The sequence below is a fragment of the Bidens hawaiensis genome, unplaced genomic scaffold, assembly GCF_021521415.1.
Source record: "Bidens hawaiensis isolate Kalapana, Puna unplaced genomic scaffold, B.hawaiensis_p1.1 tig00069002_1, whole genome shotgun sequence".
Classification (NCBI taxonomy): domain Eukaryota; kingdom Viridiplantae; phylum Streptophyta; class Magnoliopsida; order Asterales; family Asteraceae; genus Bidens; species Bidens hawaiensis.
In genome coordinates, this window is record NW_027506627.1 from 1 (window position 1) to 51,808 (window position 51,808).

At 38.6% G+C, this 51,808-nt stretch overlaps 1 protein-coding gene and 1 pseudogene across 2 annotated transcripts; both read right to left on the reverse strand.

Annotated features, from left to right (window-relative positions):
- Positions 1-14,398: 14,398 nt before the first annotated feature.
- On the reverse strand, positions 14,399-24,029 carry LOC143618314 (uncharacterized; annotated as a pseudogene). The gene is made up of 14 exons (XR_013150984.1): positions 23,542-24,029; positions 21,609-21,698; positions 21,470-21,532; positions 21,249-21,335; positions 21,010-21,159; positions 20,759-20,904; positions 20,456-20,673; positions 20,254-20,364; positions 18,996-20,054; positions 16,962-17,219; positions 16,688-16,873; positions 15,451-16,604; positions 15,020-15,370; positions 14,399-14,913 (listed from the first exon to the last, which is right to left on the reverse strand). The product of XR_013150984.1 is annotated as an uncharacterized LOC143618314 (transcript).
- An 8,230-nt stretch (positions 24,030-32,259) lies between these two features.
- On the reverse strand, positions 32,260-34,008 carry LOC143618315 (putative anion transporter 5). The gene has a single exon (XM_077090579.1). The coding sequence runs from the start codon at positions 33,860-33,862 to the stop codon at positions 32,519-32,521; it is 1,344 nt and encodes a 447-aa protein (XP_076946694.1). The 5' UTR covers positions 33,863-34,008; the 3' UTR covers positions 32,260-32,518.
- Positions 34,009-51,808: the final 17,800 nt, after the last annotated feature.

A 51,808-nucleotide genomic window follows, 5' to 3' on the forward strand; every position in this document is an offset into this window, starting at 1 on the left:
GGGGAATCGATAGCATTTGATGAGGAGGGTTGACAATTTATCGATCAGCTGTCTTTGCAATAGGTTTTCTTCCTCATCAAGGATCATCTTCGTAGCAACTCTCTCTTCTTCTTCAGCAATATCCAAATACGTATGTAAAAAGACTTAAAAAGTTTAACATAGTCGAAAACTCAGCAGGTCCGTTGCTTGGTTTTGGCGGTTGGTAACTAGTGATATCGGTGTTACACACCACCTCAACCTTGCTGGTCGATGTGTTAAAAACACGTCTGTTGGGAGTCCCAACAACATAACCGACTAAGATTCCTTCATCGGCTACTTCACCAAATTTAGAATTTGTCTTTAAAATCAAACAAGGGGACCCGAATGGTTCAAGACCACTCCAAGTTGGGGCTTTCTCCCATGCATAAGCTCATAACACGTTTTACCAAGTCTTTTAACAGTTAAGACTCTATTCAGAACATAACAGGCTGTAGCAACAGCTTCAGCCCAAAACACCACAGGAGCTTTGAATCAGCCAGCATTGTTCTGGCTCCTTCAATTAATGTTCTGTTCTTCCTTTCAGCCACTCCATTCTGTTGCGGTGTATACGGAGCGCTGTATTGGTGTTCAATCCCTCTCTGAAGGCAGAAGATCTCCATCTCAAAATTCTTGAACTCCGTTCCATTGTCACTCCTATGAACTTAACCCTTTTATCCATAACGTTCTCAACTTTGGTAATCAAATTCTTCACCATCTGAGCCGTTTCGTCTTTTGATTTCAGGAAATATACCCCACGAATATCGTGAATAGTCATCAGTGTCACCAAGCAATAAGAAGTACCTCCTAGACTTTTTGCAATTCACGGGACCGAAGAGATCCAGTGAAGCATTTCTAGAGTACTGGCAATTGAATTGACTTTCTTGGTGAGATGGGATTTCTTGTGCTGCTTTCCCTTCCTGCACGCTATACATTTATCTTCAAAATTGAAATTCTTCAAGGGAACGCCCAGCACAAGTCCATTCCTGACAATGTGGTTCATCTTCCGAAGATGAATGTGTCACATTCTCCTATGCCACAATTCGGACTCCGATTCGCTCGCTTTTGTCATAAGGCATGATTCTTCCGTGGCCATTTCAGTCGACCTCATATCCATAACATATGTATTCCTCTCACGTGGAGCCTTCATCACAATCCACTACTCTGGTATCTGAAAACCAGGTTGCAACACAATCGCCTCATTCTTTGTAAAATGAGCGGTGTACTCCTTATCACAGATCTGCGACACACTCAGCAGATTGTGCTTCAATTCTTCCACAAAGTTAACTTTCCTCCAATGTCATCTTTCCGTTCGACACCGTTCCCATTCCTGTAATATTGCCACCACTTTCACCGGCAAAGCTCACTCTCCCTCCTTGAACAGGTTTCAAATCGTGTAACAAGTATTTGTTACCCGTCATGTGCCGGGAACAGCCGCTATCTACAACCCAAAGATTGTTGGCAGCCCTGTTCAACTGTTCCTGCACAATAAAGCAAAAGATTAGAATTTAGGGACCCAAGACCAATTGGTCTTGGATCTATACATCCCAAACTTTGGCTTTCCAAAGTTAGTATCTCGATAATTCCTGTAAGTCCTATTAGGATACATCCTTGAAGATTGATTGTGAGGCCTTCCAAACCTTTGTGAATTGAAAGAATTATATCTTGTGGCTTGGTTATTAGCAGTGTAAAACTGAGATTTGTTTATATGAAAACCTGAATTAGTCACATTTTTGAATTTTAAATGGTTTTCATTTTTAGCAGAGTGATAATTACTATTAGGCTTATTCTCAGTTTTAGTAGGCCTTACACCTCTGAATCGCTGCTTCAGAGGGCAATCTGCAACTAGGTGCCCTAATTGATTACACCTAAAACAACACCTATGCTCAACTTTTTTATCAACCGGTGTTTTAGATGTCGAGGCTTTATTACCCCGCCCATTCGTCTCACATATGGTGGGACGTCGGGTTTAGTGGAGTACTCTTTTTATTCGTCTTATCTTTCTCTCCACCATTGGGTAATATCACCTCCTCTTTTGTCTTACCAGACTCGGATGACTTATCCGAATCCGATGAGACTGGACTTGGATCAGAAATTTTAACACTTGAAACAGGCGAACTTGTTTCGCCTCCACTAACATTTGGTTCTTTACAAGTTACTTTAACAGGTACTGTCTGAGCAACCTCAAAGTCAACAGATTTCTGAACACTAGGGTTAAAAGTGTAATTGTGATTATAAGGTGGTGGAACCTCATGATAACCGATTCCTCCTCTCTTTAGCAGAGGAACCCTTGATCACTAACAAGGTGATCAAGAATAGCAGAGGAATTTCTGAACTGCTCTAGTTTTCTATTCAGTTCCACCACTTTTACCTGGTGATCAGCAATCTGTTTTTCTCTATCAGCAATTAGTTTGGTTTTTTCTCCAAAACTTCATAGCTTAAATCAATCACTTCAATTTTTTCAGCAAGTTTTGTTTTTAGACTTTTAACATCTTTTTTCACAAGCTTTTATTTTGACTTTATAGCTATTTTCTCTTGCTTTTGTAAAATGATGATCTTCTTTTAGGGTTTTAAATTCAGCATCCCAACCTAACATACTGATCGGTTATAGTTGCTAATTGCTCAGACAAGTTTTCACATTTAGAGCATGTAGGTTTAGAACATACCTCGGAGAGCTGGTCATTAACGTCTGCCATAAGAGCTTTTCTTCTCCGGTAACCTTCTCATTTTCTTCAGTTTCAACCTTCGCCAAATTTGCCTGCTCAAAAGTTTCTTTAGAAAGCAGGTTCCAGTTGTATTCACCATCTTCTCTGGACATCATTGCGCTATAATCTTTAGAACCCCCACTTTGATGTGTAGACCTGCCCTGACTTCGTTCCACACGCTCATTCCTGCATTCCTTAGCAAAGTGACCGTTTTGCTGACAATTGTAGCATCTCACCTTTGTCTTGTCAAACCCTGGCTTTCCACCGACAAACTTTCTCCCGGTCTTTCTCATAAACCGCTTCACTCTTCTTTACAATCATGGCCATCTGCCATTGCAGATCCATTTCCTCCAGATCATCAGCATCAATCTGGTCATAGTCTTCATCCAACATAGCTGGATCAACAACCTTCCCTTGAATGTAGTTCTCATAGGAAGCAATAAAAAAAGCATAGAGACCAAAACTGCTCTTTCAGCAGACTTGACACTCATAGGCATCTTGGAGTAGTTGTTGCTGGGAGTACTTGGAGAGCAACTACTCTTGCTTACCTGGGGTTGAGAACCACTCGATCCACCTGCTACATAGCAAACATCACCATTTGTGTTGACTGACACATGACCCTCATGTGATGAGTTTGCACCCGACTCTCCCTTCGAGTAGTAGGCAGCAGATTCAGTCTTCGATCCTGACCTATTGTTGACTTTAGCTCCATACATACCTGGATCTTGAACCTGATCAATAGGTGTCTCTTTTCTGACCATGTTAAGCTCAAAGGTTCTGAGCTTGTTGACTGCCGTTTCTAGATCATATGTAGGAAAGTCTTTGTCTTCCCTCATCAGCACAGTGTACATCTCCATTTTGGTGGGAGAGCATCTAGAAGCTTCTCAACTATTTCTTCTTCTCGGTAGGAAATTGAATAGTTGCTCAATTCAGTCATCAGATGGTAATATCGAGTGATAATATCATCTAAAGATTCATTCTTCAAATACTTGAAGACTGAGAACTGGGTTTTGAGCAATTTTATCTTTGAAGCACGGATTCCTACATTCCCTTCAAATCTGTTCTCAAGAGCTTCTCAAAGCTCTCTTGCTGACGTGTACTTTCTAAACGTATGAAGGATCTCTTGTGGAAGAGCCATAGTAATAGCAGCATGAGCCTTGCTCTCGGCCTCATACATCTTTTTCTCTTCTTCTTCCATTTTGCTATACTTTTTGATTTGATCACTACCTTCATACTCCATAACTGGTGGAATATAACCATCCTGGATGCATACCCACATCTTCGCATCCTTGTATTTGACGTATTGTATGAACCGATCCTTCCATGCGACGAAATCGGTTCTCTTCAGCAACCTTGGAGCCTTAGTAGCTGACCCTGCTTCAACTTCCATCTTCACTAACTCAGAGATGTTAATCGACGACATCTTTCCCGAAGAGTAAGAAACCCGAAAAAATCAAAAAATTTTCTGAAAAGTACTGTAGGCGAAGTTACGGATAACTTCGCTTAAGCCTTAACTTCGCCGCTGATTAACTTCGCAGAAGATTAACTTCGCTTAAGGTAAGCGAACTTAGGAGGTAGGCGGAGTTGTAGAGAACTTCGCTGAGTTAGGCGAACTTGAGAAGGTAGGCGAAGTTGTGGATAACTTCGCTTAACTTTATATCTTCGCCGAAACCCTACGTATCCTGACGGCAACTTCGCCTGATGAACACGGACGTTTTTGCAGATCTGAAATCTGGATTTTATGAGGTTTTTGACAGTGCAAAGGCTTGAACACGATGGTAGGAGGTAAGATTGACTCAAAAACACAGAAAACATGTCCCGCGAATAGTCGAAACGGGACGATTTCTATACCCGCGTGAATATCCCGAACCACACAATCGAGCAAATGCTCTGATACCAATTGTAGGTTCCCTGAGAGATCGCACGAGATATCTCGATCTACTCAGGTGCGGAATCCCTGCGTAGATCGTTACGAGTATAGAACACGAATCACACGAAACGAACACACGTTATATATTATAACTCAAACACGTGATGTAGTGTCACTGTTACAGACTCTCGTCCTCACGTTACAATGAACTCGAACAACTGACACGAACTTAAACGACGACTACCAACCAAGCCGTAAGCTAGGTATATAAATACACGACAACTTCGCCTGGCATGTTCAGGCGAAGTTGTCCATAACTTCGTTTGACTAACAAGTTCGCCTGTTAAGCGAACTTGTCAGTAACTTCGCTTAAACATACAAAACATAATTAAACATTACAGACTCGATTACAGACACTAGACTATGAACTACTGACATTATGCACCAACAGACTCCCCCTTGGCAGTAGCTTCATATCTTGATCTTTAAGCACTTGTCTTGTAATCTTCAATCTTGTATCTTCACGCATGTACTCCTTCTCTAACACAAACTGACACAACTCTTTGATACTTCCTCGCTTCGTCTTTCCAAGCAGGAATATAAAAGATTTTCTTCTCATTAAGCACCTTCAGATCAGCTTGCGATAAGTTTACCAAATGCATCGGATCGTAAACTCTTAGGAGCTCTTGTTCATCCTCGTCTTCCATCACCGCCTCTGCTGTCTCACAATCCACATACCACCACTTTAGGTCTTTAAGCACATCCTTGGGCATTAGCTTCATCGGTACTTCTTTAAGGCACCGGATCGGTTTATACTTCATGACCATCCAAGGTTTTCCATCAGCTCTCAAACCTCTATCCTTGTCTTCAACAAGTTTTCCCTTCTGCGGTTTCAACAGCTCAAACTTCTTCTCTTTTATACTCTCTCTCCACACAATTTTCTCAATGACTCTAGCCATATTATCGTCATTTCGATTGATTAACCCCAATCTGGCTAAGTCTTTCACTTCACATTCCGGCAGTGTATTCAACGACCTTAACATTCTTTTAAAATACTGAACGCCGTCATACCGTTTAATCACAAAGAGCTTCAACTGCTCATCATAGATCCAGCAAATAATCCCTTTCTTCGCTTCAGCATAGCCTTTAATATTGTAACTCTTCTTAAACATTGTAGGGACCGCTGGTTTCTTCGTTTTGACGAACCACTGAGCATAGCCTTCCTTCCACCTAGGCTGCTCTTCCCATTCAGTCTCATAATTTTCCATCTCATTATCCATATCGGCTTTCTCAATATCTGGGATCTCGTGTTCAACATTTTCTTCTACTATTTCACCTTCTTCAACATCTTCTTCAATCACAATCTGTGCGCCAATCTTCTCAATCTCCTCAATAGGCAGCACATCATCATCAAACATCACATCATCATCTAGCATATCATCATCTAATTCTTTCAAAGCATCAATCACATCATCTTCATCATCAACCATCACCACCACCAACTGCACCTGCAGACTCCCCCTGAGCTGTGGAAGTCCCAAGAGCTTGAGTAGTTCTTGGCAACTCACCACCTGCACCTTTCGATGCATTGGGATCATCGTCTCTATCATTTCTCTTCTTTGTTCTTAACTCGTCGCCTCTACAGCTTGTCTCCCCCTGAGATGCCAAGAACTCCTTCATAGTATCTATAATTCGCCCATGTTCAACCAGGATGGACGACTGTAGTTGATTCTCTGCTACAAGGCGCTGAATAGCCTGGGTCTGGATAAAGTTTATCCTCGATTGCTCTGCCACGACCCGTTCAAGTGTAGCTATTCTCTCCGAGTCTGAGAGGGTTGCATCGAAATCAAACCTTACGTTAGATGTGTCTTGAGTATACTCAGCAGGGATCTCGAATGTAACCGGGACATCAGAAGCAGTTGTGGACGTAACCGCAGGTGGTATCGTGACCGACAACCCTGCAGTTGCAACGACTGTCGACTCTACAAATTGTGCCACCACCTCTGAAGGAGTAAGCGTTGGAGGTGGTAAAGACACAATCTCCGGAGTCGTCAGCTGGATAGTATTGATTGATGGGATGCCGACAGCTGATGTAGCCACCACGGGAACTTCCGCGGCGCTTAAACTTGTAACCTGTACAGATGTAGGAACAATCGACATACCTGACAGTGCGGATGGAGCGAAACATACAACTCTTGAAGTCTCTCCAGCTCGCCTGATGAACACGGACGTTTTTAAATTTGTTAATTATTAGACGAACTTAAAGATGAAGCGAAGTTGTCCCCAACTTCGCCCCAACTTTAACTTCGCCTATACAGATTTTATCACAACTTCGCACATGGTAACAAGCGAACTTGTGGTACGCCTTTACGTTTATCTAACTTGGTTCGTTTGTTGCAGATATGGCTGCAGTAGCAGGTGCTGGAGGTGACGATGGAAATAATCAGAGGCAATTTTTCCCGGGTCATAACATGTTTATCACCTTAGACCCGGAAGCGAGCGGTGTTGAGGATTACCGCGAGATAATCACATTCCTCATTCGCTCGAGGATATTCCACGCTATCACTACGACTCTGCCGATATCCTTACCCAATATCGAGGATTTCTGGCAGACTGTGGAATACGATTGCCGCGTTGAGCCCCCGGTTATGCGAGCAACCGTCAACAATTAAGAGGTTCAGTTCTCATCTGAACAAATACGGGTGGCTTTACGATTCGGTGAGGAGACTAGGGATGACCCCACAGAGTTTGTGGCTTCGTTCCGTGATGGAGCGTTTCTCCGAATGGGCTATTCTGGTCCATTAGGTGATACTCAGAGGAGGAAGGGTTTCCTACTCGATCAGTGGCGCTTCCTCATGCACGTAATGATTGTATTCATGTCAGGGAGGAATGCGGGTACTGACGGTATGGGTGCGACCATGCAGTCCGCAATGACTGCTCTGACCTATAACAAACGTTATAGCTTCAGTCAGATGGTCTTTTATGAGATCGACAGACAGAGGAGAGCGATGGCCCGTGAGAGGTTCATCATGTATACAAGATTCATTCAGATGATCTTGAATCATGTTGCTCCCACGTTGCCTCAACGACGTCCAATACGATACGTGGAGAATGTGAGCAAACGTATCTTCGCTCAATGCCGCACATCCAGTGCGAGGAGCAAGCCTGAACTGCGTCCAAGGCATACTCCACTCTTTGGGTACTTAATAAACCCGGGGTATGTGCCAGCTCGTGAGGATGAGTTCAGAGACCCTCAACCACGACAGGTAGGAGCACCTCGAGATGTACCTGCTGTGCCTGTTGTGTCGGCTGAGGAGGATGTAGACCTTGATGCTGCATTTGGCGGCCAAGGATTCTTCGACATGGACCGATTTGATCCGCAAGAAGAGGTGCAGGTCTCTGCTGCACAGGTTCGGGAAGTGAATGTTACTAGAGCAGCTACGAGGGGGAGACAAGCTGTAGAGGCGACGAGTTAAGGACAAAGAAGAGAAATGATAGAGACGATGATCCCAATGCATCGAAAGGTGCAGGTGGTGAGTTGTCAAGAACTACTCAAGCTCTTGGGACTTTCACAGCTCAGGGGGAGTCTGCAGGTGCAGTTGGTGGTGGTGATGGTTGATGATGAAGATGATGTGATTGATGCTTTGAAAGAATTAGATGATGATATGCTAGATGATGATGTGATGTTTGATGATGATGTGCTGCCTATTGAGGAGATTGAGAAGATTGGCGCACAGATTGTGATTGAAGAAGATGTTGAAGAAGGTGAAATAGTAGAAGAAAATGTTGAACACGAGATCCCAGATATTGAGAAAGCCGATATGGGTAATGAGATGGAAAATTATGAGACTGAATGGGAAGAGCAGCCTAGGTGGAAGGAAGGCTATGCTCAGTGGTTCGTCAAAACGAAGAAACCAGCGGTCCCTACAATGTTTAAGAAGAGTTACAATATTAAAGGCTATGCTGAAGCGAAGAAAGGGATTATTTGCTGGATCTATGATGAGCAGTTGAAGCTCTTTGTGATTAAACGGTATGACGGCGTTCAGTATTTTAAAAGAATGTTAAGGTCGTTGAATACACTGCCGGAATGTGAAGTGAAAGACTTAGCCAGATTGGGGTTAATCAATCGAAATGACGATAATATGGCTAGAGTCATTGAGAAAATTGTGTGGAGAGAGAGTATAAAAGAGAAGAAGTTTGAGCTGTTGAAACCGCAGAAGGGAAAACTTGTTGAAGACAAGGATAGAGGTTTGAGAGCTGATGGAAAACCTTGGATGGTCATGAAGTATAAACCGATCCGGTGCCTTAAAGAAGTACCGATGAAGCTAATGCCCAAGGATGTGCTTAAAGACCTAAAGTGGTGGTATGTGGATTGTGAGACAGCAGAGGCGGTGATGGAAGACGAGGATGAACAAGAGCTCCTAAGAGTTTACGATCCGATGCATTTGGTAAACTTATCGCAAGCTGATCTGAAGGTGCTTAATGAGAAGAAAATCTTTTATATTCCTGCTTGGAAAGACGAAGCGAGGAAGTATCAAAGAGTTGTGTCAGTTTGTGTTAGAGAAGGAGTACATGCGTGAAGATACAAGATTGAAGATTACAAGACAAGTGTTTAAAGATCAAGATATGAAGCTACTGCCAAGGGGGAGTCTGTTGGTGCATAATGTTAGTAGTTCATAGTCTAGTGTCTGTAATCGAGTCTGTAATGTTTAATTATGTTTTGTATGTTTAAGCGAAGTTACTGACAAGTTCGCTTAACAGGCGAACTTGTTAGTCAAGCGAAGTTATGGACAACTTCGCCTGAACATGCCAGGCGAAGTTGTCGTGTATTTATATACCTAGCTTACGGCTTGGTTGGTAGTCGTCGTTTAAGTTCGTGTCAGTTGTTCGAGTTCATTGTAACGTGAGGACGAGAGTCTGTAACAGTGATACTACATCACGTGTTTGAGTTATAATATATAACGTGTGTTCGTGTGATTCGTGTTCTATACTCGTAATGATCTACGCAGGGATTCGGCACCTGAGTAGACCGAGATATCTCGTGCGATCCGTCAGGGTACAATTTCTAGTCCGGATGCAACAAATGAACTTTTACAATCATTCTCAATTATCTTCCAATCAAGTTGTGCCACGCGTCTAACTTCTTGGCCAGCCTTCAGCTTCTTTTGAACCAAGTATGGACTTGTAAGCTCTCCATTGCATGTTGGTTAAGGAAAATAGGTGTAGGTTCAATGTCATTAGTTGGACTGAATGGTTGCACTGCACGGATGTCATCGAGACCAAGAACAGCATCAGCATGTTCATGAGTCAAAACAATCTGCATTTGAACAATCACTAGTTATCTATCTGGATGTTAATTAGCAAATGAAAAGAACGTTGGTTAAAAACTAGAATAAAGCAAACACACAATATGAACTAGATACACTCTCAGGGAGATCGAACTTACAGAATCAACATGAGGAATCTTATGATAAGTGAACCAGCGGAGTACTTGCTCCCTAAATGTCTTTCCAACATCAATCATATGTACTTATGTTCTCCAGCACTCGGACAATAATCAATCAGAAGAGATGTATTAAACCTACAAAACATATAATCATAATTCTCTGATGAAATAAGTACGCTAAATATCAGAATAATATCAATAGAAACATATTTAGAAATTTGGAGTAAAATAGGGCCATGATATGCTCAAGTATGCTTTTCACAATCACATTTTCATATGAGAGCTTCAGCAATCATCTTCAGGGTAAACTTTGACTTTTTCAAGTCAAATCTTGCACTCTTAATCAGTCTACGGAGATTTTAAGGGCATTGCCAAAAACTTTTGTAATTGCAGTAATCGGCTAGGAACATATAAAAATCTCTGAAGTTTGTCAATATATTACCATCAACATGTTTCAGTTTGTAATGTGCCCTCTTTAGAGTAATTAGATCTTGTTCTTATTTAAAACTTAAAGCTAATACTTGTAAAACTGAGAGAAAAAAAAATGAGTTCCCCGGTCATCATACTTGTGGTATTGTTGCAAGCTCATCACTGCACTTGGATAAATACAAGCAAAGAGAATACTAGAGTATGCCAGCACAACCAGGTTTTACACAACCTCCAACTGGTTATATTGAAACAAAATTTACAAATCAATAAGTCTAATGGTTAGAAACCTAAAGAAACAAACTAATTCATTTTCTGATTGAATGTTACAGTAATGATTCTAATTTTTATAATCAAAGGGATCTTCTATTGTTCTAATGTACTGCTCCCTCTGTCTCAAAATAGAGAGGCTCGTGTTTAAATACTAAAATTCAAACACTGTACTTCTGATATTCAAAACTGATAAATACGTTATTTGTCCACTAAGTCTGTAACTACTTTGACTGTGAAGTATGCTTCATAATTCAAATGTTCAATCGGGATATCAACCATTGCTTACATCATGAACAGTTCTTATCAAGATAGCAAACGAACAACACTCTCATAGAGTTATATGTATCAATTTTTCCTATCTAACCTAACATTGTTAGCATATTTTTTATTAAAAACCATAGCATTTGTGTCTAGAAGTCAGAAGTCAACTCAAATTTAGGGCACAAATGACAGATAAGACCTATTTACTACATTTATCTACTGCATTCATTCAGAATACACAACAATTTTAAACACACAAACTAATTCATCATAACTTAATCAATTCGCAAACCAACTATACACAATCTAAAGGTTAGAGATCTTATTAAAGGTAGCAGAAGTAACAACATTCTCATAGAGCTGTTATATGTATCATTTTTATTTCCATCTAACCTAACATTTGTGTCTAAAATCAGAAGTTAACTTTAAATTAGGGCACCAATAACCGACCGACGAGTACTAATTACTTACTACATTTATCAAGTTAATCAATACACAATGTAAAGGTAACAACAGATCTACCAAAATGAAACTGTAAACCCTAAGATTTAGCTAATTTTGAACCTAATACCTGTAATTAGGTTACGTTCAGGCGGAATGGAAAGAGACTGGATACAGACTGAACATGGAGGATCAATGCTGAAGAAGCATCGGAATTTGAATATCCGTTCTTCTCCATATAAGCTTAAGCTGCTAATGCTGAAATGAGATGAAACTGGAGATCCGGAATGAGAGTATTGGGTGAACAACCGATCTTATTATTATTATTATTATTATTATTATTATTGAACACGTTAATTTTGTTGATTATTTATGATGATACGAAACAGGTTGGTATTTGACTAAATAAATAAATAAATAAATAAATAAACGTGAGGAACGTTTGTTTATATATTTTCTTAAGTATGATTTTCTTTGATTTGGTTGCTTTTTAAATTGGTATTGCTTTTTAAGGAAAGATTACCTGAATAGCCCTTTTGAAAAGAGGGAAACACAACAATAGCATGTGATATTTCGTTTTCCAAAAATAGTCATCAAAATCCAAGACATTGGGATTTTCCCCGTGAGGTTTCGTGGATCAATCATAAACTGTCATTTGTCAAGCCTTCCCACCTACCATGCGATTTTTCATCTCAAATCTGTCTTAAACGTTACTTTTCACATCAAATCTAACCTGACAAAAATCAGCTGTAACATGATGTTTCAACATGTTTTCGTCTTCAACGTGAGTTTTCAAATTTATGATTTTTAAGTTTTTTTGAAATTCATCTCCAAAGATGAATTTCGTCCTTTTAAAATAAATCATATTCATCATCTTCTTCGTTTTCTTCATCAAACTCCCACCATTTCCTCCGCCACCTAATGCTACTGGACACCACCACCATATCGATACTCTCAAACCAAACCCTCATCACCAACCAAACCCATGTCCCGGCAACCCGACACTACCGCACCCGACGTCGGCTCCTCACCTCACCACCGCACCCAAACATCAATGCCACATATATGCAATTCTTGGTCGAAAACAAGAACCACTATTTCAAACTCGCGATGTCGCCGACGCCATCTCCGGTGGTTACACAGTTATCCTCTCTTTCTTTTGGAACTTAATTTATGAACAAAAATTTAAATTCTCCTCAAAAACATATTTGAAGATGGTTTTGTATAACAAATCCAACTTTGACTACTGATTTGTTCATAAAATCAACGTATTCTGAAAAGGATTAGGTGAATGGGGTGCACATAAAGTATTTCTCCTCAAACTTCGTCTTGACAGTTGAATTTTAATCATAATTCGTCTCTGAAGTTGAAATTCATTTGAAATTCATCTTTGGAGATGAATTTCAAAAAAAACACAAAAATCAACTTTTTTTGAAAACTCACGTTGGAGACGAAAACAGGTTGAAACATTACGTTAAAGTTGGTTTTTATCATGTTAGATTTGATGTGAAAAGTAACGTTTAAGACGGATTTGAGATGAAAACTTACGTGGTAGGTGGGAATGCTTGACACAGCAGATTTTGATTGGTCCACGAAAACTCACGGGGAAAATCCCAATGTCATATGAAAGTTGTATTTCGAGGGCTATTTTTGGAAAACGAAATCTCACGGGCTATTTTTGTGTTTCTCTCTCTTCAAAAGGGTTATTTAGGTAATTTTTCCTTTTTTTAATGTAAAGAAAATATATAATTGCCTAGGTATTTTATACGAGTCGATCTTATGATAAAAAGATCATTGTTAGTTGGCCCAACCTAGTCGTATGAAGTCCTTATCTCTAATTTCAGGGAAAGTCAACCCATCAGAAGGCTCATCGGTGGTAAAACCTGAATGTCATCAGGATCGAACGGGAGATCACAAAGATCACCATCATCCTTCATTTAGCCACATGAATAATATATAAACATGGTTTCTTTATTACTCTATTAGTCACAGAATTTCCTTCATGCATAATAACGCTTCTTTATTCGTAATTATGTTTCTTCATGCGTAATTGCTTTTCCACATCTATAATAAGTGTTTTTCATGCGTAGTTTTTTTATCCATGTCTAATTAGTTTACCTCAATCATTTATATGTACTTTTGTGTATAATTTAGGTTCATAATTACAATTATAGCATCTCATGGATTAATGTACAATAAAGAGACATCGCACGATAAGGGATTATTGTACAATATACTTACTCATACTTTGTATAAATAAATGTTTCATGTTTCTAACTTTTTATTACGCCTCTATTTTACCAAATTAGTATATAACATGTGTCATCGAAAACTCGTTTGAAGGTTTTTGGAATATGATATCTTATCATAAAGAGTAAGATCAAAACCAATACTTAGAACAGTCGTTAATTCGTTTTCACGTAATGTACACTCAATTGAAATGAAGGGTTTGAAACCTCCCCGTAACATTTTCTTTTAATTCCTTGTCTTTTTAAACAAACATCTTTTTAAGTTCTTTTAGCTACTTTTTATATTTCTTTTGAGAGTTTTGAGGTCTTTTTTTGAAAAACAGTCCAATTTTTCTTCTATGGCGTATAAATGCAACAAAATTTTGGCCTCTCGTTCTTTTAGATTTTCGATTACCACAAATATTGCCTAGCAGTTTATGTACTGTCTAAACGGACTATGAATGTTATGAAATAACTTTCATTGTTGAGGAGATTTGTCTTCATTATCATAAAGTTTTTCTAAATACCTTTATATTTTTCATTGTCAATTAATTTTCAAATCTGTAAACACGATAACATACTGATTTAAGTAGTATCTTGACTCAAAAGTCACAAATTGACTCGTCCAGTAATCAAGTCAGGTTCAGGTTTGAGTCAAGGTGAACCTGTTGTAATAAAAAAAATGTCTCAGAGAAAACTGACATGGTACAAAATACACAAAACTATTCAACTGTCATCTCAGAAAGAGGAATACAGGTATTTCGCATAGTCGCTCTACAATAACCGAATCTACAAAAACTTCAATCTAGCTCTAGTAACTTCACCTTTTGAGATTCAAAACACGATGAAAAAGTCAAGCTCGTTTTACCTTTCAAGCCCATAACATTTCTTCAACCGAAGAGTTTTTGGAAATAACTGTTGGGCTTAGATTAACAGGTTTATAGTTGCAATGAGAAAACTAGATTACTCTTGCATCTTGCTGTTTTCAATGTTTGAATCGTCTTCATTAACAGATTCACCAGTGTTCACGCCATTGGTTTCCACTGTCTGCGTATCCTCATTGGTGTTATCCACGATGCTGTGAGTTTCAGTGTCCATTGGTTGTTCGCCACCTGGCAGGTTTTGTAAATCGGTTTCCCTGTCATCTTGCTCAGATGAAACATCTTGAGGATCATTTTGCTCATTTGGGCTTCCTGTTGAAGCGTTATGTCCCGAATGGTCTAAATACTGTTGGCTCATCATTCTTGCCTGATTGGAATACCAAAAACATGTTTAGCACATATGTTACATGTATTATTAACGAATAAAAAAGAAAAAAAAAACTATTTTTACTTATCCACATAATAAAAGGTACCTGATACACCTGATGCATTCTAAAGTTAACAATTCCAGCTATCTCCTCAATGCCACTCACAAAATGTGTGGGCCCCGTGTCGTCAAGAAGGCGATCAGTAATCGGTGCAATTTCATGCAAATTTAAAACAAGTTTGTCAGGCCTCTGAAGTAGACGCTGAAATGTCGGTTGCAGTTCATAACATTGTTCAAACAGCGACCGACGACAAAACACATAAAGTCCCAACCGAGCACGAGACATGGCCACGATTAATCTTCTAACATCACGAAGATGTCCCACAAATCGGGTCCTCACAAGTGACAGTAGAATGAAATCATTCTGTTGACCTTGAAACTTGTCAACTGTCGTCACCTGTAATCAGATCATTAAAACACAAACGTTAGACAAATCAAAACATACATCAAATTTCAAATGTCAGAATAACAACTAACCTTGTTTGGAAGGCCGATAAAATCATAGGGAGCACATCTTCGGTTAATAACATCGCGTATCAGAAGCTTTTGACCATTATAAGTTGTCAAAATGGATATTTTATTTGCAGGATATCCTAATAACCGCATATAGATATAAACACTAACAAGATATTCAGCTTCGCCTTCATTCTGATAGAACCAGGGAGATGGTGCGCTTTCACCTTTCCCATGATAATCAGGCACATCAATCAACTGATAATCATAACCGAATCCGGCATTAGCTTTATGAAAGAAAGGATTCTCTTTAACATAAGGAAGATCGCCTAAATCCCTATATCTCCAGTTATAAAGCTTGGCTAAACTCGGCCGGGCCCGACCTTCAGCATTTAGCTCAATATAAGGAATTCCCAACCTAACAAATCGTGTAAACAAACTTTGATCCATGTGGCTGTACTTTTGAAACGCCATATTCTTCACGACTGGTGGCAGTTGGTGGTGATCACCAATTAAGATGCACCGTTTAAGTCGAGCATACCCGTCTTCTTGTCTTTGAAGTAACATAGGAATAAATGTCTCGATTTCCAATATTTGTGCACTTTCTTCCATTAAAAGGTTGTCATATTTAAATCCCAATTGTAAAAAGTCCTTTCGCTTCAAAGCTGCATGAGTACACGTCATCGCCACGATCTTTGCTTGTTTTGTCATAAGATGATTAGCTCGGTCAACCGTTGACTTTAACAGTTCAAACGCTCGGCATTCTTCAAGCTCCTGGAACATGGTTTTAAGGTGACTAAAACAACCCTTAGCAGCCCGCATGTCATCCTCAAACGATTTCCCAGTAAAAACCGGTTGCGGGGTGTTGAAAAGAAATCGGTAAACGGAAACCGATCTTTAACATACGTAGGTTTATCTTGATTCTTATCACAATCGGCTAGAAACTGTTCCCAACGGGAGTACACATGTAGCAACCAAAAGTACCCAGCTGTCTCACAAGTGTAACCGACATCTTCCGGAAGCTGTAAAGATCTTGCTAGCCTTTCAACTTCACTTAATAGTTCCAGACGTCTCACGAGCATTGCGTTGACCCGACCTTGACGACTGAAGTCAAGATCGGTTGCGAGTTCTTGCTCACCTTGACCAAGTCGAAGAAGATAACGAGCCGGTACATCTCTCTGTCACAGTCAACAAATTCAACCCATGTAGATATAACAAACAAGCCTGAATGTAAATGTGAATATATTTTGTGAAACTTTACCTCCATTATTTTTTCAAAGAGGTCATTCAAAGCTTGATTTGAATGTGTGATTATTAATGTCCTTTGAGAGGGACAGTTGTGATAAAGAACGTTCAATATCTGAACAGCAGTATCAGTCTTCCCGGTACCAGGTGGACCCACTACCATTGTCAAACCTGGTTGTACACCAGAGACTATTGCCCCGACCTGCAGAAAATAATATTATAGCAAAGACATGATGATACAACATTTTATATACAATAAAGCATATAGATCAATATAGCTAGGCACACACCTGTGTGGGGGTGAATCTAACAGAATTCTGTTTTGGCTGATCTTGAGGATATGGACCGGGATCAGGAGGCCTGTATGCCTCAACAATTAGTTTTTCCTTCTCAGAAATATCCTGTGTGGCAGCATCCACTGAATCTGTGGTGGATTTCTCATTCCCAGAGAGAGCGTGAGAATTTCCCTTCAGATTTCTGGGAATATTAATCCGAAATGGAGGTCGTGGATTTAGGTTCTCTGTGCCATCTGGATTTGTAAACATCACCTGAAAATAAAGATTGCTTGGTTAAAAATTCTACAACACACTCAAAAATTGGACAAAAATAATCTTAACTATGAATATTTCAATTCATTTACTAGGACTGTAAACGAATCGAGCGTTCAGTGAACACCCTTAACTGTGAATATTTCAATTCAATTACTAGGCCTGTAAACGGATTGAACGTTCAGTGAACATGTCATGAACCGTCTGAAGATCATTCATCAATATATTCATCTGAAAATTTGACCCATTCCAACTTAGTCTGGTTCTAAGACTACTCCCTGAAAATAAAGATTGCTTAGTTAAAAATTCTACAACACACTAAAAAATTGGACAAAAATAACCTTAACTATGAATATTTCAATTCATTTACTAGGACTGTAAACGAATCGAGCGTTCAGTGAACACCCTTAACTGTGAATATTTCAATTCAGTTACTAGGCCTGTAAACGAATTGAACGTTCAGTGAACATGTCATGAACCGTCTGAAGATCATTCATCAATATATTCATCTAAAAATTTGACCCATTCCAACTTAGTCTGGTTCTAAGACTACTCCCATTGGGAGCAATTCAGTCGGTCGGTCGGGCAATTCACAATTGAAGTAAACTGAAAACCCAACATGTTCGGTCAACTGACCTTAAGTCGGTCGTTGGAATGTTGGATGAAGCAAATCACAACTTTCTTTTTTATATTATTTTGATTCTTTTGTCACTTGTTCAGTGACATTGATTTTGTATATATATTTTATATAGTAAAACATATCATCAAATGACCAAAATTCATAACTGAAAGTTATATGATAATTTAAACAAATAAATTCTAAAAAACTACACTAGGTTAATATAACTGAACGTACATAAAGATTAAAATTAGACAACAAACTATACTAAAACATAATCAATTTCAATTTGAACGGTCGTTCAACCAATCCGAATATAAGATGTGCTCGTCTTCATATGGCTCATAGTAAACCAACAATCTTGATATGTTTCTAACTCTGAACTAGGCATGTAATACTCTTCGTTATATATAGTCAGTCGTTATTCATAGTTTTCCTGTTACTTTGTAATACAATAAATCTAATCATAATATGTATTTATTTATTTAAAAAATTGATTCGGTTAGGTTGTGAATGAGAGTGAAAAATTAGGTTTGGTTGAGTTGTATAGGTGGAAGAGAGAGAAATTAGTTTTTTAATAAAAAGTTGTAATAAGTTGGGTTGTGAATGGGAGTAGTCTAATAACCTTTTAGGCCCAACATATCGTTCTACACGTTACTTTATAACTAGTTTTAGCTAAACTATATTTGTTTATCTATGCTCAGCTATGTTTGTTTGTTTGCGTTCTTATAATGTTAACAAACGAACATAAATGAACACGAACATGTTCATTTTCTTAACAAGTGAACACAAAGAAGAAAACCCTGTTCATTTAACTATTCATGTTCAATCATTTGTTCAGTTGAAGTTAAACGAGCGAGAACAAACATCGTGTTCGTGCAGTTCATTACAATTTACAAGCCTACCAATTAGCTATAAACAGGTCAGCTTCAGACTTACCTAAACAGCTATACTAACAAAATTACAATGCTTTCGTACTAAATTATTTGGTGTATAATATTTATCACATTAATTATTTATTAAAACCAAAGAGTGGATAAAGAAATGCATGCATGTGTCAGATCAGTCAACCGAACCCTTTGTGACCCAAACCAAAAAAACTACCCCTTTTGACCCGAACCCATGTTGTCCTACCCATTTGGCAACTGGAAACAAACCTGATAATCAGTAAAACATTCTCTAACATGATCAGCATCAAGAAAAGTATCTTTAAAATCAACAGTCTCCAGTAAATCAGGCATATTAGTCCATTGAGCAGCAGAAGGATTACCATATCCCAAAAACACATCATGCAACCAATCAGGAACAATACATGTTTCATTTATGAGATCTCTAATGGACTCTAAGATTGCCTTAAAATTATTCTCCTTCGGTTTCCTTCTCATCAAAATATTAAATGTACCATAAACATCCTCCGCGCCTTTCTCAGCAATATCAGTAACATCCATATGATATTGTGCAGCATCAAGTGCAACCGTCACAGTTCTTAGCTCACCTTTTGGTGGTTTCCATTCATCCCGTTTAATCCTTCCCGTGAAATCATTCATTAAACCGCCTTCTTCATCACGAATTTCAATAATTTCACATCCTCTCACAAATTGAAGACCGAGTTTTTGTGGGACCGATGCTTTTTCAGCCTCGTCAGCACTTAAGGGCTCAAAAGACGGACGGATACAAAGCAAAAAGAGAACATCATGTTCTTTTAACGCATTCCATTCGGATCTAATTTGTGCTCTGTAACTTGAAATGCTGAAAGTAACCGTTGCTGTTACAGATGCCGGTTTTACTTCACCAATGTTTGGTTGTTTTACTTCAGTGATTTTAAATTCTTTAATCGGTACAGCCATTCTTGACCAACCACGGAAAGCGGGTTGACCTTCGTTGTTATTGTAAGCGAGGAGATGTGGAACCGCTTCTTGAATGTCTTCACGGATTTCATAAGTCGATTCAAGACGGAAGAGATTAAAGTTTCTAAGAAGATAATCATGAAGTGTTAAAAACTGTAGATTTAGCTTTGGAAGTGCTAAACAACCTTCCCCTGAGTAATTAATGCTAGGGACGAGGCTTTCGTCCCACATTATCTGTTCGTTTGGATACAGTGGTAGAGCATTAATGGCTTCCTTTTGAGACTGCTGCTTTTCAAAAAAGGAGACCATGACTTCAATAAGAAAGTCAACTCTTTCGGTCCATGGGTCATTCTTTGAAACCAACTTAAGCTGCAATAAGATAAAAACAGCGTCAGACAAAACAGCAGGTTTTCCCTTAAAAAATTTATGAAAAGACAATAATACCCTAATCATACTTGGGCACAGAACATCACATAGTGAATATTGCAAATTATAGTCACAATAATCATATTTTAAAGTGGACAAACAGATTATATAATATAAATAATAATTTATATAATTTACTGACCTTATTGCAGACTAAGTCCCTCAATTCATCAGGAGAAAGTACAGATAATTTCTTTGAAAGATCAGCACGCTTATGTATCGCCCCAATGTTAGCAAGTGCAAGTTCTTTCAACTACAAGAAAAATTATGCTCATTTTTCAAAATTCTGAAAAAATAAGGCACCTGATACATGCATTCTTCACACGGATTAAAAATAGACATACCTTGGGTATCTTTTTAAATGAAAGTAGCTGGAAAGCCTGAATGAAGAACCTCATCATCTGTCATTTGTCTCCCTAAATTATCATCAATCTCAAAACCTTCATAGTACTGCAGCAAGTCAACCAGCTGTGCAAAAAGCTTCCCTTTTTTATGTCTATAAAGAACACTCAAATGGCATTTCGCAACCACCGCCACATCAGCGACAAGAGGTTTAAAGTATCTGAATCAAAGAAGAAAATTAATATTAAACAAATACATTATCAACTTTGTGAACGCGAGAAAATATTCAGAGTCAAATATGTCACCTCCTGGTTGGAAGCTGGCTCAAAAGGTCAATTAAGAACTCCATAAACCTCTCACAATACAAGATTGAAGCTTCATTAACTTTTTCAAATCCACGTACATTGGACCCTTCATCATCATCATAATAAAATACTCTAGAATCAAGTACCTGTGTATTAAAAACAAATAGAAGTTTGTCTAGCTTCCTGTACTGCACTTTTAATGATTCAATAATAAAAAACACTATATAGTTAAAACTTTAAATAAACATCACCTCTAGAAATTCATCAATGAGATTCCTCAAGAACTTCACTTCCAGCATTAGTGACATATCAAAAGATTCCCCTCGTTTCTTTGCCTCCTTGGCTTTTTTGGCAATTCTTTTCCATTTCTTGATCAAATCTGGATTAAGACAAAGCTCCATCTGAAAACAAACCAAAAGAGAATCACAAGTGTATCATGAATTCATGACAAATGAGCTTAATGAAAGAAGAATATGGTGCATGAATGTACCTGAAAACGACCATAGGATAGACTATGCCAGCAATGTAAACTTGCCAATTTCATGACTTTCTTGCTGACTACATCATCCTCTAAACTCTGTCACAAAAAGAAACCGAAAAGTGAGGCAATTATAATTTGTCCCAGACTCCCAGTGCAATAATCTAATATGACATTGACATTCATTATGCCAAATTTCTATCAAAATGGTATAGATGAGTTCTATATTTTACCTGGAAGGCATTAATCATGAAAAGTAGATAATTTGTCTTCTCTGCAATACTCAGGCTTCTTCCCTGCATTAAATATTCAAAGTCAGCCAGTAGTCTTGACACAACAGCTACCAAGAAAGCAAGTCACGATGTCACATACCTCCTTCAAGCAGAGAACCCTCTCAATAAACGCCTTAAACATATCTTTTCTATCATAAAAGCATATCCACACAGCAACATTCTCACGAAACTGCACATTTACAAAATAAAATATACTTAACACATAAGTTCAACATAAAGTGCACACAAACATTCTCGTTCACCTTATTACCGAGATTCAAACCCTAACCTTCCTTAATGACCAGTATCACTCTACCTTCTACCAAAAACTTCAAACGATATCACTCAACAAGAATACAAAAGCATATTCTCTACTCAATTGTTATTAAACCCTACAAGCAAGGTATTATATTTCGATATGACCTACAAGAGTTTTATGTTTATATTGCAGGCTAGTCAACTAGATTTGGTAGAGACTACCGAAAATTGTGCTTACATGAACTCCTTCACATTATTATGCATACAAAATTGAGTTCACTACTCATGGAAACTATAATTGTTATACAAACCTCAACAGCACAGCATTAAAACACCAAATTAGGACTGCAAGCAAGCCAAATGTTCGGCAAACTATTCGTGAATTGTTCATAGGGAAGTTCGTTAATGTTTGTCCGTATAATGAATGACCTATCATGAACAAAGAATTTTGTGCGGTTAACTAAATGAAAAAACACGAACAAAAGCCGTTTTCATTCAATTGTGTTCGCTTACATCCATTTATGTTTGTTCATTAACAATTTTAGTACCTAATGACTATTCTAATCTGATCATATACATTTAAGCGAAATTATTGGCTACAAAACAAAGATATATATGAATATTATGTAACTGATTCATACGTAAAATTTACATATGAATATGAATATTTAAAAAAAAAAACAACACACGACTTCGCAACCAAATGGAATCGTTGACACTAACCTTTTTCTTTTAACCAAATCAAAAAAACATTGTTTGCCTTCATTGGGTTCTTGAACCGTTCAAACAAGTTCATTTCCTTAACAAACACGAACTTTCATTCAGTTCGTAGTTATTAAAAACGTCCGCCCACTGCGCCTAGGTGCTATTTATAGGCGAGGCGCTCATTTCATGCCTCTAAATAGGAAAGGCGCAATTCTAGGGGCAATTTCCGGTTTTTTTGGTTTTTTTAAATTTCTATGATTTTTTTATTATTATTATTATTCACTAACTGAGTCATAATAATTACCTAAAAAAGGAGAATTTACTTAATTTAATTCAATCTATCTATATAATCTTCGAATATTCTAGATGATTAATGCTTATTGAATTTTGTTATTGTTTAAAAATTATTTTTAATTTGCTTTGCTGATTTCCCATTTTATGATTTATGTTTCCTGTTATATGGTTGAAGCTTTAAGTTTATTTCATTGTGCGTTTTTTTTCTCAGGCCCTCGCTTTTTTTGCGCCTTGCGCCTAGGCCCCACGCAAGGCCTGTGCGCCTAGCGCATTTGATAACTATGATTCAGTTAGCTGTTCATGAGCCAGTTCGGCTCATTCACGGTTCTACAGTATACACACAATTAAGCTCACTTCTCATGTAAACTATATTTATTCTACAAACCCTAGCACTACACATACAATTATTAATACAAATACCTTCTCATTAATCATAATAATCATATAACTAAAAAACACCAACAAGAACTTTGTAGCCGGACCAAGCAGTTGACACTAACCATTTTCAGTTAACCAAATCAAACAAAACACTGTTTGTCTTCATTTGTGTTCTTGAACCGTTCACAAACAAATTCATTTCCTTAATAAACTAACACAAACATAAATTTTCATTCGTTTAACTTTTCGTGAACCAATTCAGTTTATTCACAGTTCTACAGTATATACACAATTGAGTCCAATTCTCCTAGAAGGTTAGAATCTATAGTACAGCAATAATAAAAAACACCTAATTATAAAAACTACACATATAAATATATAACTAATAATATCACTACCTTCTCATTAATCATAAGAATCATGGACATAACATGCTCAAATGACGCCGTATCGGGATCGAAATTCGGCCAGAGATAATTCTCCAAATACTGACTCACTTCCAGAATCATGACTCTCTGCAACGGCACCGTCCGCCTCAATCCTCCATCCTCCTTCACCACCAACTCCGTCTCGTATATCTCCTTAACCAGATCCGCACTAAACGGAGGAAGCTTCTCGTTATTATCCGTAGTCGATTTAGACCAGTTCGCATTCGCAATTTGAGTCAGTCTGTCACGCTGGATTTCGCCTAGGGTTATGGAGCTTGGAACGGTTGTTTCCGGTTTGGATTCCGACGACCGTTCTGGTAGGTCGTTGCCGGTGACGGTGACGGGGTACTCGGCGACGCGGTGGCGCCGGAAGTCGAAGACTCCGGTGCCGTAGACTTTCGTCATGGTGTGTTAGGGTTTTGGAATTGGATGGATTTGGTGAAACCCTAGTTATACCCTGGTAGTGTGTCTGCTAGTGAGACTAATGAATGGAGTATTATTAAGTCGGTTTGAGATTTAAACGGGTCGACCCGGTTTAAAATTCTGAATAGGTTGTGTAGGAGGAGTGTTTATTGGATCCGATAACGGATTATTCGGTTTATTCTGTTCGGGTTATTTGGATTTGAAATTTTTAGAATTACCCAAATCTGATCCAACCTGAATCTGTCTGAATTTAGTTGAGATCAGATTCAGATAAAATTTGAATAATCTGAAAGTAAACGAGTAATTTGAATAACAAAATGTTTCTATTTTTTGGTCCATAACATTTTGTACATGTTTTAAACCACTATAAATATAAAAAACAGAAAATACAAATTAGTCTTGAGCATAAATTCAAAGTTCAAACAATAGTCTACTATAAACATACAAAACATAAAAATACCAGTAAATACATGTTATTTATTTGGATTAAACGTATATCGAATAATTCAAACAATCCAAATTTTTAAGAATTCCATATGCGAATCCGATTCGAATCCGGATTCGCTATTCGGATAGATCCAATCGGAACATTCAAATAGCAATTCAAAATGATTTATTTGGGTTTCGGTTTTGGTTCGGATTTCATTATCGTGAACACCCCTAGTTGTGTATTTACATGCAGTCTGTTATAATTACCGTCTTAATTATTTTTATTAATGTGAAATAATGATTTTGAAATGAAAGAAAGTAAATGGGTTTAAATCAACCCGAACCTTGTTGGTTTGGTTTGTCGTTTTTAGAAGAAAAATTACAAATTTTGTCCTTTTGAATTACATAGATTATGAAATGGGTCATTTATCAAAAATAGTTTCACTATTTGTCATTTATTTGGATGTTTGGCATGGTTTTTGTCCTTTAAGCTAACGCCCGTTAACTTATACCGTTAAACAGCCCCATGTGCATAAAATGTGATGGGCATAATAGTCTTTTCCCCTGCCCTCCTCTTTCCACAACCAAGTCACTGCTTCTTCTTCATCTTCTTGTTCTTCAACCTTTACTTCAGCTCAAACTCCATTATTTACCTCTTAATTACACCAACAATAGACTCAATTCCACCTTCAATTTCATTCTCAGACCTTAAACCACACTCCAACACATAACCCAAAACCCTAACCACACCATGACCATCATCCACCACTCAGTCTCACCCGTTCTCATACGTCACGACCACACTTTCCCCAAACCCACCACCAAAACTTTCCAATTTTACCCTCACCGGCCACCCGTACTCTGCAATTCAAACTCCATCACCAAACCCACAACCTCCAGATCCAGAACCCGCTCCAAGCCCAAACCCAAACACCGTCGAGAAAGGCAAATACAGTTACGAAGTCGAGAGCCTCCTCAACAAACTTTCCGGCCTCCCGGTTCCGGTGGGTTATCGACTGTTTGATTTGGTTCGATAACAAACCTAGGGTTTCGACGTCTGTAATTGTTTTTCTTCTTTGAGTTTGATTGAACAGTTGATACTCTCCTGTTTATCATAATCACAATTCACAACACAACTTTATCCCTTCCGGTGAAACCCTAATCGGACAAACCGCATCCGACAACACCTTCCGTTTTGAGTTCCGACCACCACCACACACCTCCCTTCAGGCCACCACCACACAACCTCCTTTCCTATCAAACCCTAGATCCAGGTGTGCACTTCAGTTCGTCATTACCCTCCTGAACGAGCCGCCATAACAGAGATCAATTTATTACGCCGGATAAACGAGTTGAAGATTTGGATATGACCGGAGATGGAGATGAAGGTTCATGACAGAAGATGATTGTTGAACAGTGCTGATTGTTGTAGTTTATAAGGAATTTGATTTAGATCTTTCAAGATCCATGTTATTGTTATAAAAAAATGTTATGTTTCTAATGTTCAGATCTAGATCTATAATATGTTGGTTTAATCAAACAATATTAAAAAATATGTATTATTTAGTTTTTTTATTACAGGACAAAAGACTATTATGTCCATCAAATTTTATGCACATGGGGCTGTTTAACGGTATAAGTTAACGGCGTTAGCTTAAAGGACAAAAACCATGGCAAACATCCAAATAAAGGACAAAGAGTGAAACTATTTTTGATAAAGGACCCATTCCATAATTTATGTAATTCAAAAGGACAAAATTTGTAGTTTTTTCTTTTTAGAATAATGTATTTAAAGAATCAAATAGAGTTTTGTAAAAACTATAAAATTGTAGTTTGTGATGCGTGTTTCGTGTAAGATGTAAGAAGACGAAGTATAGAAAAGTATAATTTAAGAATAATGAATTGAAAGTAATAAGTAAAAGGGATTCATCATAAAAAATGATAATTTTTATCACTATAACAACATATAAAGTATGAAATAACTTATTGTTAGGGCACGGAAATTTGACACTGTGGATACGTTATCCTGACATATGTCTGGATCAGTTATCCTTAGCATGTATTCCAGATCATATCAGGATCAAGGATCCTCAGTACTTATTACTAATTAGTGGTTCTCATGTGTAGTCTTGTATTTAGCAGGTGTAACGGTTAGAAGACTCAGTCTATCCACTAACTCGCAGTCAAGAAGATATGGAACGTGGTCAAATGGCTGTAACACGTTTAGTGGGGATAATGGCGGATATAGGACTTCTTGTTGGGTCATAAATAATTGAGTACTGAGGATATGTTATTCTTGAAGATGTGTCTGGATCAATTATCCTTCCGAATAGCTCCAGAGCTATGTCAGGATCATGGATCCTCGGTAATTGGTGTTGTTAACGGTTGTTTCTTATATGAAGGTTGATATTTATCAAGTGCTATGACTCTAAGACTTATTCCACCGGATATCTTGCTATTGGACTTGTCAAACACGTGGTCAAAGTCGTGGATGAAGATAGTGGGAAGATGGCGGATTTATATGACTAGTTTGTTAGTTATTATTCTTGTTAAATATTGAGTTCTATGATCAAATTAGGGCACACTCACATACACAGATACACACAGCCACATTTATTGACGACTGATAATCATAAACACTCTTTCAAGAACTCTCTTCATACACACATTTAGCTACTTTGTAATCTTTGATCATAAACTCGACCCTTGTAACCCGATTTTTACATTAATAAAGTGGTAGACGATTTGTCATCACCCGGGTTTTTTTTCTTTTGATCTAAACAATATCAAGGGTTTTTCCTCGCAACAAATCATGGTGTTCATCTCTATTTCGTTCATATATTTGATGTTATCATTTTAGCACTAAACCTCACATAACAGTTTTGGATACATTATCCTTAGTAGATTTTTATCCAAAACACTTATTTTATCATTTATAATATATCTTTTAGGTTTTAATACGAGATAGAATCAAAGACTAATGTAATCATTATTTAGTTTCTTGGTTATGGCCAGTATCATCTGGAATAGTTTGAATTCTAAGAAAATAATTATATAATGAGGATTGAAGAAGTTGGGTGAAAATAGATTTTTTTAAAAGACGAATTAACAAATCTATCAATAAACTTTAAAAGTTCATTAAAGTCATAATTTATCAACAAATTTATTGGATGTTAAAAACCATTGGATGGATTATTTTTTATTGATATTGAATGAATTTTTCACTTATTGGATGTTAAAAACCATTGGATGGATTATTTTTTATTTTTTATTTGATGGTCTGGTCAAGAGATTATTTATGGTTAAACTCTTCACAACTTATTAATGTATATAAACATTTTGGTATGAATAGTTTATCAGTATGGGCATAGATGTTTTTATTTGGACATCTTGTTTGGGCAACTGGATTTATGTTTTTAATTTCCTAGCATGGATATTAGCATGACTTGATTGAAACTTTAGTATGGGCTCATGAACGCACACATTTGGCCAATTTGATTCGTTAGAGAGATAAACATGTTGCACTTTCCATTGTACAAGCAATATTGGTGGGATTAACCCTCATTTGTTTTGATGAAGAAGAGATCCACCTTTTTATCTTATATTTCTACATCTAGGATTCAACTTGTATCATGGATACTGATAGGAGCTTAACGAGTATGGAAAAATAAAGTTTGATTCAGAGGGAAAGGAAGAGGCAAAAATTGGAACAGAAATATCATTTGATTCATCAATCCTCAAAAAAAAAAAGAAATAACAAACGTTCGATCGTTGAGTGATAAATGAGAAATTTATGGAAAGTTACAATCCCCACCGCGGAATAGTGCACCTACACGGCTTCATCTACGTTGTTTTTCAACTAGAAGGCCAAGAGCTAACTACCGAGACTTTGGACTATCCGGACACATACTTCGTGAAATGGTTCATGCATGTTTGTTGTCAGGGGCAACAAGATCGAGTTGGTAAGGATTAAAATCTATATTTATTTCATTTCTATGATCGATTATCATAGACGGCCTCTTTACCATTTTGTTTAAATAGGCTATTCTATTTGTACAGATACGGTAGAGGGGCGCATTCAATCCTTGCTTTATATATCGAAACTGAGTCAGTTAGCTAATAATATGTTGTGTGTATGTAAAATAAATTTGTTGATAAATTATGGCTTTAATGAACTTTTAAAGTTAATTAATAAATTTGTTAATTACTCTTTTAAAAAATCTATTTCCACCCAACTTCTTCAATCCTCACCTATAACATTTATGTTAAAAAAGTTGATGGGTTGTAACATTTATGTTGAAAAAGTTGATGGGTTGTAACAAAGTAAAACATGAAGTGTAGTAGAGTGATAAAGATTGTGACATTCGTCAATTTCGGGTCTCGTTTGTATTCGTTTTTGTATTCGTTTATCATGTAAACCGACCCATTTTGTAAACCAAAGCTTATGATATAATCAAAATGATAGATTTTATGTTACAATATTGTTTTACACTTGTTGGGTCTTGAAAACATTCTTTTTGGTCCTTAAAACTCTTTAAAAATGACTTAAACCAAACTTTGGGGACCATTATTGTCATTTACCAAAAACTTGTTTGACCATTTCAACCATCACATGCATCTTTACCCTATTTGTATGAACCATACTCTTACCATTATAAAAGCAAGGCTCCATTCACCATTTAGGTTGTTCATCTTCTCCAAATCTCTCTCAAATCCAAGTATTCATCTTCAACATTTTGTTATTTTGATTTCTTAAGGTCAACTAACTATAGTCTTTCATTTTAACTTGTTCATCTAATATTAATAACACTTGAATATGGTACAACATATATATAATACACACCCCTTGTTTCCTTTATTTGTTACTTCACCGACTCCGGTTGGTTAAGTTTCGAATGTCATAGGGCAAGGCTTCATGGAGGACTTCGTGTTCTTGATATATATTTACACACACATAACTTATTATACATATCACTTATGACTAACTTCTAACCCTTTTTAGTTTGTTCATCTTATTTACAAGTTCCATTGTGTGGGTTTGTATAAGACTAACCTCGGTTTAACCGAAACTAGTCCAAACCGGAAACCGAACTTTTGTTTACTAGTTTTGTTAAAATAGTTGTTTAAACATGTTTATTGCTAGATTTGAGTTTCAAAAATCATTTTTACAAATTATTTGATATTAAGCATGTGGAATCCATCTATGAACTCGTTGGGAGATGGAAATCGAACTAAACCGAAACTTTTGCTTAAAAGACTTGTAGTTAACTTTTTAGTTGTAAAAATTTAAGTTTTCTTCATTTATAAACCAATATACAAGTTCTATGATATTTGGGCATGTAGAAACCATCTATGAACTATTTGTGAGATGGAGACCGAACCAAACCGAACTATACCGACTTTTACTCGCTTAAGACACACAAGTGTGTTTTTAGCTATCAAGACTTGTATATTTCTTTAAAAATAGTTTACAAACTGATTTTAATTATTTTCTTAAGTACTTGGAATTGTTGGATCCAACTTGATCTCATCACATAGTTTGGACCGACAAAACCGAACACTCGCTTAACGTGCGTTGTTAGTTCTAAACAATAGATCTACATACTTGGTTAAGTGTTAGTATATTTTAATGAGCTATCTCATAATAATTAATATGTTGGAAAGTTGACTTTTGGTTTGACCATTTGTCAAGACCCGAATCGACAACCCGAACACTCGTTAAAAACCCGTTTTAGTATCTTTGTCCCAAAGGAACTTGCATTTTAGCATTTTTCCCACCTTATTACTTAACATTGGTTAAGTAAATATTAAAGTTAGATACTTTAACCCGGTTTCGAGCAAACTTACATTTTTAAAGTATTGTTATTATAAATTCTTAAATAGTTACATTTTAAACCTTGAACTTTAATTGTTTACTTTTTGCAACAATTATTTTATTTAAAGAACTTCAAGACAACCATTCTAAATCCAAGATTTTATTGTCATTTAGGCTTTGCTCGTTAAACTTCATCCATCCGGTTATTCATCTTTTACCGATCAAGTTTTATACTTGAACGTGAGTAACTTCATACCCCGTATTCTATCTTTTGTTTTGGGGTGACATTTCATACTTATTCAAATCAAATGCTTTATACTTGTGTCTTAAACCACAAACGTTGTTGTATACTTTACTTGACTAATTGCTCGATTTGGTGTTCTATGCTTATATGCCTATGTGTTTATCGCTTTCGTTTGGTGGAATCTATAAATCCTAGACTACTTGGCATCCCCTTGTAGCAAGGTGTCGTTAACGTAATGCAATTAACGATATTCTATTAAATCCTAGACTACTTGGCAATCCCTTGTAGCTAGGTGGCGCTAACGTAATTCTATTAGCGATTGTCAATTTATCCAAGTTTATAGCTATTATTTATGGTTTTGTATACTAGTTTTGTGGCTTTTCATACTATATATCTATTGTTCAAACTTATGAATTGCTCACCAACCTTTGTGTTGACAACTTTATTTTATGAAATGTTACAGGTTTGCATCTAGGTTGATTATGAAGTTCGGTGAAGAAAATGACACAAATACTGTTAGGATATTAGCAAAAATGAACAATATTTGATTTGTTATATTTTGTTGTATTTGACTTATGAATATTTGGTTATGTGACATTTTCGATGTTGTGAAATGAAATGAGTTTGTTAAATATTGTCGCTTTAAATAGTGTCATGCGCTTATGGGCAATCGTTACACCTCGGCATGTTCCGCCGCCTTTGATCGGGGTGTGACAAAGATGAAGGCTTCCGATAAAATAAGATTAAAATGTATTTACCTGCTAGAGTCATCATGGGATTCAATAAATTATTTCATTTTCAATTTATTTTAAGTATTAAATTTCAGTCACATTACCATAACTTTACTTATTATTAAACAATTACTATTAAATTTGCAACATGCTTATCTTAGTAGACACGATATTCGTTTGCCCTATTAGGTAAAACAAGTTGTTTTGTTTTCCTCAGCCATGAGCATGTTTTCCTCAATGAACTAGTGACCATAGTTATCAAAAGCGCTCGCCTAGTGTGTCTAGGCGCAATTTTCAGGCGAGGTGGAACCATACCGCCTTGCACCATCAAATGCTACTTTTGCTAACTTTTCGGCCAAAAATGACTTACTGATAACTTTTCCGTTTGGATTCCTACCAGTTTCTCGGATTTCTGCAAATTACTGCCAAATTCCGTCTAAAAACATATACGTGGTTACATCACCAGAGAGCAGAAGTTAAAGAGGAGGGAAAGAAGAAGATGATAAAACGAAAAAAAAGGACTTTGCTTAAAAAGTTACTAAAAATGTTCAACTATAAAAGAATTCATTTTTCTTTCAAAATATTTTAAATTATTATAGCAAGTACACAATTATATATGTTTATATGTTAATATTTCTTTTACACAAATTATCTTAAAAAGGTTTAATTTTATTTTGAAACTAGTTAAAGGATTTTAATATTTAAGTATATCAGTTCTATAAATATATTTAGAAAGTAATATTAACTTTATATACTTGCAATATAAATTTGTTATTTTTTTCAAAGCATAATATATTTAAAATGTTATTTTTTAATTTAAGTGTGCATTGCGCCTAGGCCCCAGACAAGGCCTATGCGCCTTGAGTGCGTCTAACACCTTTGATAACTATACTAGTGACATACTGGAAAATTAGTAGGCTTTGTTTTTGTTTCTAGTAGAATCCGCCATCAGGTCTTTGACCCGACTTTAACCTTTAGAAGACCCGAATTTAACCACCCAAATTCGAAACTTCGAAGTGGGACGTCATCGCGGCTGAGGCTGACATTAGAGTCTGGCCACAACCATGTCGGTTTGGCTTCGTAACTTCGTCATTTATGCTCACATAAGCATAAGCATACCATAAAACACAGTTATAAAATATGGAAACAACTCTTGACTGTCTACATAATATCAAAGCTGTCATTAGGCAGTATAACAGTATTGTAAAGTTTAACATCTCTATTGAAAAATCATAATGCTGGAAAAAGCATTAGTAGGTCAATATATCATATAAATCTATAATATGCCTAAAAAACAAACTTCCCTCAATCAAATATCCTCTCACCGGTTGAAAATAATAAAAACACGAACGAACTCAAAATGCAAAGCAAACCCGGGATAAAGAACACCATCCTCCAACTATCCGGGCTAGAAAGATCCGAATCCGTAGCTTTAGAAGCTTCTAAAAGCTGACCTGTCAATCCGACCCCAATAATACCCGCTAAAGTACCAGCTGTATTAGACACCCCCATCACAATTCCAGCATAACGAGGCGCGATATCCATATGATTCACTGCAAACCCGGCTCTCCCGAGTGCCAGAAACCCGAGAGCCAATGAAGAACAAAGCACCACACCGTCGGGTGTTCTAAAATGAGGAATTGCAATTAATGCGAAAGAGGACACTAAAAACCCGACGGTGTTTAAAACCTTTCTCGTTAGTGTGACTGACATTATTCTTTTGGTTATCACATGATCGGCGATCACCCCGCCAATATTTGAAAATATAAACATGTTTAAATACGGAACCATTTTAGACGAACCCATTTCTTGAAGGCTCGACCCGAGACCTAACTCAAAGTACGTCGGCAGCCAGTTCATTAACACGTATAACGCGTAATGAAACGTGAAATTGTTAGCAACAATAGCCCACACGGGTAAGCTAAAAAAGATTCTCTTCCACGGGATTTGACTTTTGTCGGTTTTCGCCCTTTGACTTGGACCGTCTTTGACCGGTAGCAACGACTCACCGAACCCAGATGCAGCGGCTTTTGGATGCTGCGAGCGTGGCGGGTCAGTAGCGAACTTAAACCATAACAAGGACCACATACCGCCTAACCCCGCTTCGGCTAGAAACACAGATTGTGGGCCTTGAAACTTAACCAAACTAGGTAACAAAAGCATGCCCATGGCTGCACCTAAGTACATTCCAGACGTGGTTAACGAAACGGATCTTGACCGTTCATGTGGTGGGACCCACTGAGCTAAAACAGTATGAATAGACGGGAAAATGAAGCCTTGCGCGACTCCAACAAGTAACCGGGCGATTATTAAGGTAATGACTCGGTTTGGGTCAAGTGGGACCAAAGCACAAGTTAAGGACCATAATATAAACGAGAAAAGTAAGACCCGTCTACCGCCTATTTTTTGAGCCACCCAACCACCAGGTACTTGTGATAACGCATAACCGTAATAGAATGTTGAAAGTATTGTGCCTTTGCTTGATTGACTTACGTTTTCAGCATCAGCAGCAACTGTGTATGCGATTGAGAAACCGACACGTTCAATGTAGCATACTGAGGTGCAAATGAAGGTTAAAATGACGATTAAATAGCGTGTTGGAAACGTTGCAAAGCCCATTTTCGTAATCATTTCTTGATGTAAGTTCATATGTTACTAGAATCTATACTCATTTCATGTCAAGCAATACGACATACGATGCACCTGCACAAATATATCATTCACATATTAATCTTTTCTCTTAGTAAGTGTCCAAATTTTATATTTTGTGTTTCTTGTAGACCTGTAAATGAAGCGAATGAACACGAACAAGGTCATGTTCGTGTTCGTTCATTTAACTTTAAACAAACACAAACAGTTAATCGAACAAATATTTCTGTTCATGTACTTTCGTTTAAAAGATGAACATGTCCGTGTTTGTTTGTGTTCGTTCGTTAAAAATCGTTTAAAAGATGAACATGTCCGTGTTTGTTTGTGTTCGTTTGTTAAAAATCTAAACAAACATGAACAAAAACGAATATAAATGAACAAGAATAAGATACTAGGGGCTTAGTCTAATATATAAATTACAAATAATATTTAACTATCTACTACATATTTGAACGAACGTAAAATAACGAACATAAACGAACGTAAAAAGCGAACATAAATGAACAAACGAAGCGTGTGTATCATTCGTTTATTAGCCGAGCGGTTCACAAACATTTCACCGAACGTTCGGAGTTTTTCGAGTTAAAAATGTTAACTTTTAACTTAAACAACTACAAAACCAATCACTTCTAATCCCCCCCCCCTCTTTCAATTAAGCCAACAATATCCAAATTAACAACTATTTTATAAGTTCAACAGTAAAAATGTAATTGCATTCTGGTTAACCGTTTAATAATAACCAAATTAACATGAAACAATAACAAATTAAACTCTCCATCTAAAATTGGAAAATGTTTAATATTTAACCTAATTTATCAAAAACAGCTAAAACCCATTACATATAACAACAACAGCTATACAATCACAAGTATCGTGACGGCGGTTAAAACCGTAACTAACGGATCGGGTTACCTTAAACTGGATGTCGGAAATTGGGTTTTAGTGCAGATCGGAGGTTTATAATTGTGGGAATGGTGGAGAATTTATTGATTAATGAATTGGATTAGTGAGAAGTGGGAATTGGGGGTAGAAAGAAATGATTTTGACAAAGGGGTTTTGTGTGTTTGTGTTTAGAGTTAGATGATGATGGTGATAATGGAAGTAGTCAAAGAGTGAAAGTCAACTTTTGGATCTAAAGCAGTAGTACTGGTACAATACATGTGTGGGTTTGCCACGTCACTTGTCTGTATTATACAAAAATAACACCATCCACAACAAATTTCGTTCTTTAAACCATCTCTATGGTCCCCGGTGGTACGTCAGAGTCACGTGGGTATTGGTGCGGGGGTTTCGAAACCCCTTTAATTTTTTATTTTTTTATATAAAACTAAAAAACCAACAACTTTGTTAAACTTAAAATATAATAAAATTCAAACTTAACTAAACTAAAAAACATAAAAAAACATACAAATAGAAAAAAAAATAAAACTAATATTCGGCGTCCGAGTCCTCGTTTGCGTATTTTGCTATTATCCTTGCTTTTTTTTTTCCTCCAAAAACGCCCGCGTGGCCGGATCTAAAAACGCCCGCCAACACCGCTTCCTCATCGTCTTCCCACTCTTTCCTGTCAAACTTTTCGGTGGGTGTTTGATCGGCATCAACTTTCTTTTTATGGCTTCGTCTGCGACGAACTTGCTGTTCGTCTACTTGGGTTTCGAGAACTTGGGTTTCGAGTATTGGGGTTTGGGGTGGCGGAGGCATAAACGACATAAACGGAAAACGTTGTCCGGTTGGAGGCATTACGGGTATATTCCGGTTGGCATAGAAAGGGTTGGTAGGATCATTGTTGTTTGCGAGCATACTAGCCCACCATATTTGAGTCGGATCCCACGGGTTTGGGTTCGTGTTTGTGCTTTGGTTCGGGTTTGAGCTCGAGCTCGTGTTCGGGTTTGAGCTCGAGCTTGTGAAATTTGAGAAAGGATCCATGGTAGAGAGTGAAATTTGGTATTTGAGGGTTTATTTGAGTGAAATTTGGTATTTATTTTAGTAAAAATTGATAAAATGGGTTGATATTTATAAATAAAATAGTTAGTTTTTTTTAAACTAGCTGTTATATGAACGTTGGAGGGGGAGACCCACCAAAATTCAATGGAGCGCGCCGGTTGTTCTGTTGCCCGATTCATCACCGCCCGTCGTCCGTTGGCGCCCCACGGCGGTGTTCGACGCCCACGTCTCCCAAAAAGCTCCCCAAGGGCGGCCAATAGCACATGATCTTAGTAATTGATCTAGGTGGCAATGAGCGAATTCACAGTAAATGTCTTACTAAACTTTTAGATACTTCGTAAACGGGTTAATATGGAAATCATACAGAGATATACTAAAATTAATATCAGATTAAACAAAGATATTATTTATATTTAAGAAATAATCTTATAGTAAAATAAAATAAGCAAGTCATGGGTTTTACCAAACCCAAATAGCTTTTAAATCAGGTTATAACATCTCATTTATTTTTGAAACATTTTAATTATCAAATCCTAAATATATTATTAATCTCCTAACAATAACAAAAATAAAATCCAAAAAATTAAATTATATAAATATTATAGACGAATAATGTAAAACAACTTCGTAATTTTATCATTTAAAACTTTTATATAGTTTTATAAAAATTGTTTCTAGTTTAGTGGATATCCCCCAATAGTGCACCACCACCGCCACACATCGGATACCACAATCGTTACCCACCATCACTGTCGCCGCCAACGGTCATTTCTGCCACCCACCACTTCCCCCCACATCACCACCACCACCACCTCGAGTCACCACCAATTTTATTTTATTCTTTTGTCTAACAAACAACACAAATTAATGATTCATTCAATTTCCACATGTAAACCAAACAAGACAATGGAATGGTAACGATCCATTCCATTCCTACATTCATTCCCCCGTCCATTGTATTACCCATACCAAACATACACTAACTCCTGCTAGTTATTCCACAACACACGGTCTTATTTCTTTTACTAAATTAATTGTTTATTTGAATATTTATAATGCGGTTTGGAGTAAACGCTCTTGGATAGTATATGCTATATCTGGTGGCGGTGGTGATTAGTGGTTGCGATGGTCAAAGGCGGCAGCGGTGGTGGTGGTGGGTGACGACGATGGTTGGAGGCGGTGGTGGCCGGTGGCGGTGATGATGGTGGTTGGTGGCGGCAGTGGTAAAGGTGTGGGGGTGGTAAAGGTAATGTATGGTGGAAGATGAAATGGAATGAAAAAAACAAAGGAGGTGAATGAAATGAATTGGGTGTTTTAGAATGAATGGAAAGACCTAGGTAATGAATCATTTCATTCCATTAAACAAGCAAACACTCTTTTTTTCATTCATTAGCAATGATCCATTATTTTTCGCATTCCATTCTTACATACCAAACATTACCTTAGTTATTGTGTCACTACCATTTAGATAAATAGTCATCTCGTTTACTTACGTGTTGTGAGCAGTTGAGAGTCTTCCCAAGGGCTACCCCCTCTTTGTGCTCAGTTTACCCGTTTTCATCTGAAAAATTTTAGCTTGATCAAGATTCAATATTGGTTATGGGTTAACTAGCCACGATCCCCATTAAAATAATAGTTAACTATTTAAAAGAAAAAAAAGGAACAATAATTTATGATTGGTTGTGGTGTGAATTCAAAAAAGGGGGATCACACCATTACGGGGTGGCGCCTACCCTCCATGTCGCTAATTCAAGAATGATTGGGATGACGTGGAGTGCACCATTATGCTTACACGACTAAAGGCATGACTGACGCCTCCACAACACATACCGGCTTAATCAACTACAAGTCTACAACCAAAAGGAAAACGTCGTCTGTTTTAAATTATTGTTATGTTCAATATTATTGTTGTCCATAAACTGATCGTTCTTATTAGTTAAGTTAATTAAAAACAGACGAAAAAAATGAGCTAACTAATATACAAATTTTAATTGAATCCTGAAACAATAAATACTGTCATAACTAATAGTTATTATTTCTGAAAGTGACATTGTAACAAAACTGTTAAAAGTCAAGAAAATATTGATTATTAAATAAACATATACTACAATTCTTAAAATCATAGGAAAATATGAAAGAAAAACTATAGCATAACTATTCAATCTCTAGATCATGTTCTCATCCGGCTCCCTCCACAATCGTTTTATAGGCCACATCGTTCAATATAAGCATAAATCTTCGTTTGACCATCACAAAATTGTAGTGGATTAGGCATCCTCAAGTCTTCGCAACAATTTGCGACGGTTCACCTAAAGGATGACTCAACAATAAAGTTTTAACGACAATGCGAAAACATGTGAAATAAAGATATATCCTTATCTTAGACGATTTTGCCTATAAAAGGACAAGATGCCACATCCAAGATATTCCATCTCTTGATCACCCTCAATCACACACACAACAAGCCATGTTCCTTGTGTTCATAAGCTAACTTCACATAGAAGAAAGGTGTTTTGATCATTCAGAAGGTTCTGACTGGAATACCAGATGTGTTTGGACGTAACAAGCACATTTTTTTTTTGAAAAAAACGGGCCTTAAGTTATTGTTTATAATTAAATTTGGTAAGAAGTATAGTCTCATATTAAAGAGTAATGTTGAATGTTAATAAAATTCTAGGTTTAACAATTAACAATTATTTACGATGTGCATAGTGCATTTGCTCGACGTTAATGGCAGTTCTTTGTATGTCGCTAAAGTTGGTTAGATGTCAAACACCCATGATAGTTTGATTGGTATATATAGGGTGAGGATACTAAGATAACCCTTTGATTGAGAACTTTGAAAACCATTTTAGATTACTAAAATAAAACCCTAATAAAAGCTTTAAAAATTATAAAACAAAAAAGAACGGAAATTTAAAAAAGAAAAAAAAATAAAACTTTTATATTTCATTCCAACTTCATAAAAAAAATATAAAAAAACAAAAATAAAATAAAATCGTGTTATACACATGTGTATAATTTCATTTAATCTTTGATTACATAATGTACACATATGTACATTATCATTTACCTTAAACTGTACATATGTGTCTATAAAAAAACATGTATGTACATATATATACATATTATACATATATGTACAATTTAGCTAAACCGAGAATTTGTTTTATTTTATTTTTTTACGAAACTGGGATAATAAATAAGACTTTTGGTTTTTTTACTTTTTTTATTTTTGAATTTTTTTTGTGGTCCAAAATGGTTCTCAATTTTCACACACACACACACACACACACACACACACACACATATATATATGAAGAAACACGGATCTACTCCCCTTGACGGGTCCTAGATCCAATGACTCTATAGGGTAGGATACAGATAACGTACGATACAAGCCTAATTTCCCGAAGTCCAGTGACTGGAAACCTGCAAAACAGACACCGTGAGCTCGTTACGGGAAGGACAAGAGGGGGGGGGGGGGGGGTCTTCCCATAACCACCCTCCGGCGTGAGAATAAGTACAGTTCCAACGAAGATAAAGTACTTAAGTGAAATAGTGAGAGTACAGTGGGAGTGAATATGAATACCTCATGATAATTGCGAGAGTATTTATAACCGAAGGGTGTGAGAAGATGATTGGGCTAGCTGCCTTTTTCAGAAGATGCTCTTGTAACCACCTGAGTACGTGTCCTCATATGATAGGTTCAATTATACGTTGCATGTGCATGTATAACAACCTGGACACGTGTCCTCATAGGATAGGATGATAGACAACCCTGGCTATGTGCACGGTTATAACGGCTTTGCCAGGTGTCCTTCACTAATTAGCCGAGAGATCACGTATTGCACAAGAAAGCATCTTAGTAAATATTCTAGAAAGTAGTTAGTTATTGACAGCTGTCCTAAGGCACTGCCTTCCGGTCATTCTGTGCGGACGGGTACATCGTCATGCGGATGACTTTTGAGGGTGCCAGGATGCCTCCACATGCGTCATGTGGGTGTTTCTTCCTTAGTCGATTAAGCGGGTGATCCGTATGTCCCGCGGGTGCTTTGTGAGGGGCCCTCAGCTGACCCGCGGGTAGTATTTAAGGGTATTTGGGTCTTTTTGCTACCCTATCTCTATAAGTCCCCCCAGTCCAGTGTTTCTTCCGCGTGAAGTACTTTATGTGGGTGAAATTTTGGACTCAATGCGTTTTTGGGGATTTTTTATTTTGCAAGTTGATAAGAAATATCTTTTGTTGCTGTAGATAATCATGAAAAAGGACAAGTTGGCCACTCGCAGGCGCGTGGGCAGGTGACAAGACGTGTATGCCGGCTGTCACTGTACTCGACTGTACAACTTTATCTCCTTTTCTAATTTCCCGCGTGACGTGGCGACTATCTATTTGGCTATTTTTTTTCTCTCTCCACTCTTCATATCCCATCACATTAATTGCGATGAGTATAAATAGGGGAAGTTAACTTTCTTTCGAAGTTTTATCGCCTTTGATTTCTGATTATCATCTTGCTTTCTCTCTCTGAATCTTTGACTTAACCACTCGATTTTTCGTATAACCGCTTACTGCTTTACCAGATCTTACTATAATGACGAGTATTCAATCTGAAATTTATGAAGTGGAGGTTCAATGGGACCAATCTGAATATCAAAAGCGGATTAATACTTATGGTATTCCTCTGGAGTGGGGACCGGAGTTCCCCTCTGCTTGATCTATAGCCAGTTTTCCACCTCCTGGCAAGATGGCTGTGTATTATGATTTTTTTGTGTATGGGAATTTCCGTTTTCCCATGACGAAATTTTTCATGAAGGTACTGAGTGCATATGGGATCCATTTATCCCAGTTGCATCCCCGTGCCGTCATGCAAATTCGTCATTATGAATTCGTATGTACTGCTCATGGAATGTTGCCCCGTGTTGATCGTTTCCCTGTGTTTTATTGCCTTGCCAACCGTGATGGTTGGTTTACGTGTCAGGGACTGGCTGATAGGAGTATCGGTTATGAGGTCGAGAAAGGCTCCAAGGACTGGCGGAGCAAATTTTTCTGGATATCCGAGGACGTAGTGCCCAAAACTATGGTCCGACGTCCTGTCACCGAAGCACTTCCGGAAATAGTCACGGCTCCTCATGAGGATCAAGAGTGGTTCCGCATCCTTGTGTCTGAGCCGACACCTATGTGGGCATTACCTGAGGAGGCCCTTGTGTGGGCGGACATGAGCCGTTTATGGCCAACTCCGTATATGGAGCCCGTTTTTATTGGCTTGGATGATCGTAAGTTTTTCTTTTTTCTTTCATCCTTTGCTTGGAGCTTTATGATTGACTGTTATGTTTCCCCTACAGGTCCGGGACCTATGTTGAATGCTCTGTTCGACGATAGGGGTTGTACGTGGAAGAGCATCCGCGATGCGGGTGATAAGCCCGTTCTTGAGAAGTCTAAGGGTAATTTCCTGTTTCCAGTGAAGGTGCGTGCCGAACCGATTGTTTCAGACGCTACCTTTGAAACATGTGAGTATGTTTTGAATCCCCCTCCTCTTAATGTACTTACCTCTGATGGGGTAATCGTCATTCTATCGTTGAGTGACGATTCCTCAACCCAAGAGGAAGGAAGCTTTGATGATGCTTCTAAAATTTCATCTGTCTTGCACCTGTTGGAAGAGCTAGCACAAAAGAGATCTTTTGGGTCTTCTCAGGCCAGCGATGCGGGCGTGAGTGTTGTGGACACCAAAGATGAGCCGGCGACTAAGAAGCAGCAGACCCGTCGTCCTAAGAAGCCGCAATCCAGCCTTGCGGAACGTATGAAGACGGTGACTGGTACGTGCTTCATTTTCTAATTTTTATTGCTTTGAGACTTGATTTGAATGTGATTTTCTTGTGCAGATCCGTCGATTGTTGGGGATGACATGTCTGAGAAATTACCATCACCAACCCCAACATTCGAAAAACAGATATCTCCTCCTCCAGAGAAGGAGACGGAAGCCAAGCCTTCCACCCCTCCTACTGAAGCAAATGTGGAGGGGTCTAATCTTCAATTCGGAGCTAACGACTCCTTGGATTATCTGTTTCAGTCTAGGAACGCTACTGGTTCCCAGAATGATAACCCTGAAGTCACCGAAGAGGGTTTCAGGATTCATGAATCCTCATCTCGATCTCCTCCTCAGTTTTTCTCTACTTCCTCACCCTTGACTACGGGTGCAGGCGGGAGTTTCCAATTTGGACCATCTGTCCATGAGGTTGGAGGAGGTCGACGCATGGTGCCCCGCAACAGTCCTCCTCGATCCCCGTTCGTCTTGAAGCTTCAAGTTCGCATTATTACGGGGAGGCGAATTTAGGAGGGGACTATGATCTGTTTGTCCCTCCTTGGGACATTGTCATCGGGTCTCGATTTTCCGACCCCGAGACTTGTATGAGTTTTGTTAAACACTGCGTGCCGCCTGCAGAAATGGCGCACCAACGTGAACGTTCCCGCCATGATCTTCACACCGACTTATCTTTTTCCTTGGCTAACAGTTTGGCCTGTAGCTAGGAAATCTTACGTGAATGGCGTACAATGGGCGGGAAACTAGGTGAAGCTTCTCGAGCTGTCGAGACTATGAAGAAAGAAGCTGAAGATCATTGCTTGGCGGCCAGTGCAGCCAAGTGGAAACAGACGGACGCAGAGATCACCCTTAGGGGTGAACAAGATCGAAATGCTACCGCTGCCCGTCAATGGAAGGAAGTCTGTGAAAGGAAAAATGTTGTTCTTGAAGCTGCCCGGGCTGAAGCTCAAAAGAAAAAAAAGATGACTTGGCGCGGGCCCAAGAAGCAAATTCTGCTATGGAAAACCAAGTGACCCTCCAAGGCAACCGAATCCAAGAACTTGAAGCAAAGCTGAAGCTGCAAAGGGAGCAGGTTGAGCTTAAAGACAAAGGTGCTGCTGAGATACAAGCTGCCTATGACTCCCTTTTGGAAGCTTGTGAAGAGGCGGAAGCTCGTGCCAATACAGCTTTGAACGAAAAACAACAAACGGCTGAGGAGGTCCAAGAACTCCGAGAGAGGGTTAAGCGTGCAGAGCAAGACCGTCAATGGTTCCTCACTCGAGGGCTTGATTCTGTGAGTTTTCCTCATTTTTTGTTCACTACACACCTTATGCCTTGATGCTAAATAAACTACCTTTTTATTTTGTCAGGTCATCCGTCATATTAAGGGAAGTACCGAGCTCACTGTCTGTTTTGCAAATTTGATGACTGCTTCCTCATAGGCCGGCCACGTGAAAGGTTTAATTAGAGGACGGAGTATGCTCAGTCCGGTCTTACCTTTCAAAATCATCCACTTCATGGTCTCGATGTGAAGCAAGAATACAATATGTGGATTAAAAGTATGACAGCCATGTCTTTTCTCTTCAAAATATGCTTCCAGAGGTTGCCTCTGCCGATGATGGCGTGCAGCAACTGAGGAACTATTTGGATGATGAGTCTGAGGGTGCCTCGTCCGAGGACACTTCCCCGAAAGCTCTGGAGGACATACCAGCTTCTGACCCATAGAATAGGTTTTGACTTTTAAGACTTTGTAACTGTTTCTCCATATATTTGTAACCGTCTTGTGACTATTAATGGAAAGAAACTGTTTGTCTTGTGAATATTACATAGCCTGCGAGATAATATCTTTTTGCAAGATATTTTTGAAATTTTGAATTTTTTGCAAGTTGGATAACTTTAATGACGTGGTGGAGAGAGGAACTTTAAGCGATAACTGAAAAGACGTGTATGACGCCTTTTGACAGCCTGTTCGCACTTTCTTGAATCTCCCGTCTGACGTGTCAATCATCTGACGGCCTGCGTTTTCTCTCCCTTCTGTTATTCAGACGGTCGCATTTATTGCGATGCATATAAATAAGTCATTCGTGGCCTCCAATTTGTTCTTATCGCTTTCCAACTTTTTCTTTCAAAAACAACAGTTCTAAGTCTTCCATATCCTGTCTTTCGATTTCTTTGCTTTATTTTTATTCAGATGGCAGGCGATAAGAAGAATCCTCCTGCTATTCATGAGGTTGGATGTAACATCAGAGAGAAGGACTTTGACGATGTAAAAATGTGTACGGTCTAGCACTGGAATGGGAGGCTGAACGCCCGACCGATGGTGCGATTGCCACTGCTCCGCCGACGAAGAAGACGGCTGTATATTTGGACCATTTCACGACGGGGAACTTCGGTTGCCTGTGACAAGGTTTGCCCGATCCTTTCTTGACAACATATGGGATCCATATATCCCAGATTCATCCTTTTGGGATGTTATGAATTCGACATTTTGAATTCTGTTGTCAAGCCCATAACTTCGAACCATCTGTTGGCGTGTTTGTCGTGTTTTACAAGATGACTTTTCGTGATGGTTGGTATGGTTTTGCCACCACTGGGAAGGGACCTATCAGCTTTGAGTGGATTCGCGGCATATATGGATGGAAATCAAAGTTCTTTTGGATCCGAGAAGACGTTATTCCGTTTACGATGGCTCGTCGTAAACCGGAAGATACGCCACCAGAAGTCCCCACCCTCGAATACGAGGGTCATCCTTGGTTTATTACTCTGACCAAGAAACCGACACCCATGCGTCCCATAAACGAGGGGGCGATGGTGAGTGCTAAGATGAGTCGGTTATGGCCGTTCCCACAGTTAGAGCCTTATTATGAGAACTCGGACAAACGTAAGTATGCTATTAGCTTCATTCTCGATTTCTCCCTCACTCGTAACTTTTTTTCTTTCTCATATAGGTGAGGGTTCAGTCTTCAGTACACTTTTGGACCACGAGAAGGGGCTGATGGTACGTCGTCCGATTGACCAAACGGACGCGCCCATCTTGGAGCGTACACACAATAACTTCCTTTCTCCACCACACTTAGCCCGGACCCTGTGGTTTCCGAGGCAATGTATGCTAAAGGTGAGGAGTTTGTCTTGAAAGGTGAGGGCATTTTACAACCCCAGCCCATTACTGCTGCTACTTCCAGCGGAGTGTTAGTACTTCTTTCGTCCAGTGATGAGTCGTCATTCTGCGAGGAGGGTTAACAGTTGGTGCTACTAATCCGCCGCGTTCAACTGTAGGTCTAACCCGGAAGCAAGATTCAAAGGCCACCACCAAACCGTCTACGGGTGATGAGGGGATCACCTGATGGTTGGTGATGCTAATGTTGTAGGTTCCCTGGATGGATCAACACGAGATATCTCGATCTACGTAGGTGCGGAATCCCTGCGTAGGTCGTTACGAGTGTAGAAGACACGAATAGATCAAACACGATACGATAAACAAACACGTTATATTATAACCAAAACACGTGATACAATATCACTATTACAGACACGAACTCTCGTCCTCACGTTACAGCTCTCGTAACTTCGATAATGATCACACGAACTCTTTTTCTAAGCTAAGCCGTAACCTATATAAATACACGACAACTTCGCCTGGCATGTTCAGGCGAAGTTGTCCATAACTTCGCTTGACTAACAAGTTCGCCTAAACAGCGAACTTGTTAGTAACTTCGCTTAAGATATATAAAACATAATTAATCATTACAGACTCGATTACAGACACTAGACTATGAACTACTGACATTATGCACCAACAGACTCCCCCTTGGCAGTAGCTTCATGTCTTGATCTTCAAGCACGTGTCTTGTAATCTTCAATCTCTTGGTCTTCATGCATGCACTCCCTCTCTCACGCATACCGTGACTACTCGCTGATATTTCCTCGCTTCATCTTTCCAAGCAGGAATATAGAATATCTTCTTCTCGTTTAACACCTGCAGATCAGCTTTCGATAAATTAACAAGATGCATCGGATCATACACTCTTAGCACTTCTTGTTCATCTTCGTCTTCCATCACGGCTTCAGCAGTCTGGCAATCAACATACCACCATTTAAGATCTTTCAACACATCTTGAGGCATAGTCTTCATTGGAACCTCTTTCATGCATCGAATCGATTTGTACTTCATTACCATCCATGGCTTGCCATCTGCTCTCATTCCTCTTTCCTTATCTTCCACTAGCTTTCCCTTCTGTGGCTTTAATAACTCAAACTTCTTTTCTTTAATACTTTCTTTCCACATGATCTTCCCAATAACTCTGGCCATGTTGTCGTTGCTTCTATTAATCAACCCCAATCTAGCCAAATCCTTCACCTCACATTCAGGCAATGTATTGAGAGATCTCAACGTCCTCTTAAAGTATTGGATCCCATCATATCTTTTCACCACGAACACTTTTAACTGTTCATCATATAGCCAACAGATAATTCCTTTCTTTGATTCAGCATAGCCTTTGATATTATAACTTTTCTTGAACATGGTTGGAACAGCAGGCTTCTTAGTTTTGATAAACCAATGAGCATAGCCTTCCTTCCATCTAGGCTGCTCCTCCCATTCTGTATCATCATCTACTGTATCTTGACATACATCTGACTTTTCAACTTCAGGGATCTCGTGTTCAACATTCTCCTCAACTATTTCACCTTCTTCAACATCATCTTCTATCACAATTTTTGCACCAATCTTTTCAATCTCTTCGACTGGTAGAACGTCATCTTCACACATAAACTCATCATCTAACATATCATCATCTAATTCCTTCAAGGCATCGATCACATCATCTCCCATCTCCTCGTCATCTACCATCACCACCTCATCACCACCAGAACCGCCAGCTGCACCTGCAGACTCCCCCTGAGCTGTGGAAGTCCCAAGAGCTTGATTAGTTCTTGGCAACTCACCACCTGCACCTTTCGATGCATTGGGATCATCGTCTCTGTCATTCTTCTTCTTTGTCCTGAGCTCGTCGCCTTTACAGCTCGTCTCCCCCTGAGATGCCAAGAACTCCTTCATAGCATCTATAATTTTTCCATGTTCAACCAGTAGGGACGACTGCAGCTGATTCTCTGTTACTAGGCGCTGAATAGCCTGGGTCTGGATAAGATTCACCCTTGATTGTTCTGCCACGACCCGTTCAAGTGCGGCTATTCTTTCCGAGTCTGATAGTGTTGCATCGAAATAGAACCTCATATGCGATAACTCGTGAGTGTACTGAGGAGGGATTTCAAATGTAACCGGGACATCAGAAGTAGCTGTGGACGTAACCGCAGGTGGTATCGTGACCGACAACCCTGCAGTGTGAACCACTGTCGACTCAATAACCTGTGCAACAACCTCCGACGGAGTAAGCGTTGGAGGCGGCAACGATACAATATCTGGAGTCGTCAGCTGGAGTGTGATGGATGGGAGGCCAACAGATGATGATGTAGCCACCATGGGAACGTCCGTGGCGCTTGGCCTTGTGACCTGTAATGGTGTAGGGACAATCGACATACCTGACAGTGCGGCCGGAGCGAAACGTATGACTCTTGAACTCTCACCGGCTCCCATACCTGCACCTGTCCTGTCCCTTCTTGAACGTCTGATCAACTTATGAATGTCTTCTTCTTCTTCTGACTCACTGTCGTCATCTGTCCTCTTTCTCTTCCCATACGTTCTTTCTCGAGTTACCATCATACGTCTTGCCTCATCCATTACATCATCAAAATCTGAGTCAGCCACCGTCGTAGCTGCTCTAGTAACATCCACCCTCGAAACTTGTGCTACCGAGACCTGTACATCTTCTTGAGGATCAACTCGGTCCATATCGAAGTAGCCTTGACCTCCAAACTCTTCATCAAAGTCTATGTTCTCCTCTAGTGACACAACAGGCGCAGCAGGTATATGTTGAGGTGCTCCTGCCTGTTGTGGTTGAGGGTCTCTGAACTCGTCCCCATTGGCAGGAACATACTCCGGGTTGATTAAATACCCAAAGAGTGGAGTATACCTGGGACGGAGCTCAGGTTTGCTCCTCGTGCTCGATGTCCTGCACTGAGCGAAGATACGTTTGTTCACACTCTCCACGTATCTGATCGGGCGGCGCTGAGGTAGATTTGGAGCCACATGGTTCAAGATCATCTGGATGAATCTTGGATACATAATGAACATCTCACGCGCCACTGCCCGTCTTTGTCTATCGATCTAATAGAAGACCATCTGACTGAAGCTATAACGTTTGTTATAAGTCAGAGCAGTCATCGCCGACTGCATGGTCGCACCCATCCCGTCAGTACCCGCCTTCCTCCCTGACATGCAGACAATCATTACGTGCATGAGGAAGCGCCACTGATCGAGTAGGAAACCCTTCCTTCTTTGTGTATCGCCCAACGGGCCCAAATAGCCCATTCGTAAAAACGCTCCATCTCGGAAAGGAGCCACAAAGTCCGTCGGGTCATCCCTGATCTCATTCCCGAAACGTAAATCTGCCCGGATTTGTTCAGAAGAGAACTGAACTTCTTGATTGTTGACGGTTGCTCGCATAACCGGGGGCTCAACGCGGCAATCGTATTCCACCGTCTGCCAAAAATCCTCATTATTGGGTAAGGATATCGGCAGAGTAGTTGTGATCGCGTGGAATATCCGCGAGCGAAGGAGGAAAGTGATGATTTCGCGGTAATCCTCCACACCACTCGCATCTGGGTCTAACGTAATATACATATTATGCCCAGGGAAGAATTGTCTCTGGTTATCTCCCCCGTCATCGCCACCAGCACCTCCAGCACCAGCAACAGCAGCCATATCTGCAACAAACGAACCAAGTTAGATACACGTTAAGGCATAATCACAAGTTCGCTTGTTACCATGAGCGAAGTTGTGATAAAGTCTGTATAGGCGAAGTTAAAGGTGGGGCGAAGTTGGGAACAACTTCGCTTCATCTTTAAGTTCGTCTAATAACTAATAAGTAAAAAGGTCCAGGCGAAGTTAATGATAACTTCGCTTCACCACAACATCGCCTCAGGCGAAGTTAAACCTCAGGCGAAGTTGCGGATAACTTCGCCTAATCCTTAAGTTCGCCTGAATCTGAATCGGCGGTTGATAGGTTTATGAAACAACGTGCAGCTGGTGATTTCGTGATTAAGGAATCCGGAAAACATGATTTATGGTTATCTAGACGATCAATGTGTGAACGACCACGTTAAAACAAGTTAGAAACCGGGTTTAAGGATCGAACGTCCGAGGTCACTAACCGGTTGTCGAAACAACCTAGGATTAACAACATTGAACATCGATTATAAGATATAAGAAACCTTACACACCTTTAATCACGGAATGGAATCGAAATAAGAACACAGAGATTTTGATCGATAAGTTCGCTAAGGTATGCACAGATAGTAAGTTCGCTGGATTGAAAAATTAATGAACAGTTTGACCTTAAAAATTCCTTTATAATAGGAGCGGAGTTATACAGGCGAAGTTATGGATAACTTCGCCTAGGGCGAAGTTATTCACAAGTTCGCCGATATATCAAATTTTACAAAATCAACCCCTATAATTTGAACAATTTGCAATTAAGTTTTAAAACTTCCTTAAAGAATTAAATGACACAATCAAGACCAAGTAACCAGTTATAAAATCATAAAACTACCTAAGTACGAAAAACTTTAAAAAATTAAAGTACAAGGGATCAAATTTCAGTCTCGACAGGGACTACTACGTTTTAGAAAAGATCCGAATAGGAATCATACTAACTACGTGACTGTCACATAGATCCGTGTTTAGCTGTATTATGACATAAAGAAACAGGTTGTAGGCAGGTAAATAACTTAAGATGGTTTTCATCGTTTCTGTGATACGAGTTAAGTTCAATTAAGCTCAAAAATTAAGTGGGCAACAACTCAGAGATTATGATGCCTCCTATCTATTCTCAAAGCGTATTTGGCTTTCCCCAAGTCACCCCGAATTGACTTCGACCCGTAGTGTCTGATTAAGTTGTAAGTATTCTTCGATCTTTAGACTCTTCTTCCCGTTCTCTTTCTTACATCATGATTGACATTTAAGTTAAAGAATGTCTCAATGACTTAATTTTTTTTTTTTTTTATTTAACAAACACATAGAGAACAACTGCAAGTCCCGAATCTGGATCACTGCAGTCTCTTGACACGCTTTCTTCACGGGAATCAGAACACTAACAGGCTCGTGTATGACTGGGTAATCGCTTTTCTGCCCTATCATTCGGAAAGATATATATGAAGACATGCAGAACTCTTAAGAAGTTTCCACATAAAATCGAGTAGATTTAGTTAGTATCACTTCTAATTTTACGCACCATAAAAGCTACCATGACATACAATGACTGTTCTTAAGCCTTTTAAGCCTAATAACTTCACTAGTTAAGCACACAGAATCAGTATATCTATCATTTTCCAAGGTTGGATCAATTTTCTGTTAAACATAGCAAACGAACTTCTTATGAAGTAGTAGACTTGAAAAATAATTTCATTTCCTAAAAAATTTTTTTTGACTTCAATCGCCCCGATCAGTTCAAAGTCTTCAGGTAAACGGTTATCCTGCGAATCCCAATGGATTAGCTGGACCGACCTCATACAAGTATGTGTCCTTCTAACTAAGTATAATCGACTAATTTTCAGCGAAAGAATAAAAACACATCATAAACCGCCCCGGTCACATTCAATCATCTGGTTAATGGCAACCCTTAAACTCTACAAGTAGAAAATGAGGACCAAACATATCCGAGGATATGTCCTTCAAACTGAGGTAACCGACATAATTTTAAGCGATAGTGACATATTTTTTTTTTTAATCAAAAACACAAAGCATGGTTACTCGGGATTGATCATCCCATTCAACTCAACAAGGTTTTGAAATCTTGATTTGTCAAACGCTTTAGTATATAAATCAGCGAAATTATCAAGCGTATCCACCTTTTCAAGCACAATCAGTTTCTTCTCAGCACAATCCCGTATAAAATGATGACGTATGTCAATATGTTTAGTTTTACTGTGCTTCACGGGATTGTTAGTTACTGAGATAGCAGCTGTGTTATCAATGCAAATAGGAGTAAGTGAGAAATTCAGACCATAGTCGCGCAACTGTTGTTGAATCCACAAAACCTGGGAGCAGCAGTTGGATGCTGCCATGTATTCTGCCTCACATAGTCGCGCAACTGTTGTTGAATCCTCAAATGAGATTCTTTTGGGTTTGCCTGAAAGCGTGCACAAAGACAAACAGCAAACATTATATCAGGCCTAGAAGCAGTTAAGTACATTAAAGAACCTATAATAGCCCGATATTGGGTTGGGTCCACGTCTGCATCGTTGTCTGAATTAGCACCCAATTTGTGATTGACGCAGACTGGAGTATCGAATGGAGTGCTGTCCTCCATCTTGAAGCGTTTGAGCACATCATGGACATACTTGGTCTGATGAATGAACATCCCATCCTTCTTCTGATCAACCTGCAATCCTAAAAAGAAAGTTAGTTCACCCATAGCACTCATTTCAAACCTTTTCTTCATGACGGGCCTCAAAATCTTGACACATGGAGACTCTTGATGCAGCAAAGATAATGTCATCCACGTAGACTTGCACCAGCAGGAAGTCGCTTCCATCTCTCTTGAAGAACAACGTGCTATCTATCTTCCCTCTTCAAACTCATTTTCAAGCAAGTAATCTGATAAAGTTGAATACCAGGCACGAGGTGCCTGATGTAGTCCATATAATGCCTTGCTTAACTTGTACACGTGATCAGGAAAGTCTGGGTCAGGAAAACCCGGAGGTTGCTCAACATACACTACCTCATCAACTTTCCCATTCAGAAACGCACTCTTCACATCCAACTGAAATACCTTCATCTTCTTATAAGCAGCGAACGCCAAAACAATCTAATGGCTTCCAACCTTGCGACAGGAGCGAACACTTCATTATAATCAATCCCTCTTGTTGATTAAAACCTTTAACGACTAGCCTCGCCTTGTTTCTTATGATAATCCCTTTCTCATCTCTCTTGCACTTAAACACCCATTTTGTGCCTATCGCATGCACATTCTTCGGTTTTTCAACCAAATCCCATACTTCCATTTTCTTGAATTGAGCCAGCTCTTCTTGCATGGCTTCGACCCACGAGCTGTCCTTTAAAGCCATTTGATAATTCTTCAGCTCAATCTGG

Bases quoted from the DNA above. Each gene is read 5' to 3' on its own strand.
- LOC143618315 (XM_077090579.1), bottom strand. From the start codon at position 33,862: ATGAACTTACATCAAGAAATGATTACGAAAATGGGCTTTGCAACGTTT.